This window comes from Miscanthus floridulus, chromosome 7, assembly GCF_019320115.1.
Source record: "Miscanthus floridulus cultivar M001 chromosome 7, ASM1932011v1, whole genome shotgun sequence".
Taxonomy (NCBI): domain Eukaryota; kingdom Viridiplantae; phylum Streptophyta; class Magnoliopsida; order Poales; family Poaceae; genus Miscanthus; species Miscanthus floridulus.
In genome coordinates, this window is record NC_089586.1 from 120,568,143 (window position 1) to 120,640,231 (window position 72,089).

General features: G+C 45.3%; 1 protein-coding gene across 1 annotated transcript; it reads right to left on the reverse strand.

Moving 5' to 3' along the window:
• Nucleotides 1–20,757: 20,757 nt before the first annotated feature.
• On the reverse strand, nt 20,758–23,721 carry LOC136467754 (putative laccase-9). The gene is made up of 3 exons (XM_066466532.1): nt 23,454–23,721; nt 21,319–22,819; nt 20,758–21,139 (listed from the first exon to the last, which is right to left on the reverse strand). The coding sequence occupies exons 1-3, from the start codon at nt 23,598–23,600 to the stop codon at nt 21,009–21,011; spliced, it is 1,779 nt and encodes a 592-aa protein (XP_066322629.1). The 5' UTR covers nt 23,601–23,721; the 3' UTR covers nt 20,758–21,008.
• Between the last annotated feature and the right edge of the window lie 48,368 nt (nt 23,722–72,089).

A 72,089-nucleotide genomic window follows, 5' to 3' on the forward strand; every position in this document is an offset into this window, starting at 1 on the left:
TGATGGTCACTTCATTCAATGGACGATAGTCGACACATAACCTCAAAGTCTCATCTTTCTTTTTCACAAAAATTGCCGGACATCCCCAAGGTGAAGAACTAGGTTGGATAAACCCTTTCTCAATCAATTCTTGTAACTGAGTTTTCAACTCGGCCAATTCCTTAGGTGGCATCCTATAAGCTCTCCGAGAAATCGGAGCTGTTCCAGGTTGTAACTCTATATTGAACTGTACATCCCTATCAGGTGGTAGACCGGGTAAATCTTCAGGAAACACATCCGGAAATTCACACACTACCAGAATATCTCTAATCTCTTTGACAGCAGTTGCACAAATCTTGCCCACTGATTTTCTTAGGGTTGGAAGTTGGATAAGAAGTTGAGAATTATTATTAGGCAAACTCACTCTTAAGGTCCTATTCAAAGCATCTATAACAGCCTTATGCTGATACATCCAATTCATTCCCAAGATTACATCTATATCCTGATCCTTAAGGATAATCATGGTAGTGGGAAAAATATGCCCACCCAGGTTTACGGGTACCTAGTATACCATTTCCTTAGTACACAGACGTCCCCTGGGCGACTGTATAAAGAAACTTTCCTTTGTTGCCCCAATCGAAATTTCATGCTTCACGATAAATGTTCTATTGATGAATGAATGCGATGCGCCAGAATCAAAAAGTATAACTGCAAGGTGATTGGCAACAGGAAACATACCCATCATCACTGGCTCCCCTTCCGGAATTTCTCCAGCTTGAATATAGAACACCCGTCCTGTCTTCCTCTCATCTTTGCCCTTCTGAGCATTCTGATTGTGGTTCTTGTTTGGTGCCTGACCCTGTTGTTGATTGGCAAGAGCCTTCTAATAATTTTGATTAGCCTGCCTAGGATATGGACATTCCCTAGAGAAATGACCAGTCCTTCCACAATTGTAGCACGGATAGTTGTGACCCTGGGATGTTAGAGCATTGCCACCAGAAGCATTGGTTGACTGTGAACTCGGATAGGTTATAGCAGGATGGATATTTGACTGTTGCCCGGCTTGGAACTGTGGCGGACGATAAGGAGGACGATTATGATGTACTGGATGATAAATCACCCTCTGCCTCTTTTGGTTTCCACCAAAAGATCCAGACGGCACACTCTTTTTCTTTTTGAGCTCCTTATGCTACCGATACTTTGACTCTGAAGCAATTGCAATATTTACGGCCTCATGGTAAGTAACATTGGTGCAAGTGGTCATCATAGTCTGCAACTTGGTATTTAGGCCTCTCATAAACCACCTCTTCTTCTTAGCATCGGTATTGACATGTTCGGATGCATATTGGGACAGATGATTAAATCTTCCCACATACTGCATCACGCTTTGATCTCCTTATTTCAAAGTAAGGAATTCATCTAGCTTCATAGCCATCACTCCTTCGGGAATATAATGGGCTCTGAAGGCTGTACGGAACTCAGCCCAAGTTATCGGAATGCCAGCTGGTTGCATAGCCACTAAGTTTGCCCACCAAGCACTTGCTGCTCCTCTAAGTTGTTGGGCGGCAAACGTAGGTTTCTGATACTCCGTGCATGGGATAAGGTCAAATTTCTGTTCCATGGTTCGAAGCCAGTCATCAGCCTCCAATGGTTCATCTGCCTTGGTGAACACCGGGGGTCTTGTGTTTGTAAAATCAACATATGTAGCCTCCTGTCGGTTATGGTGGCGTCCACGGTTTCCGTACATCTAATTCTGATTACTCTGAGCCATCTCATGAAGCAAACGAGAATTTTTAGCCGTCACATTGACAAGTGTAGTTATAGCATCAGCTAAATTGGTTGGAACTGGTGGTGGATCTGGAATACCGTCCTCATCTTGTGAAGTTCCCGGAATAAACGAACCCCGTGTACGACGCATCTGCTCATAACAAACCAAACTTTATTCACATATCTTTATTGAATTGTACCAAAGCTTACTCTAGACACCTTACATAGAGTTTACTAATGTACAAACAAACCCACGAGTACGAAAACAGAACTACATAACTTAACTAGAGCTACTATTATACAACTCTACTATTTTCCTCAATTTCTTCAAACTTCAGGCTCGGTATCCATTCCAGAATTATTACCGCCTTCATCATCACTTTCATCGATCATTACTAATTCTTCAGGATCTTCTTCTTCTTCCTCTCCCGATTCATCATCATCGGCAAGGATGACACCGGGGTCCATGGCATCAGCTTGAGGCTCATGATTCGGATTTAGTAGATTGCTAAGCCTATGAACTTCCTCATGTAGATATGTATTATGTTCTTCTAAATCTTCTACATAGAATTCTAGCTCATGAGTTCTAGCTCTAGCTACATTTTCCCTGTGCCAAGCTTCATTTCTTCCTTCCACCGTACGAACTAACATGCTTTCGCAGTTCCTATGCGCGATGGTGAGCTGCCTCAATTGACCCTATAATTCTCCTATTTGTATAACATCCAAAGCCCTATCTCTCGTAGATTGTGCTAACTCCATAGAAACCCTCAATATCTCTGCCTGGGGATCAGGCCTAGTACTGCTACTGCTAGCACCATCATTTCTAGGGGCAAGTTGGTGACGAGGAACTCCTTTGGGTCCAGTGGACTTACGGGGCATCATCTTGGCACGAGCCATACTGTAGGAAGCCAATTTAATCCAAGTAAGACCATTTGATCAAAATCCAAAAAGTAGCTAAGATGGATTACATTCCTCCAACCAGACTCACTACTTAATTCCAGACTAAGAGGGGAAGGAAGTAACGAGTGAATTATTCATGATGCATGCATCGTTCTTACGAACAAAACCATCAAAGATTATAATACACATAAACAACATTTGTTTTTATGTAGGGCATAATAAGATTACTACTCCACCACACAAAACCTTTTTAATCCAATAGGGAATGGTGAGAAAGAAATAAGATAAGCCAGAAGCAATTTGGACCAAATTAACAAGTTAAATTTAGTCATCCCAAATCATTTTGAAGTTTTTGTAAAACAATACAACAAAAACCTTGTAACGATCGCTCTGATACCATTCTGTGGTAGAACCTCCTAAATTATAGGGCCCACATGCACCTGTCACTGTCCAATGACCTTTGACATCTATGCATATGTTTTCGGTAACTTAAGAAGACTGTCGGGTGTCCTCGGGGAACCCCGAATCATCCATGATTTCCGAGCAGGATCACATTACAGAGTCATTGCAGTATTACAACATTTATTCAAATATATACATCAGAGTAAAAACAGCAGAAGTCTTACAATAACTTAGTTTACAAACCAGTGGTTTCAAACCTTACAAACTAAGTTCGATAGTTAATACAAAACGTAGTAGTGGAGTGGCATTATACATAATACAAAACACACAATAGAACTGCCCTGCCCAAGGGCCACACATTTACTTCTCATCGTCAGATCGAACGATAGTCATGCAGCACGATCCAAAACAGATCTGCTCATGAGGCTCACCTGCAACAAGGGGTCAACGAACCCTGAGTACAAAAGTACTCAACAAGACTTATCCGAAATAATAACTAATAAACTCAGTAATGCAGGCTCAGGGATTCAAGGTATAGCTTTAACAATGATCAAAGTTCTTTTGCGTAAAAGCTCTTTTAACAACATTCTTTATATAGAAAACTTCTCGAGAATTATATACAAAGCTGACACGATCCACACTAAGATCATGAAACTTCGTATCTAACACCTTCACAAGCCTTATTCAAGTTCCGGTTATTAATACTACGATGATGAACAGTGAGTTGAGTCTCCATAACCGAGGAGCAACGACGATTCGAACCGATTATAAACCCAGCTGGGAATTCTAGACCACACGACATATGCAGGTCCCCGACCTACATATACCAACCTACCCTCGGATCCTCTAAAATAAGAACGGGTCCGCGCCACCCGAGAACACAGTACTCCACCATTCCAGCCCATGGCCACGTGGGTACACGCTATTCCCGCCATCTCTCCACTCCCAGTGCGCGAGTAGCCATTCTCGTAATAGAATTGCCAAGTTCAGGCTTACCGGAGTATGTGGTTAGTACTACAAATTCTCACCTCATACAATTCAACAACGGACGTGCCTTAATCGACACAGGCGGAAAGACCCCGCTCACAAGACCTCCATGTCTTGTGGCTCACACTCACCGAGTCCGCCCGGTCTAGATTTATTACTCCACATTCCCATATCACATGCTAACAATATTGACCAATGTTCCATTTAAAACTTGCAGGTGGCAGGTGGTCACCCGACTTTCATCGTTCTACGCATAGCTAAGCAAAACTAGGCATATACGAGTTTAAAACTGGTAATATGGTAAATATGGAATAACAAGGGTGGTAATGCACCAATTAGGCTCTTACTTAACTCCTAATCACTTAATGCAGTAACAGAAAGCAAAAGCGAAATTAATTTATAAAACACAAGGTAGGGTTGTATGCATCCGGGGCTTGCCTTCGTTGACGGAAAAGTCCGGTTCCTGCGACGTTACACAAGTATTCGATCCGACCTCAACAGACGGATTAACCTCTTCAACAGCTTGATTAACTACCACGTTTTCACCTTCGTTCACTACACGTAATAACAATGCCATGTTTAACATGATGCGGAATACGAAACATGATGCTCGATGATGGATGCAAAATTAACAATTTGAATACAACTTTCCTTCACGGTACAGTTGCAAGTCAACCAACTAAATCTTTTTCATAACACATACACCAATTGCCAAGGATCATCATCAACTAAGGACCCAAGGTCATCACTCAATCCAAAAGTCCAAACAAAAACCTAAGTCATTAAAGGTTACTATTCGCTTTAATGAATTAATTATTTAATTCAAAATTATGAAATAAATCAACTTATTCTAATTGAGCTCAAAATTTTAGTACATGTTCATTACATGTTAACTAAGTGGCAAAACAAATTTCATAATTTTTGGATAAATAAATAAGCCTAGAAAAATCATGGAAATCCATTTATGAATTAATTGAGCAATTTTTATCACATTTAAAAATTACTGAAAAACATTATTTCATATTTTTTTAAATACTATACATCACAGAGAAGTCACACAAAAATTTTCATAATTTTTGGAGCTTTAAATAAATCTATACAAAAATAACAAAAACAGATACTATTCAATCAAATCTGAAAATAGAAAAAAAATCCATTTGAACGCTGAGTCACTGACAACGGGTCCCACATGTCATCTTCAACCTCCGACATTGACTACGGCAGCGACGGCTCTAACCAGCAATTTCTCGCCGACGGTGAGATCAACGGCGACGGCCAACGTACCAAAATGATCACCAAGTCTAGGCGCATCGATTGACGTCCCTATCAGCACGGATTACGGCCCTACACTAGCTCGTCGTCGGCCATGGCGGACGCGGTGACACGGTAGCGCTATGTCGGTGACTACAGACCGGTAGCGGTCAAACTAAAGGTCGAGGAAGCACCAGTAGCTCACCCTGAACACGTTGAAGCAAGGAACGAGGTCGGAGGAGCAATGGAGAGGCGTGACGACGATCTCGGTGATCACGGTGGAGCAACACGTCGTCGGCGATGGTGTACCGGCGACTACAGTGATCAAAATGAGCAACCAGCTATGGATTAAGTACTACAGCATCGAGACGAAACAGAATCAGCCAAAACCAGGGACGAAGATGCACCGTATAGCTCTGGCCACGGCGAATCGCGCTCGGCGGAGGAAATGCCGGCCGCGAGGAAGAAGATGATGCAACTCGAGTTCCCGACCAAGACTAGCCAAATTGGTGGGTTGGCTGGATGCGCAAAGATACGGCGGAGCTGGAGCATGCTTTGCCGAGACAGCAACGGCACTAGGTCGATGGCAAAAGCTCGACGGAGCTGCGGCGGTGATGACTGAAAAAACAGAGAAGAAAGAAGAACGACGACGACGGCGTTTTGGTTCTCATAACGCGACTCAGAAGCTCAAGGAAGCCACGCAGGAGACGTCTCTGCGCCAGCGCGAAGCCGAGGACGTCCACGCGCGCGCCTGGAACGCCGAAGAAGGTCGCCGGCGGTGTAGCCTCGGCGGTGGACACTGTTCACAGTATTTACAAGTTTGCCATTCGCCAAAATTCTCAAATTACTCTCAAATTTTCATAACAACTCAAAAATCTCCAAAAATAAAAGTTGTTCAAAATCAAAAGTTCTACAACTTTGCTTTTATAACCATCTCCTAATTCGGTCTAGATTTTGAAATGAACTTTTGAATTTGAATCAGGAAATTTAACGAATTACGCCTTTTTGATTTACTCAAAATTTTTCTAAACAACTTGAAAAACTCCAAAAATAAACTTTGCTTAACTTGTCAAGCACTACACTTTTGCTTCAAGGCTCAACCCTAAAATATGCTTAGATTTTGAAATGGATTTTTAGGGTAGGATTTAAATGTCGAAAAGCGGGGTTTTCTCGAAAAATTCAAAACCCAGACAAACTTTGAACTTGAGTCAAACAATACAATTCAACACTCCTTACACAAATGTAAACTTGTTTTAGTAAATGCACATCAAAGTTTTTACCAAATGCCAAATGCTTTGCAATGCATATGATGACATGTCAGATTTTAATATTTAAACACCCGAGGTGTTACAGCTGATCAAGCAGATCATCAATTCTTGGCAGGGGGTACTTGTTCTTGATGGTGACTGCGTTCAAGTTCCGGTAATCAATGCACATTCTCATTGAGCCGTCCTTCTTCTTGACAAACAGAATAGGGGATCCCCAGGGTGAAGCACTGGGTCTGATATATCCCTTTGAGATGAGCTCATCAAGCTGTTTCTTGAGCTCAGCCAGTTCATCAACTGACATGCGATAGGGTCTCTTGGCAATGGATCCCGTTCCCGGCAATAAATCAATGATGAACTCTACATCATGGTCTGGTGGCATACCCGGTAATTCTTTAGGGAATACATCGGGATAGTCTCTGACTACTGGCACATCATGAACTGTCTTCTCCTCTTTTTGTGATTCTGATCTTGCTTTAAGGGCACATAGGATAGAGGTGGACTTTCCAGACTGGGGTTCACATCTAATGACTTGGCATGATGGGTGGGTCACTTGGACGTATCTAAGTGAACATGATATGATACCTTGGTGAATGGTTAACCAATCCATATCTAGGATGACATCTAAGCTAGTGGAAGGTAAAAGGGTTAGGTCGGCTTTAAAGACAAGACCCTCAATGGTAAGACTCACTCCCTTACAGATGTGGGTGCATTTTAGGTCTCCTAATGGTGAACTGGTGATGATAGGCTTTTCACGTGGGGTTACTGGCAGGTCATGCTCTCGTGCAAACTTGGGTGATATGTATGAACAAGTTGCTCCAGAGTCGAATAGAACAATGCAGTGTTGCCATTAACTAAAAACATACCGTACACCACGTCAGGGGCAGCTTGTGCTTCCTCGGCGTCTAGATGGTTGAGACGTCCACGAGTAGAAGATCCCTTGAGCTGAGACTTCTGAGCAGCTAAGTTCTGAGGGCACTCAGCGGCTTTGTGACCTGGTTGGCCACAAGCAAAGCAGGTGAAAGGCGTACTGCCTGTAGCGGTTGGCGCGGGTGCCTTCTAGTTTCCTGTGCTTGGTGCGGAGCGGTTCTATGCTGGGCGTTCACTTGCTGAGCGGGGATGGTTGGAACGGTCCTAAGTGTTGCGGTCCTACGCATAACGGTCCCAGGTGTAATGATCCTGAGTAGGGCAGGAGTATTTGGCGGTGTAGCCTCCACTACCCCTACTCGATCCAGGGTTGTCATCCCTATTGTGATGAGAGTGTTCCCTGGATGATGCATCTCTACAGAACCTCTTGCGATCACGGCCACGGAAGGACTCCTTAGGCTTACGCTTCCTCTCCCTATACTCTTCTCCAGCTTCAGCACGATCTTTCTCGATCTGGATGCAGCGATCCACCAGAGCACGCAACGTGTTACTCTCAATACCGCCAAACTTTAGCTTGATGTGCAGGTTGAGTCCCTTGCAGTAATAGTACAGCTTCTCCTTCTCAGAGTTCACAACATAGGAAGGGGCATAGCGAGGAAGATTGGTGAAACGAGTAGTGTACTCAGTCACCCTTTTCTTCCCCATCTTGATGTTGCGGAACTCCTCAGCTTTGGCCTCCATGATACCCTTGGGAATGTGATACTCAGTGAATGCTTCGGCAAACTCATCCCACGAGATGTTGGCAGGGTCCTCATGGGAATCACTGAAACTGTCCCACCAGGTGCGTGCTGCACCTATGAGCTGGTGTGTGGCAGCTCCAACACACTCATCATCAATGAAAGTAGTGAGGTCAAGCTTCTTCTCCATTTCCTTGAGCTAGTCATCGGCTATAAGTGGGTCAGGGTCGGTGCCATCATAGGTAGGTGGCCTTAGCTTCAGGAATCCCTCTAGCTTCCTTTGGAAGTCATTCTGCTGACCTCCCTAGCGATGGTTTGCTCCTTCAACAAGAGCTGCAAGAAGCTGGATCTGCTGTGCCATCACTTCTGCCAGGTTTGGTGGTGGTGGTGGAGGAATGTTCTCCTCATGTGGCAGAGTATTCTCCAGGTGGAAGGGTATCCCTCCACGTCCACAGCCATGGTTGTTGCCACCACGTCCCCCATTGGGTTCAACTGGTTCAGGGGTGGGCGCACGTCCTCGATTCATTAGGTGATTAGAACGGCGGTTCGGCATCTGCAACACGGATCATAGAGAATTTTAGTGTTTGTGCCATAAGTGCTTATAATTCAATATGATTACATGATTTTGACGATTTAAAGACAAACATTTACACTATCCAACACTCATTACAAAGAAGCAATAAGATTCATAAAGATGCAATAAGATCCGAAACATTTATTACATGGGTTTTATTACATAGCATCATCTCTAGTAGCTACACTTGAAGACGTGCGAGAATCATTCTACGCATAGTGTCTCATAATACATCTCATAAGGGGTACATCATGGGGTACAACTTTCGAAAGCTACTGACATGACTCATGACCACGCAGGGTCATCTACTCTAACTCGTACACCGCAGCTGGGATACGACTGTTCTCGATCTCGATCTCCTCGTCAGACTTGTGAAGTCGGGACACATACTTTAAGGCCTCGGCGAGCTCCTTAGTAGGCTTGGCTCTAGGTAGGGTAGGGCAGGCGTCTAGGTTGAGGTGAGTCAGGGCTAACTCAAACTCCTCTATCCTAGGCTTCGTCTTGCTGCGAATCTCCTTGGGTAGCTGATCCCACATACCCTTCATCTCCCTGAGGCGCTTCCTATCAGACTTCTGCCAGGCCTGTCGAGTCCTTTCACACTTGTCCTGTAGGTACTCGTTCTACCTGAGTGCCTCAATCAGGTGACCCTGGTTGCGAACGGCCTTCTTTCTGAACTCTTCTAGATCTTAAGTCATGGTCCTGTTTTGAGACTGGATCTTCAGCATATCAATCCCCTTGGATCTCTCTCTCTCTGTCTCCTCTACGGTTGAACTCAGCCTTCTTGTCGTCCAACTCTCTCTGCAACTCCAAGACCTTACTGTCGAGGTACTAGTTCCTGTTGCCTAGGTCGACGGCTTTGTCCTGTAAGTCGTCGACCTTAGCTCTATGGATTTCTTCACGGCGGTTGAGCTCGTCCTGCAGCTTGGCAACAGTCTCAAGTAGACTAGCTCGCTCCTGTGCTCTCTGCGAGTCTCGCTCCTGGTACTCCCACTGGAGGGCCTGGTCCTGACGTCTCCTCTACTCCAGCTGGGTCACATACCTATCCTGCTCCAGCAGGTGGATAGCTAAGACACGAAGGCATCTGTCCTCCTCAGCAAGGATAACTCTGCCAGTTGTGAAACTCTACTCACTAGGGGTAAGGCTGAGGTCGAGGGCCTGGGGAAGTAGACAGAACTCTGTCGTCTTTAGGTGCTCGTAGTGGTCCCTCATCACTCTGCGAAGTCCTCTATAGTCAACTCGGTGGAAGCTAGGACAGAAGGTAAGGTAGTGCTAGCTAGGAACTCGACAGAGGTGACAATCGGTCCTTCGATTCCTCCTTCCTGAGCTGGCTTTCCGGTGTAGGTGACCTTGACAAGCTCGTCAGGAACACCTAACATGACGAGAACTCGGCAGAGGGTCTGTGCAAAACCCCCGAGCTCACGTAAGTCAAAGGTAAGCTTGGTGTGGTCTAGAGGTAGCGATCCTAGAGGCGGCCAGTCGACGTTCGTTGCCATCTGCATGTTTTAAGGAACAGGTGTTAGCAGGTCATTAATAGATAAGCCTTGCATAAAAGTAAATGCAGGGTCGGTACATAACCGAAAGAAGGGCTGTTCTCGTCCTATTCTATCATCCATTTCTAAGGGTTTCGTCCTATGGTCAAGTATGGCTCTGATACCAACTGAAACAACCCCAATTTCCGCGAAGGGAAATCCACAGAGTTGAAGTGTAATAAGACCGTGGTAGATCATATTACCCAAATTCCAGTCGAATATCACATCCATACAACGATAATATCAGAGTACAAATAGTGCAGAATTATATAAATTATTACATCGCCGCATTGGCGGAATCAAAAGTAGCATTCATTCAGAACAGCTTGAAGATAAGATCGCCAAACTCGAGCGTAGGCACGAACCCCTCAACCGTCAAACTCCTCGGAGCTATACTCCTCAGCAGAACCTGTATGCCAAAATTTATCAGTACGATTTGTACTGGCCACTCCCAACCCTATGAGCATTGCTTTATGGAAATTGGATGCAAGTTGGATATAGTCAAAAGGAACCTATAAGGCTGGGGTTTCCTATGTATTTTAGCATATCAAGTATATAACAGTATAGTCAAGTTTTAACACCATTCCCACACATATTCCACCCATTCCCATTCCAGAGCCAGGTTTCGATCCCGGGGATCAACATACCACCATCTCCACACCATCACCATACCATACCATACCATACCATCGCTCAGTCGACAGGCCAACTCCCTCTCGGCACTGTCTCAAGGCCCGTAGCCCCTGGCTACGACCGAACACTCACTTCCAGGGGGGAGAAAAGAAGGACTCATCTTTCTATCTAGTTTAAGCGAAACCCAGGAAAGGTCCATAGCCGACAAGTCGGCACATGTATCGATCGATCAACCATACACTCTGCAGAGGTTTTACATAACCACAAGATCTGCCTTCCTTGCTGACCGTTGTCAACTGGGCTGATTTCGGCCGCTTGCTAGCCTAGGATAATGCCACTCTACCATTCAGCCCTGGTACACTCCAAGTCTAGTCTGGGGTGGCTGAAACTGTGAGTCATGAGCTGGGTCCACAAGGTCTCCATGAAGTCTCGGAAGGGTGTGGGGGAAATCCTCCACGCCCCGTACCTCCTTACACTGTCCGCTATCAACCTAGCAGTAGTGGCAATATCCTACCAAGTAGTCCGGCCGTCCCGCACCATATAGGGCGAGTGGTACGTAAGGCTTCCCGGTGAATCTGAGTACTAGTAAGTCCTTAAGGATGACCAAGCCAGAATGTCTTCCTCAGGGTTTCCATTTACTGTGCCACCATAGCACCTCCATCCCAGGCTCCTCCCATCACAGGTTCACACCCAGGACCACCTCATATACCATTTACCCACCACAGGTATCCATTCCAGGGGTGCCCAGGTAGCACCACATGGTAAGACTTGCCCTAGGCTCATCGTATACTCTAACTTGGTTGACACAACCCTCACCCTCCATGCACCCAAGTCACATACACAGCACTCTCCCCATGGCCCAGTTAACACCAGTTTCCACCACGCATCAATGTAGTACAAGCATAGTAGAAGTAATAAGCATTATAGCAGCAAGCGTGTGTCTAACCTAATAGCAGGGTGAGCAGGGGTAAGGTTGCATCAAGGTAAAGGTCATCAAGACAACATACTATCATGCAAGTCCTATCACAGTGTGATTACAACAGTAAAGCAATAGCAGTTCTATATTAGCCATGCGTAATAGGTACTACAAGATTGGGTGGGATGTGGCACCTTCAGTGTAGTCATCTCCATATTCCTCACGGTACTCACAATCCTCGTCCGTCAGGTTCTCCTCTAAGTCTGCAACGATCGCATTATAGTCGCGTTAGCGACATCTATAGAATAGCACAAAGAAGCAATGGAAATTCAAAAGGAGCCAAATGCACTCAAACATGGGTTCATTGCATAGAGCTTGATTTTTGATGAATTTTGGTCCTAGTTTCATATTTTTCTGAGGTCGTATGAATTAGTTATGAATTTCCGAAGTTTAAATCATTTCTGAAAATGGAAAAAGGGCTGAATTAATCCTGGGCTGACACATGTCACGCTGTGGCTAGTCCACATGGCATGCTGACGTCATGACGTCTTCGTCACAGTTCTGGTATGGACAGGTGGGGCCCAACTGACGTCAGCATGACGTGTGGGTCCCGAGTGTCTGTGTCACTGACATGTGGGGCTAGGTCAACGGTCAACGTTGACCAGTCAACGGTCAATACGGCCGGGTCTCAAACGGGCTTCGGGTTGGGCCGGTCTGGGCCGGGCTAGGCCGAACACGTGGCATGCCAAGGGCTCGGGGATGGCCACGGTCAACGTGAGTGTGCTGTGCTGGTGTGCCTAGAGGCTGGGAATGGCCTTGGCCTACGCGCTCATGGTATGGAGCGCCATGGCCAGAGTAGCAAGGTCCGGCGGCGAGCAGGGGAAAAATCGAGGGCTCACCGTGGGTGCTGTGGAAGAAGGGATGGCGGTGCAGTGACGAGTTGCGGCCGTGTAGGTCTAGAAGCAGTGTCGTGCAGTGCCGAGCCGCGACCGTGATGACGACGACGGCGTCGCCCTCGGCTCCGGCGACTTCGGCAGTGCGCGGGGGCTCCGATCCTCCTCTCACGATCCCTTCATGGCCCTCTTCTCTCGGTGTGGTGCGGCTGCTGGGCCACCAAGCGGAGGCGGAGGTTGAGGGAGAGGCTAAGGCGCCGGGCATGAGCGGCGTGCGGGCTGGCTTTATAGCCGAGTGCCATGCCTCCCATGGCGGATGGCATCGTGCGGTGGAGGCATGTGCATCGCATCAGACGGTGATGCGGGGTTGCGTGGGCATGGTGCAAGGGGGCAGGGTCATGCCCCGGGCATGACCCCCTGGCCCACCCCTACCAATGCTATCGGGCACCGGTCGCGTAGGCGGTTGAAGCGTGGGTGAGGAAGACGACACTATAGACGGGGGTGGCTGACATGCGGGGTCTAGCGGGCAGCGGCTGCGAGCGAGGCAGACGGGTGTGCGGGCGATGCGCTGGGCCGGCTCATGGGCCGCGTACGTGCACACGCCGGTGCAAGGTGGGCGCGGTTGGGCTGGCCGGGCCGCGAAGCCGAGCAGCCTAGGCTGCGAGGCCTTCTTCCTCATTTCCTTTTTCTGTTTTCTTTTTCTTCTTCCTTGATTTGAATTCAAATTTGGTTTGGGTATTTTGAATTCAAAATGGGTGCACCAAATTCATTGGAGTTGTTAAGCATATCATAACTCAAATGGAAATCCAAATCACATTTCGAATTAACAAAGCATGCAATGCTTTATTTGTTAGAATTTAAGTAAACACAATTAACTAATGGCATGCCATGCTTATGTGTTAACTTGGGTTGGGGTTAGACCTAATGCATCTCTTAGGTTGGGTTTTCTATACATGACACTCATCATCACATGGGTGTTTTTAAGAAAAATTTTTGTAGTTGGTATTTTTGGTATATGGATTTCTGGGTTCTTACAATAAGCCTACAACAAAAAAATGTTGCAGCCGTTCTCTTCTTCCTCCTCTCTTCCATCCCAAGAACAGAGGCGCGCGTTTGGGCCCTTCCTCCATTATTGCGGTTGCTCTTTACCATGAAGCTAGCGCTTGGATTTTAAAGAATGGCTTGATCTTTTTGCTTTAAGGTTAGTAACAAACATCCACTCCTTTGATTTTGTTGCTTAATTAGCTTTGTTTTGATGGCTACATTGCTTGATTCTCATTCTAGTTCTTTCTCCATTCTAGAGAGTACTTTTCCAATTGGATATTTGTGCAAGTCTTAAATTATGGTGAATCCATCATCCAAAAGGTTGGTGTCTATGAACATATTTAAATTCCTAGCTAATTATTCCACGGTGGTCAAGATCATCATTGTTAGTATGTGATGCTATAATTAGTTCTTAGAAGTAGAATAGAATAATTGTTCTTCATTATTGTGCAATAATTGTTTTTACTATGATTTTCAATTTACGGGGCCGGGGCTACCAATCTCAATTTTCCAATAATTAGTGTACAATAATGTTTTTTTTAAAAATGGTACTTTCGAGCTACAATTGTTGTTCATGAAGCTCGATTTCTTATTAATTCTTTGTAATTACTGTCTCTGTATTTTTTTTATGCAGAGATGGATCGAGAGTGGATGCATCTGTCCTGAACGGACAAGCGGTACATGCATGGCGTCACCCAATTTATCACCAATGCTAAAGCCCATGCTGGGAATGAGAACCATGTCTTCTATCCATGCAAAGATTGCAAGAATCAAAGGAACTTTAGTTAAATTGAGTCTATACGATTGCACTTGATTACTAGGGGGGTTTATGCCAAACCATACGATATGGACTATGCATGGCGAGGTTGGTGTGAATGTTCTCCAGGAAAACGATGATGATGTGGACCTGCCCGACGTAGCCATCCACGATGCTGACGAGGAATCCGGTGTCAACACGGAACCTATGGCCACAGTTAATAATGTGTTTAGGAACACGCTAGGTGATGATACCGAGGATAACGATGGCATTTCTTAGCTGCTACGTAATGTAGAAACCAGATGTCTTAGTGAAAGACAACTGAGAAAGCTAGAAAAAATGAGACAAGATGGTAAAATACTATTGTATAGGAATTGTCCAATGAGTAAACTGGAAGCCGACATCATGCTGTTAGAGTTCAAATCGACAAACGGATTGAGCGATAAAGGCTTCGATAAGTTGTTAGGTATAATAAGGAAAATGCTCCCAGAAAAAAAACAAGTTACCAGAAAAGACATACTTGGCCAAGCAAATGATCGGCCCTATCGGCCTCGAGGTTGAAAAAAATCCACGCGTGTTCCAATGATTGCATATTCTATCATAGGGAAAAATACAAAGACTTGGACAAGTGTCCCAAGTGTGAAGCTCCATGGTACAAGGAAGGGCTGTTAGATGAGGGTACCAAGACCAGAGTAGGTCCCGTAAAGGTCGTTTGGTATTTTCCTATAGCTCCATGGGTGCATAGGCTGTTTGCATGTGCAAAGTCAGCCAAGCTATAGCGCTGGTGTCGGCCCAAAAATGTGTCGATGCGTTTGGCACACAGCAAGCCAGAAGGCTAGAGATCCGCTTGGTTTCAACGCAGGGCTAGCCGATCCTATGAATTTCTCCCGAGGCATGCTTACACGTGACATAGGTGAAGGAAACGCCAAGTTTAGGAATTTCCGGAGATGGTTTGGTACTTTCTGAGGTTTAATTAAATTTCCACGCGATGACACCGATTAATTATAGGTTGAAACGAGTCTACCCACGAAAAGATCTGAAATGGTGCCAAACTTTTACACAGGCTCTAATGTGCCCTAGGGATAAGTATTTTGTGGAGGTCGATGAAAAAATCTATTGGGTCCAAGATGTAATTCACCCTCTTTTATCTCATTCAGCACAGAGAAAAATATATTAATAAAAAAATGATCAGCAAAACCTCATATCTTGTTTGGAGCCTTAATTTGAGTATACATGCTTACTAAAAAAAATTCAAGCCATTTCAACATAGGCGGACTATGCATGTTTTACAGAGATACATGAGCCCTTTCATCAAACCATGACTACACACATAGGGTATCAAGGTTTCTATGGTTCATACACATTTTGGTGTTGTATTGGTCTCAAACTTTTTCTTAGGCTTGCACATGCCACGTGTGAAGAAAACACCTAGTTTGGGATTTTTCAAAGATGGTTTGCTACTTTCTGAGGTTTAATTGAATTTCCGCACGACGACACTGATTAATTATAGGTTGAACTGAGTCTACCCACAAAAAGATCCAGAATGGTGCTAAACTTTTACACAGGCTCTAATGTGCCCTAGGGATAAGAATTTTGTGGAGGTCGATGAAAAATCTATTGGGTCCAAGTTAAAATTCATCCTCTTTTATCTCATTTAGCATACAGAAAAATATAATAAATAAAAAATGATCAGAATAACCTAAGATCCTATTTGGAGCCTTAATTTGGGTGTACATGTTTGCCAAAAAAAAATTTAAGCTATTTCGACATAGGAATATATATGCTTCTATTTATTCAGTATATAAAAGAAATTTTTTAATATATATAAACATCACTGTCGGTTTTAAAAAACCGATAGTGATGAGATGAAACCGACAGTGATGTTGGTTATCACTGTCAGTTTATTTTGAAAACTGGTAGTGATTTATAAAAAATTAAAAAAAATTGAGCCAGCCCTCGGGTTCGAGCTCAGGTCTCAGAAAGCAGAGTTCTGAGTCTTAACGACTGCGCTAGTATAGGAGGTGTGTTAAGGATAATTTTTTGACCTTTTAGAGCACTTAATAAATTATAAAATTAAACCAAAAAATTTGGGCCACCTGGGACTCGAACACGAGTCTCGGGAGCTAAATTACGGGGTCTTAACCGTTGAGCCGGTCGGAGGAATTCGAAAAAGGGAAAAGACATCCTACTTAACCCATAATTGCTATACCACCATCACTGTCGGTTCAAAGAATGACCCGACAGTGATGTTGCATCATCACTGTTGGTTTAGACTTACAACCGGCAGTGATGAACCATTGGAATAACAACAAGGCGTGGGGTGAAATTTTCCAAAGTCATTTAATAATTTATAAAATTAAACAAAAAAATGGGCCACCTAGGACTTGAACAAGGGTCTCGGGGGCTAAATTGTGGAGTCTTAACCATTGAGCTATCGAAGAAATTTGAAAGAAAGGGAAAAGATATCCTACTTAACCCGAAACTGCTACACCCCCATTTCGAGGTATGGCCCGGCAGTGATGTTTCCTCATCACTGTCGGTTTAGAACTTACAACCGAAAGTGATGAACAATTGGTATCAAAGAAAGGCGTGGATTGAAATTTTCCAAAGTCATTTCAACTCCGCGCCAACCCCTCCCCTCGCACCGTCGGAGCACCACCCCACGCCGACGGGCACCATCGTTCCCCGAGCACCCATCCACCACCCCCCGCGCCGCCATTCCTAGCCCCGCGCTCCTCTTCTTCGACGTCGATGCTCGTGCGTCCCCTCGATGCATCCTCGTTAGTCCCATGCCAGCGCTAGCGACGCCGTCCACCGCGCCACGCCGGAGCACCGCCATGCACACCTTGGCCTTCGCTCAGGCCAGGCTCCTCAGGCTGGGCATTCAGTTTAAACCAAAAATTCGGTTCGGTTTCTTCGGTTAAATTTTGGTTTTCAACAATCAACAACCGTTCGGTTTGTTTCAAAACTAGAAATCCATATATTCGGTTTTGGTTTTATAGTTTGGTTTTTTGGTGGAAACCGAGCCAACTGAAGCTCAACACAGAGGAGAAGGAGAATTAGGAGATCCACGAGGGCTCCCCGCTCAGCTCTTGCTCGTGTCGGTGCCTAGTGGTGAGACGCAGCAGCTCCATGCACCGCCACCGCAAGATCCACGCACCGCCGCGCGAGACCCGCGCATTGTAGGTGCCTCCGCCGCACGCCCATTCAGGCCGCCACCACGCGTGCCCTACTCAGCAAGGCTCACAACCCCTGCTCGCGCCACCACCGCGTGAGGCCTATGTGCTCTTGCTCGCGCTGCCACCAGCTCGCCGCCTCGACCCCCGCTCGGTGCTCGCGCTTGCTAGGGTTAGGTTTTGGGGGCCAAAGCCACCCCGCTCGTCTAGGATGAGGATGGACCGTGACTCCGTGAGTGGGGAAACGGGGTCGGCAGTTTATGGGGTGGTGTGGAGGCATGTTGGGCTCGCTGGGCTGTACAGATTGGGCCTAGTGCATCGTGCGTGTGGGGTGGACGTAGGGTGCCATGGCGCTCGCCACCTGCACGAGGATTTATCTGGTTCCATGGTTTCTCGGTTGCTATTGCCTCCAAAACCAACGCCAAAGCCGAGAGCTGAAGTATCGGGAAACAAGAACCAAAACCGAGAACCGAAAAAACTAACATTTTGGTTCGGTTCGGTTCGATTTTGGTTCTCGGTTGAAAAGTGCCTAGCCTGACAGATTCCAACCCCGACAGACGTCGAGAGTATACTGCAAAATCTATCAGTCATTCAGGGTCTAACACGTGGGCATAGTGGTAGAGCGCAGGCCTGCTAGGATTCTGTTTCCCCATTCTTGCATGGCTGTATTGGCCACTCCCAATGAATGGTCATGCCCGAAGTGTGATGCAACACGAAAGAGCTCCCACTCACCGCTACGCAGAACGCAAGGCCCGCATGGCAGCCTTCCTCTATGTGCGGGAGGGATCCTGGTGTGCGAAGGACGCCACGTGATGGCAAACACAGGGACAACACAACGATAGCAGACAACACCTGACAGTCAACTCCAAGCGGTGGCGGAAGATGCTAGAAGCAGTTGGAGCGTTGTCAGCCCACCCTGCTACAAGATGAAGGATGGCGCCGACGTAGCCAGGAGTTCAAAGCTTATGACTCAGAACCCTAGGAAACCCATTGAACTTGTACTCCCATCGCCCCCTCGATATATAAGGTGGGGCATGGGATCCTGTACAAGGGAACAAACCATTGGAACCCATCGAAACCTAGATCGGACCTATAGCTCAGGTCCCTGGCCAGGAGACTAGCAGCATAGTGCTCCCCCTACATCTCTCTCTCTCTCTCTCTCTCTCTCTCTCTCTCTCTCTCTCTCTCTCTCTCTCTCTCTCTCTGTGTGTGTGTGTGTCTTGTAAGAACTCAATTGAGTATTCCTAACATGAAGAACTCCAGACTGGACGTAGGGCTTAGACGTCTGAACCAGGATAAACCCCTTGTGTTTTGAGTTCTTAAGTCACCGGAGACACACGCATCGACCCACGTCGAACAATCCGATTACTGCTGTGGAATCTAACCCATGACAAGGGCTAAAGAAGTGAACAATATGGATAGTAGCTAAAGCTCAGAAAAAGCATATCTTGATTTTGTGTGGCTAGAAATTGAACAAAGATAGGATAGGAGTGGGAAAATGGAAGTGGAAAATGAGATAAAATAGCTTTAATTGTAGTTATATATAATTCATGCCAATGATATATGGGGTGCATGGAGAGAGGACACCAAAGTCAAATGAATAAGCAAAACTATTAGCAAAACAATTTTTGAGTAAATAAAAAGATTTAAATGTTACCATGAAAAAACTAGCTACACGTGCTAATTGCACGGGCCATGCATCTTGCTAGTTGGATATACGGAAGTGATATGCATAGCGTTTTCTCAAGACTCATCCTTAATAGGTTTAGATATATAAGAAAGTGTCATATACGTCTTTGTATCACAACTTGCTTTTGTGTTATTATAGTGTATTACTAGTCCAGTCGTCTCCTTTGTGAAAGTAAACCCCTGGATCGTATATTCAGATGTAAATCTAGCCAGCTTTCTGCGGCCCTTTCATGTTTGGTTGTTTGGTATAGGCAAACGAAATGAGAGAAAGAAAAGGTTAACCACCTCATCCCCAATGCAAGCAAGGGTCCATAAGTCCATTGGATCTCCGTATTGACATAACACTAGTATGAATATTTCATCAAAACTGATGAGTAACCTGTGGAAAGAAGCTTTCCAAAAAAAAATCGTCTCCTCCCTCAGAAAGAACATTTAAATCTATCTTGTATTCGGAGACATAGACATGCCCTACTCAAATTGTCATACACTCATGCTTGCAGTAAGCAGAACTGATGGTCCGTCATCTCTGAACCTAATCAAGTTGGTGTGGCTAATCACGATGATCCATGCATTTGCTATGTTGGACATACACCACCATTTCTAATTCTAAGAAACCAGTAATCGAGCATTGCATTTGATTCGCAGTAGTGTCATGCATCACTTACACCTTGGCACCGGTGGTTGTCTTGTTGGTGGGGGTACTGATTGGTGTTCAGCAATGTGTGGAGAAGACACATATGGTGATTGTAGCCACCATCAAACCAAAGCTACGTGAGCGTGGGATATGGGAAAATGTTACATTACACCTGAGTTGAGATAGTAGTCTTCATGCTGCTGCTCAATGTTTTATTCTCTCATTGTTGGCTTGGTGGTCCCCTAACAATCATACCACTGGAAACTGTATTTTCCCTGTGTACCACTTATTTTTCTTGATGGGTCTCAAAAGGCTCACAGAGAAAATGTAATTAATCTATTGGTTCATGTTCCTCATAGAAGAATTTCAACATGTTCATTACAATTTGTTGTCTTTGTCCTGTGGAAGAATATAGTTATATGTGTTTTCTCCTTGTTTTTTCCTCGAAAGATATACCAGATCGAAGCCTTTGTCATCAAGGCTATATGATGCCTAGTAGGCTCGTCGGCTCATCACTGCTCAAATCACTGCTCAATCCATGCCATGGTCTGACAAAGACAAATGCAACAGGAGCCCATAACCTGAAATGCAATACCTTGGGTATCGGCAACCCGCTGGATTTGTGCCTAGACTTCGATTTTCGCATAGATTTCATTTCTAAGGATCCAAAAGGGACCTACATGATCATGGTCTTATCATGGCGAAAATAAATGAATACATATATGAAGTACGTATTTATAATGAATCTTCACGGGATACAAAATGTAACTCCGTAGAATACATTGTTTAGTTACACTTTTTAAAGATTGCACTAGGAGTAAAACAACACAAATAATGAATACAACGGATATATTTTTCTCTTCCAACCAAATGAAAAACAAAAAAACACAAAGGACACTAATTAAAATCTGTACCGCAAATAATTAATTCAATCATCAACTGAGAAAAGTTATTTTGCCCGATTGTCTTGCATACACAGCATCATCCGTGGCTCATGCCTTTGTTTCCTTAGCACTTAGGCATGTTAGGAGGACGTGGCATCATTTGAGCGCCTGGGGTCTTGCCATTTTTCACAATGAACACGGTGTCCATGCCCCACACCGTGTGACGATCGAAGTGGCAATGCATAAACCACACACCTAACAGACAAGCAAAGAAATAAATATCACAACGTAAGATAAAAAATCATATATATATATATGTGTGTGTGTGTGTGTGTATATATATATATATATATATATATATATATATATATATATATATAACAACATATATACTGTAGTTCGATCACTTTTGCCCAAATTTAGCAAATACTCACCAGGATTTGCCGCGCGGAAGCGCATTGCAGCCCAGCCGCCCGTAGGCACGGAGACGGTGTTCTGGTACGGCGGGTCGACCAGGTTGTACGTGGCCGGGTCCTTATCCTTGTCGAAATTACCGAAGCCTCTACCCACCACGTAGAAGCTGAAACCGTGCAAGTGCATGGGGTGGCTCTCGGCACCGAGGATGGCCGTGTCCTGGAACACCACCTCCACCACGGTGCCGTACTCCACCACCTTCACCTTGGTTCCCCGCTTCGTGAGCTGGAACTCCACCGTCGGGTTGGGGGCGGTGAAGTTGAAGAAGAAGGGCGGCTTATTGGGGAAGTCCGGCTCGTACACGCCGCTGATGGAGTAATAGTAGGCGTCGAGGATGTCAACGGTCGGCGGCACGAAGCTGACGTTGTTCAGGCTCGCCGCAAGGCGGGTGTTGTTTCCGGGGCCGGGGCCCATGCACGTCTCGTTGGCTCCACAGGGGAGCGTGTTGACGGAGATCGTCACGAGCATGTGCTCGTCGACCTCCATTGGCACGTCGATCGGGTGCTCCTTGGTGACCAGGGAGCGGAGCTGCGATGTGTACGCCGCTGCCGCGGCGGTGTCGTTGATGACCGGCAGGACGGGGTAGTCTGGTGGCCCCGCGGAGGGCGGTGCGTCCGTGTATTCCAGAATGGCCGTGGTGTTTTTATCGTTGACCGGGAGTCCGATGTTGGTGAAGAACGGGCTCGCGGCCATGAAGTAGCGGTTGTTGTCACCTGAGCCATTGGTGGCGTGGTTGGCCTCGAGGAGCATGTTCATGGTCTGTCCGGGGGAGATCATGATGTAGTCGACGGTGAACGGCTTGAGGTAGCGGCCGTCGGTGCTGACCACCGTGAGGCGGTGCCCGGCGATGGCGAAGAACATCTCGTTGGTGAGCCCCGCGTTGATGACCCGGAGTAGGTATGTCTTGCCGTGCTCCACCAACATCCTGAAGGTGTCGTTCTTGGAGCACGGGGCGAAGTCGCCGGGCTGGCCGTTGATGGTGTTGGCGTCCGAAATCTGGACGTCGGCGCCGGTCCGCTGGGACTCCAGGAGAACTTGCTCCACGTCTGCATTCCACCACTCGCCGAGGATGATGGGCATCTCCTTGTGCGGCTTTGTGTAGGGGTAGACGGAGCCGCGCTTGGGGTGGATGACGATGGCGCCGTGCACGGTGGCGCGGTCGAAGTCGCTGTGCGCGTGCCACCACAGCGTGCCCTCCTCCTCGGTGAAGATGATCTTGTATGTGAAGTTGGCGCCGGGCTGGATGGGGCACTGCGTGATGTACTCCGGCCCGTCGGACCACGGGTTCCGCGGCTGGTCCACGCCGTGCCAGTGGAGGGTGATGTTCTTGTTGCCCTGGTTGTACACGTTGACGATGACCACGTCGTCCCTGCGAGCGTAGATGGTCGGCCCGGGGAACTGCCCGTTCACGGCCAGGATGGTCTTCTCCTGGCAGAGCCGGGTGACGTTGGTCTCCTTGATCTGCAAAATATATATCACACGACGGCGTTAGTCCTTGTCTCCTCTTAATCGAGCCTACTGCATGGTGTGTAGGACGAAGCAAGCAGTGGGCGTCAAGGAGCTTGGATAACTAGCAAAGAGGCTAATTTCGATAAGACGATGCTGCATGCTGGAATGGAAAAGATTAGCAAGCAGCTAATAAGATGTATCACATCGTTGCTAGCTTTTTTCTCGAGTGATGACGATGTTCAGCAGCTCACATCAGGGAAATGGGAAAATTGTGGCTTCCGTAATTTATATGCTTAGCAAGATATATAGCTAGTGTTTCTCGACAAGCAAGTAATAAGAAGTCAATCTGTGCCGGTCGGAATACAGCTAGCTAGGTCTACTTACTTCATCATGCAGATCGAGTATCTAACAATTCATAGTCGCTAGATCAGATATCTAGCTCGGATATGCAAATGATCTGAAGGCATGCAATCATCACATCGACATAGCTTAGCTAAATATTTCAAAACGATAACATATGTACAACTGTTGTTCTGCACGTGCCCTCAAATACTATACGTACTGAAACAAACTGCCTGGATCTCTGAAATTAAACTGGTACGTAGTAGTATATACAAGTTGAAATGAGATGTATGGATCAACTTACAACGAAGTCGTAGTGAGTATTCCTGGAGGCCTGGGCCGGGCTAGCTGCAACTCCAAAGGCTAACACCACGCCTAGCAGTAACCAGCTGAGCCGGCCTGCCGGCATCTTATCTGCACCGCCCATCGTCGGACGTTGCCGAAGGGGCATGCAGCAGAGCTAGAGCTCAGCTCAGCTCTCTGATCTTCGTGTATGATTATGATGTGTGTTTAGCAGCGAGCGAGAGGATGCAAAAGGCTAGCTCTAGCTTCTGCAATGTGATCTCCGTGTGTTGCTGCGATGCTCATCTGGCTCGGACGCCGCAGGTATTTATAGAGCGAGAGCTGCCAATGCAACGACGAGGGGATGCATATGCATGTGCATCTTCCATTCGTCATACCGCCACCAGTCAGTACCTAAACTACCGACCCCGTGGAAGGCTGGAAGCCTGGAACGAGTCAATGTCAAAGGAACCCAATGCGCGCGGCATGCATGCAAGTTTTCAACGAACGTCAGCATGCAAGGAGGGTTCCGAGAGATGCTGGCTTACAGCGAATGGCCCTGCTTTTGGATGCTGTAGCAGCAGACCAGTAGTTAGGGCTAGCTTGTTTTAGATTATTTGGCACACCGTACCTAATATTGAAGGTTGAGGTGATCAATTTGACTACTACCAATAATATATATGAACGTGGCCCTGCTTTCGGATGCTGTGCTGACCATGCAATCATGAAGAAGATTTTTGCTGGATATTTACGGCGAGATGCTCAGCCATGCACGTATGTACGTAAACAATACTCCAATACATGCATGTCTGTACGTACGTAACGGTCCGTGTACGTGCCTAGCTGCTGGCTAGGCTTGTATGCACGTACGGTTAGTACGCCTGATCGAGACACCAAGCTATGTGACACCAACTAACAGCCAGAAATGTTATCTTGCGTCTTTCAAAAAGAGATGTTCTCTTTGCGACGTGTGATGTGGTCCGATCGGGGGAGTGTATGCAGACCGATTTCCAGGGTATCGGTCTTGACTTTTTTTGGAAGTAAATTACTACTAGTAGATTATGCCGTTTTGACTTCAATAACTAGAGAAATTCGTGCGCAGAGACTTTTCAAGTGGTTCTTAATTGCAGTGCAGGGCATGTCTGGCATGGATTACGAAAGCGAGCACGTATGCATGACCATGAACCGATAGGCACTAGGACGGACGGTCCATCAAACTGGCAATGTGATGTGCATATGGGCGGCCGGCGCAAAAGTCGAACACTTCACAAATGACGTCGACATTTTAGATTTTCAAAACTTAATTTGGCTATCATATTTATCTCATTGTAATATTATAGGCACTAGCTAATACGTAGGTCGTTAGATATACTAAAGTGATATCAATCAATCAATTGAATCAAAACCTAGCTAATCACTACTACAGAAATCAGATCTAGTCCCGGTTGGGAACTAGCTCTACTCCCGGTTTCCCAACCAGGACTAGCAATGCGGGGCTAAAGGTGTTGTTCTTTAGTCCCGGTTTGTCACAACAGGGACTAAAGATCCTCCCAGCTTTAAAAAAAATAATGTCTCCCACCGCTGCGTCCCATGAGATTCGAGCCCAAGACCTCATGCACTGCTTCGCGCGTAGCTTACCACCCCACCTACACAACACATCTAACAATGGATGTGATGCTTTCCTTTTGAACTAACCCATCCGGGGTCCTTTAGTCCGGATTGGTGTTACCAGCCGGGACTAAAAGGTCTACCTTTAGTCTGGGTTGGTATTACCAACCGGGACTAAAGGTTGGAGGACTTTTAGTCCCGGTTTAGCCGTTGGGCAGGGACCTTTAGTCTCGGTTTGAGACACCAATCGGGACTAAAGGCCTCTTTAGTCCCGGGGGCAAAAAATGCCGAGGCTAATGCCAAATTGGGACATCGTTCTAAAGTCTGTTCTCTAGTAGTGAATACAGATCTATTAGATTTACAAAAGGGACATGAGTGCGTAGGTTTATCTCCAAAGCTAAATATTGCTATTGGATATAGACGAAAGTGGTATGCGTAGCTGTCTCAAAACTCTATCACTTAGGTTTTTCTTTTGAAAGGTGTCATCACTTAGGTTTACTCAGTAGAGTGGTTTGGTATGTACGTCTTAGTAGAGTTGAGTCTGTTGTTGAGGTTGTAAAAACGTTGTAACACCTTTTTTTTCCTTTCTATCGTCTAATAAAAATTTGGCAAAAGCTTTTTGCCGCCTTTCGAAAAAAATCACTTAGGTTCAGATATATAAGAAAGTGTCATCTGCATCTTTGTATCACTACTTTTCTTCTGTTATTATAGTGTATTATATTATCAATCCAATCGTCTCCTTTGTGAAAGTGAAAACCCTGGATCGGATACCAATCTGCGTCCCTTCCGTGTTTTGTTGTTTGGTATAGAGTATAGGCAAAGTAAATGGAAGAAAGAAAAGGTCAGCCACCTCATGCCCAATGCAAGCAAAGGTCCATAAGTCCATTCCAACTCCGCATTGACAAAATACTAATCTGAAGATTTCATCAAAATTGATGAGTAACCTATAGGAAGAAGCTTTCAAAGTTTTTTTCATCTCCTCCCTCAGAAAGAACATTTCAATCCATGCTGTATCCGGAGACATAGACTGATAGACATGCTCAGTTGTCAGCTCACACTACGTAAAAATGATTTTTAGCAACAGGACGAATTTTTTGTAGGGACGGCTGATGATGGAGCCGCCCCTACAGTGGCGTGCTCGGGAGTCCAGACACCAGCCGCCCCTACAAATGGAACAGCAGGGGTGGCTGGTGATACGAGCCGCGCCTACAAATGGGTCTGATTTGTAGGGTGGCTCACTCACCAGCCGTCCCCGATGTTTCTATTTGTAGGGGCGGCTGGTGATTGAGCCGCCCCTACAAATGCCCCCGTATAAAATACCTCCGATTTGTAGGGGCGGCTCAATCACCAGCCGCTCCTATAAATGACCCACATATAGCACAACTGCAACACATTCTTTCTCCTCGGGTCACTCACTCCAACCCATAAAAAAAAGGTGGAGAGGCCTTGGGCACTTCCCAAAAATTGCTATACTAAGGAGGAAGATTTTGGTCTCAAATCCTTTGATGGAGAGGTTGTAGAAGGTAAGAAAATGCTATTCCACACTTTTTTTAAAGTTTTAATGGTTGGTTAGTGAGTAATTAAAGTTTTGTTTTTCTCTCTCTTCTATGGTGCTTGAGCTACTTATGAAGCAAATTAGACCCAAGTTTTAAATATACTAGGGTAAATTCGGGAGGGGAACAAAATCATACCCTTATTTGGTCCATGTTTCTTGATTTTAGTGAATAATTAGTTAGTTTTATGCATATTTCATGTGCATGTAGATCTAGATCTAGGGTTTGGTTTTTTTATTAATTTTGTTTTTATAAATTTATGTTTGATAAAATTGGATTAGGGTTTGTATGAAACATATTGGGTAAAGTATAATTGTTGCTAATTATTGTCTTTGAAATTGTTTATTGTAATCAATAAATATGTATTTTAATTATTGATGAATAAATGGACCATTAATTAATTTTTCTCTACCATGGTATGTTTGTATGCTTCATGTAATTATATTAGATTTATATTCATATATATCTGAAGTATATATAATTATTCTCACGTAATTATTAATTTGATTCATTTATATATATATATATATATATATATATATATATATATATATATATCTGAATAAGTAGTCCTTTAATGTTTGTTTTGTTGTTGTTGTAAAAGATGGAGTACAGGAACTCTTGGATGTATGGTTCGTTAAGGTTCAAGGCAGGTTTCCGTGAAGAGGTGGATAAATTTATTGAAGCCGCAAAGAAGCATGCAACGACATTAAAAGAGAATAAGGATACAATTATTTGCCCCTGTAAAGATTGCAAGAACCGTATGGCATGGACAGATGTGACTATCATCATATCATATTTGATTATGCGAGGATTTGTTGAGGACTACACAGTGTGGATTCATCATGGTAAAACGGTTATTGTTAACGATGAGGATGAGGAGGAATACAACAATAAAACCATAGAATCCCTATCCCAATATTCAGCAGAGCTTGATGCACGAATGGATTTCGAGTTTGGCAATGAACAAGGTGGTGATACTGGTGGTTGGGGTGGTAACGACGAAGGTGGCGCCAATAATGATGGTGGAGCACGTGTCGGGGATGAAGATGATTTGTAGGACATGATTCGAGCCCTTGGACCAGAGATTTTACTAAATAGCCTGAAAGGTCTAAAAATTTGGAAAGGGTGACAAAAGCATCGAAGGAGACTGTAATGTGTTGAAAAGGGTTGTCTGACACATTGGACATTGCTACGTTTTGTGCTTGAGCTGCTCATCCTGAAGGCTAAGTACGACTGGCCAGACTGTAGTTTCGATGATCTATTGCATCTCCTGTCATGGGTGCTGCCACAACCCAACTCAGTTCCCGCCAACACATACCAAGCGAAGAAGGTCATAAGTCCATTAACAATGGGGGTTGAAAAAATCCATGCATGCCCCAACCACTGTATACTTTTTTGTGGTGAAACGTTCAAGTCACTAGATAAATGTCCCCGGTGTGGGGCCAACCGGTACAGGAACAATGACCTTTACGGTGGGGACGAAGCCTCCATAGGGAAAAAGAGGAATAAGAAGGGTACAAAAAGGTGGTACAAGAATCTCAGCCCCCAGAGGACACTCCATTAGGCAATGATGCAAAGCAGAGAAGAATTCCTGCCTTGGTAATGTGGTACCTGCCAGTGACCGACCGCTTGAGACATATCTTCCTAAACCCTAAAGAAGCCGCACTCATGACATGGTGGGATGATGAGTGCAAGGTGGATGATGATAAGATTGCACACCCAGTTGATTGTAGTTAGTGGCAAATGTTTGATGAGAAGCACAAAGAATTCAGTGATGACCCAAGGAATATATGGTTTGGCTTGAGTACCGATGGAATGAATCCCTTCAATAAGAGGATGAGCGACCACAGCACATGGCCAGTGAGCTTGACCATGTACAACATCCCAACATGGTTGTGTCAAAAGAGAAAGTACCTTCTCCTCAATATTCTTATTTCTAGCCCTAAACAACCAGGCATTGATATAGACGTGTTCCTCAAGCCTTTGATGCAAGAAATGGAGAGGCTATGGAGGCATTGGGAGTAGATGTACGATGCGTTCTAAAAGGAGGACTTCATATGTAGAGCAATAATATTTGTTACTACCAATGATTACCCTGCGCTGTTTGCTTTGTCTAGATAGATCAAAGGGAAGACGGGATGCTTGGTTTGCTTGGATGGTACTACATCGGTGTACCTGGATGCATCCAAGAAGATAGTTTACCTAAGGAACCAACGCTTCTTAAAGATAAGTCACAAGTACTGTAGCAAATTATTCTTTAGATTTTATGACAACGCCTAGGACATTGAACCCCCTCTAGAGAGACATCATAACGGAGAACACGTGTATAGAATAGTGAAAAACATGTGCGTCATCTATGGAAAGAAGAATCCAGATGGGACGAACAGAGATAGAAGCACAGCTCCTATCGAAGGCGTACCTTTCAAGAAACAATCGATCTTCTTTTAGTATCTGCCTTATTTTTCAGACTTGGAGGTCCCCCATGCCATTGATGCTATGCACGTGCAGAAGAATGTCTTTGAGAGTCTCATTGCTACCTTGATGGACATAGACAAGTCAAAGGATGGTCTGAAAGCATGGAAAGACATGGTGCGGCTAAACGTGATGCCACAGCTTCACCCGATACCTGAGGCTAATAGAAAATACACTCTGCCTGCGGCGTGCTTCAACCTAACACCAGATGAGAAAAGAGCTATATGCACTTTCCTGAGGGGGATCAAAGTCTCGACTGGGTTTTCAGCAAATGTGAAGAAGCTAGTGTCGATGAAAGACTTGTCAATAACACACTGCAAGGCTCATGATTGCCATGTGATGCTGACAGTGTTTCTACCTATTGCAATCAGGGCTATAAAGCCAAAGTTCTTGAAAATGGCCATCACCCGCATGGCTACTTCTTTTCGAATATCTCATAGAAGATGATTGGCAAGCAAGAGCTGAGTGACCTACATGAATTTGTGGTGGAGACACAAAACCAACTGGAGATGTGTTTACCTCCTGCTTTTTTTGATATAATGCCACATCTCATGATTCACATGGTTCATCAGATACAGGCGTTGGGCCCATGCTACTTGCATGAAATGTGGTCCTACGAGCGGTTCATGTCGGTTCTAAGTCGATACGTGCATAATCAAGCATACCTAGAGGGCTCCATGATAGAGGGTTACAGTACTGAAGAAGTTATCGAGTGCTGTCAAGAGTACCTAAAAGTATAGAAAGGGATTGGTAAACCCGATTCTCGTCACAAGGGTGGCTGGCTGGGAAGGGCACCAGTGGTAGAAAAGTGTTCATCGACCATGATTACAAAGAGGTGAGTCGGGTGCATTACAGTGTCTTGCAGAGGACACAACTGATGCAACCGTACATTGATGAACACTTGGCTGTCATTATGGCTAAGAGAAATGGCTGTTCGGATGATTGGGTCATGAAACAACACAAGCAACGACTAACTACATGGTTGAAGGACCAAAACATACTGCCTAGAGAAACCATAGACTCTATTACCATCAGTAGGTTGGCAGAGGGGCCATCGAGACAAGTGACATCTTGGAATGCTTATGACATCAATGGGTATACGTACTATACCCACACAAAGGATAGTAAATATGTGAACCAAAACAGCGGCGTTTGAATAGAGGCTCTCGATGGATTGGGGCAAAAGATCCAATAATTTGGCATCATTGAAGAGATATGAGAACTTGATTATGGAAAGGATATAACGGTGGCCCTGTTTTGATGCCGCTGGATCAAACAACACCAACTGAACGAGATCGGATTGAGAGTCCTGGACCTCAAGAATCTTGGCTACCAAGATGACCCTTGGGTGCTCGCTTTACATGTTGCACAAGTTTTCTATATGTCTGACCCATAAAGTAACCTCCCCCCGAAGAAGAAGACAAAGCATGTGGTTGCCTCTGGGAAACAACACATTATTGGAGTTGATGGCGTGGACGATGTTGAAGCTTATAATAACTACGATGAGATGCCACTATTCACAAACTTTCCTAAGAAGATCAGTGTTGTGAAAAAGAACCTACCCAAAGACATATTGCCATGGGAACGAAAAGGTGTCAAGGGAAAAGTCGTTACAGCGGGCTAGCTAGTTGTTGAACGTGGAGTGTTTGTGTAAGTGTGTGTTTGTAAGACTTCATTTATGCATGCGTGTGAGACTATATATTTATATATGTGTGTAAGACTACATATTTTTGTATGTGTGTGATACTACATTTATGCATGTGTGTGAGACTACCCTTTGCAACATCTAGATGAATCTATTTGAACATCCACTCTATTACTATTAAAACTTTATGAAATCACTTAACACTTTATGAAATGAAGAAATGACCAAAATAAAAGTAGGTGGTCTTGACGAGTTATACAACTTTTATATTTATCACCTTTACAGCTGGAATCATTTAGTGTTTGAAAATCAGGTTTGAAGCTGTCATTTTCTAAAATTCAAAATTTGAATTGTTCAAAATTAGTGACAAAGATGGATGACTAGACTAAAATGATATAGCATGATTTTAGAATTTTTTAGGAAAAAAACCATCACATTGGGAGTTAGTATGAGGGAGAAAAACTAGTTACAAGTTTTAGCCATAGATTAAAAAGAGAAATCACACTTGTTCATCATTGATCATCATGAACAGTTGTGATTTTTCTTTTTAATCTCTGGGTAAAATTTGTAACTAGTCTTTCTCCCTCATACTAACTCCAAATATAATGGTTTTTTTCCTAAAATTTTCTAAAATCATGCCCTATCAAGTTTGTGTGTTGATTTGGTCATCCTTTTCATTTGACAAAGTTTGAGCACTTTAAATTTTCAAATTTAAAAAAATGACAAGTTCAAATGAGATTTTCAACCATTAAATGATTTTAGCTAAAAAAGTGATGAATACCAAAGTTGTATAACTCATCAAGATCTAAAAATTTTATTTTGATTATTTCTTCATCTGACAAAGTGATAGTAAACATTGTTCACAAATCAACATGTTTCTCATATAGTTTATGAAACTATGAGTCATATGTGAATTTGTGAACAATGTTTACTAATACTTTGTCACATGAAGAAGTGACCAAAATAAAAGTTGTAGATAGTGATGAGTTCAACAACTTTTATGTTCACGACTTTTATTGTAGAAATCATTTAAGGTTTTAAAATCTTGTTTGAAGTTGTCATTTATTGAAATTCAAAATTTCAACTGTTCAAATTTGGTCAAATGAAAATATGATCAACATAAAAGTTGTACATATTGATGAGTTCTACAACTTTGGTATTCATGAGTTTTTCATATGAAATCATTTACTCTTTCAAAATATTGTTTCAAGTTAAAATTGTTTGAATTTCAAATTTTGAATCGTTCAAACAAAGTCACATGACAAGATGACCAAAATAAAAGTTGTACATGTTGATGAGTTATACAACTTTTATGTTTACAATATTTTCATTTTATTTCATTTAATGTCATAAAATTATAGTCGAAGTTTTAAAATTCAAAATTTTAATTTTTGTTTTTTTGTTTTCTATATTGTTTTGACTATAATTGTTTTTATATATATTTCTGCACATATAGAATAATAGAAAACATTATATTTGTGCATATATACAATTGTTTTTATATTACTTTGTGTTTTTGTGATATAAAAATACAGAATTAATAATTTAAAAAAATAGAAAATATTTGTAGGGGCGGCTGGATCAAGAACTGCCCCTACAACGGCTGGATCAGGAACCGCCCCTAGAAATCGGCCTGAGTATAAATACAAGGGCGCACGGGTGAAAACCTGTAGGGCGCTCTCTTCTTTCTCCGACGCCGTCAGGCTACCCACTCCTTCCCCGGCGCCCCGCCGCCGCTGCCTCCTGGACCTCTCCCAACGCCCGCGCCCCCTCTCCGCACCCCCGGACCTCTCCTGACACCCGCGCCCCTCCCCGCACCCGGCCGATGGCGCTAGGGTTTCCGATCTTGAGGTGTCGCGGGCATGCTCCCCGCCCTCCCGTGGCCTAGGTGTGTCGGCCGTCCATGCTCCCTCCCGCGGCGAGCGACCACGGTGCCCAAGCTCTCCGGCGTCCGCACTCCTTCCCTACCGTCCACACCTCCAATGGCGGGCAGCCTCCGCGCATGTCCACCGGCGTCCGCACTCCTTCCCATGCTCTCCGGTGTCCGCACACCTCCACCGGCGTCCGCACTCCTTCCCGAGCTCTCCGGTGAGTGTGCTGATGCTTTCTTCTAGCTCTTTGCACTGTTTTTTGTTTTTCCTTCAATGGCTCAATCGGTAGCAGTGACCTCTCATCATCATGGCCAGTTCATTGGGCATGTTCTCCTTGGTGGCATCGAATTTCCTCTATTTCCTCTGTTTGTTAGATGCAGTACATTATACCATGAACTAGTAAAAAAATGAACAGCTATTGTAAAAAAATCCTCTGTATGTTAGATGCCATTACATTACTTCAATTTCCTCTCTTGAATTTAACATGCTATAGCTTTTACTGGACAACAGACAATACGCTTTACAAGCAAAAAATGAAGCTAATAAGAACAGCCACAAATCATAGTTCTGAAGAAGCTGGGAAAACTTACTTGCACTACAATAGTTGTCAGTGGCAAGGGAGGTGAGCATGTTGCTGCTCCTTGTATCAGGGCAGTAGACAGCTTGTCAAACTCTTCTTTCATAAGAGCTTCATCAACACCTGTTGAACACACCTGAAATTACAGGCAAAGTTTGATAGGGTGTCAGCGTCCAGCCACTAGGAATGTAGGGTGTTTGGTTTGAGCAATCAAACCATACTAGATGAGGTGGTGCATCATGAGTTCATTCCTCAAATTTGGTAGAATGACTCCATTCTTTTATTGGCTCATGAGGAATAAGGTGATGATGAATCAACCTATTCCATTTCACAAACCAAATAAAAAAGTAAGGAATTTGGAGATAATGGACTAACTTGTTCCTCAAACCAAACACCCTATTTATGACTCATTAAGGTTGACACTACAAGTGAAGTTTTACTCTAAATAACCTGCACAATAAGCATGACTTCTGATATTTGTGATTCTGCATTCTGTGAAACAACAGCTTCAGCTGGACATCTTCCCTCACGAACCTAAAACAATCCTAGTGTAAAAATGTTAATTCTATAGTAGTCCTGGTTCTAAATCCCAATATAAACATAAAATAGAAGCATCTAGCTGCGAATTGAGAAGTTAGAGAGCATACTGTGAGTTGGCGCCAAAACCCAGAGTTGTCAATCCTGCTCCACAAAGGGAAGCCTAATGATTGAAGAAAATCTTGGAACATCTGAGCATATTTGTAGGAAATTTCTGAGACATTTGGACAGTTGACAGGTTCCTCAACGGCAGTCACACCTTCCCTAGAATTATGTGGCTAGTGGCTACTAATCTTCTTTGTACTTGCTGTCTGCTCCTAGTACTTGGTGGCTGCTAGCCAGCTGCTCCTACTACTTGCTACTCCTACTACTCCTCTCTCTACTTACTACTATTGCTACTAATTATCTTCTGTCTTCTATCAACTCTTACTACTAGTGGCTGCTGGTTGGTCTCCTACAACTTCTATTACTACTACTTGCTACTCCTACTACTACTCTACTACTATACTGTCCTCCTGCTCTTCTCCTACTACTCTACCACTCCTCTTCTACTACTACTCTCCTCTACTCCACTCTACTCCTCTCCTCTCCTAAGCAGTTGTTGCTTTTTTTTCTACTTCTACTACCTCCCTACTACTACTATTTACTACTTCTACTTCTGTCTTCTATCAACTACTTGTACTTCTGTCAACTAATTCTACTACTTCCCTACTAGTACTGTCTACTACTTTTGATTGTCCGATCTGCCTATCAGGTTCGGAAGATATTAAGCATATGATGTTCATGTGTGATCGAGCAAAGTCAGTAGGCAGCTGTTGCTTTTTTTGGGAAGCAGCACCTACTTTTTTTTGCCAAATCTCCCCTCTCCTCTATTTTTCCCACCTTTCCTATCCTCTATGTTTGGGAAGCAGTTGCTGCTTTTTTACATCTTTTTCTCTCTATGTTTGTTAAGCAGCTGTTGCTTTTTTTTGTCAAATCTCCTCTCTCCTCTTCTCTCCTTTGTTTTGCCGATGATGAAATTGTCCAAGTCCATACATTATATGGAATATGAGCTGATGATCAAGAACTTGTGAGGAACTTGGCATCATTAGCAGCCGCCCCTACATTACGTTCTTCTCTCTTCTATGTTATGATGCCTTGATGCTCCAAGTTCATGATCAAATGAGGATTGACATGTTTCTGAGGCCTCTACTACTGCTACTACTCGTTTTTTTGATATATTGTTGTTTTATAGGACTACTTTGGTTTATAGACCTTTTTATTTCTTATACCTTCTCGCATACCTAAAGCACACTTCTTGCATCTATTAGAACAAAGCATGAAATAATGTCGCTGACACCAGATAGTGCAGCCCGATGCCCCAAGCATGATGAGCAGCCAACCTATGAGGAGCAAGCACTAGAGGACCAGCTAACTCAGGAGCAATTCGATAACAAGTTAGAAAAGGATCTAGAAGTGATGCTTACTCAGGAGCAGTGTGACGAGGAGGAAGGGGGAGTAGAAGGAAGAGCAGGAGAGGCTGCTAAAGGCGAAGAAGAAGAGGATGATGATGATGATGATGACTCAGAAGAGGGATATGAAAATCCTGAGGATCCTTTCCCATGTGAAGCCAGAAGGAGGCTAACGGAGGAAGATTTGGACAAGGATTTTGACCCGAACGAGGAGGTAGGGAAAAAGCCTTAGTTTGTAAATTTTGCTAAAGCTTTGGCTATGTTACCTCTGCTAACACTTTGACCTATCATATATACAGGTCCCTCCTGAAACTCGGAAAAGACGACGTCGACGTCTGTGACATCTCACTGGACAAGACAAAGTAGAGGAAAAGAGAGCAGAGGCAACAGCCACAGAGATGGATCACGATGCCTCTGCTCCACAACCTTAAGACACAACCACGACTACCAAGCCTAAGAGAAAATGAGGGGATAGAAAAGGAAATCTATATCCAGATAAGGCATGCTATGTGATAATGGAGGTCGGGCCAGCAGGGGAGATCCTTGAGCCAAAGGAATTAAGAGGATGATTCCATAATGCGATCGGGGCCCTAGTAAGAGATAAATTGAACCCAGCAATCCCTAACTGGAAAGAGGTACCAGAGAATAAAAAGAATGAACTATGGGATATGCAGCTGAAGCTCAATTTTAGATTTTCGGAGGGTAAGCATGAACTGGTAAAAAATGCTTTCAGGAAGATGGGAGAGTCATTCTAATGTTGGAGGTCGGAGCTCAACACAAAGTATATCCAAAAGGGGTTAACTTCCTTCAACGAGTTCGGCAAAATAACTCCTAGTCAATGGGATGAGCTCGTGGCTCAAAAGACTTCACCGGAGGCATTGGAGCTTAGTGCCCATAACACCGAGCTGGTGAAGAGGAACAAACACCACCATCATCAAGGCCTCGGTGGCTACTATGCCAAGGAAGAGCAGTTTAGGAAGGTGGACGAAGAGGCCGCATCTACTGGGAATATCGATGTGACAAATTTGAAGGTACGCTCAAGGAATTGGATATATGCGAGGAGTACAGAATTATCCAGCGGTAATCTTAAGTTTGATAAGCCAGAGACCCAAGAGGCAGTATCAAGGATACTAAAATATGCTGAAGACAAGGAGAAGGGCTCATTCAATCCTTCCAGAGAGAGGGACGAGCTTAGCCTTGGCTTGGTAAACAAGGAGCACATAGGCCGCACCAGGGGGCTAGGGAAAAGGATGACTTGGAAGCAAAGATTCGAAGAGGACAGGCGCATGTACAAGAAACATGGCAGAGACTGGGAGACTAATCTTGAGCTCTAAGTAAAGGCTCTAGTTGCGAAGGCGCTGGAGAAGTAAGGACTGTCTACGGAGCCACGGATATTAGTGATGCTGCCGGGAGAACTGGCATTAGTTGGCAGCCCTCTGAAAGTTCCTAGCAGCCAAGGTTCCACTATAGCCACAACCCCCATCGATCGCATACGGGAACCAACTAGTTGCACCTTGGTGTTTCTCAGCGGTCGGTAGAACACTGTGATGGAGGTGGCAATGGGTGTGGCACATCCTCCTGGCGGCTTACACCACAATAATAAGATACCACCGAACTACACTAGGGTCGAGGTGCATACCGTGAAGCCCGAGTTCATGCAGTGGAGGATAGACTACGCAACTCCCGAGGGGCTGGTGTTACTTGGAGATGTTATGGGACAGTTCATCCTCTGGCACAAACAGGATATTATATTGACTGCTTCTTCGCCGTCCCCCTCTCTCCCAAATTTGGAGCAAATTGTTGAGGTCGGGGAGATATTTTCACCATCTTGTGACCACCACATTCCTGAGATGCCATATTCTTCCCCGCCTCCTAGCAAGCATGTGCCTGATGAGATGCCACAACCTTCTCCAGCTCGTATCGAGCAAGTGCATGATGAGATGCCACGGTCTTCTCAACAAGCACAGCCGATACATAAACAACGAGTGCCTCCTAAAGAAGGTGATGCACAAGAAGATGAGGACATGCCTGAATGGGAACTTCGAAAGAAGCATCCAATCACCATAAGGCCAGTTTATGTTCAAGTGGTATTCCCATGACCAGTTCAAGCCTAAGAACCAAGTTAAAAAAGTCCCATCACGGGGTTCTGAGGAGGCCATCACTAGCAAACTCCACCAAATTGCAAAGCAGTATCCAAATGTTGATGCCATCAAATGGTCAAAGGATTGCCCGAAAACATATGAAAGAGGCAAGCCCTTCCTACCAAACTGGGACATCCAGCGCCTACCACTTGGAATGAGAAGGTTCCATGATTGGTACTTGCGTGTTCTCCCAACGAGCATAGACCTCATACAAGCATGCTTCCCCACTGGCACATTTGGAAGCCCAGTCGGGAAAATTGTCTTTGACTTCAATGACATGCACACATGCTTTCACCTGGGAGAAATGGAGATGAATCTAATTCGCACGTGGTGCCTGTAAGTCCTTGTCCTCCCAATATGATATGAATGTAATCTTTGAATTTTGTTGTAACTAACCCACACCGTGATTTGTAGAATGCAAGTGCACGTTGTCAAACAAATGCCAAGTGTGAAAGCCGGGTATCTAGACCCTCAAGCTATAGCCCAAACAAATTTTAATTACCCTAAATAGTAGAAACTGAATGCGAAAGAGCTAGCTGCTGCAAAGACTCTTCGGGAGAAAGAGCACATCCGTATGGCGAAACTAAGGGAAGAGTCCCTTAAGGTTGCAGCATACATTGCCCTGGCTTTCAAAACTCTCCAACAACACTCTACTATATGGCTACCATACAACTTCGAGTAAGTTCAACTCTATACTTAAAGCTTTGTTCGATATATTTTATTCGATGCAAAAGAGCTTATCTAGTTCTATGATTAAATCCATGCAGCAACCACTGGATTTGTATAGCCGTCGATGTCGAAAGGAGCATGGCATGGGTCTTAGATTCAATAGATAGGGACCCGGTGACATACAAAGACTTCATATCGTTTCTCAAGACGTATACATATCGACAATCCTCATTAGCTTATCTGTTTGTATACATACTTGTAACGTTCACTTTTGGATACTAACAAGTTGTATTTGCTAAAATAATTCGAATAGGGCACTTAGGTTCTATGTCACTAATCATCATGGAAGGCATGATCCAGCAAGGAAGAAAAAAGTTGGCTATAAAAACACTATATGCGGTAAGTGTAACTTACTTCTTTAGTACTCCATTACATGACTGTCAAAAGCATTACTTAACATTTTTATATGCAAAACACACAGTGCCCCAAGCAGAAGCCTGGGAGTGTACATTGTGGAAACTATATATGTTCTATGATGAGTAACACCGGTGCCTACAGGAGACACCCCTTAAGGGTAAGTTTGAACCTCTTCACCCATAGTATAAAAACTTCGTACATGGTATGAAATACTAAACCGAAACTTGTTCTCTTATAGTGGAAAGAAGAGAAAGGAATGAAAAGAGACCCATACAAGGAGGACCAACTCTTAGAGCTTATCGGCGACCTTTGCAACTTCATATTGGACCAGATTGTACACGTCAAAGGCGCCTACCATGTCCGAGAGTCTGACTTAGGTAGAATTCCTCAGTACCAACACCTTCGTGAGACTGAAAGGCTAGCTCTAGGACGTTGATAACAATGTGTATGAAATTTATATATTTAATGATGGATTGTATATATTCTTGTGAATTGTACTTGTAATTGTAGTTTATATAATACTCTTGTGCTTGTAGTATAAGGGGTTCGGAACGCTGGTCGCGGGGCGTTCGGCAACGCGAACGCGGTTCGGAACGTTGGTCGCGGGGCGTTCGGCAACGCGAACGCGGTTCGGAACGCTGGTCGCGGGGCGTTCGGCAACGCGAACACTGGATGGAATACGCGGAAACAAACAGTGTTCTGGTCGAATTTGAATTGTAAATTTGAAATTTTTTTGCAGGAAAACATACTGTAGGGGTGGTTCTAGATTGAACCGCCCCTACAAACAGGTATTATAGAGGCGGCTAGTACTACAGCCACCCCTACAAATCAATTTATAGGGACGGCCGGTAATACGAGCTGCCCCTACAAATCGATTTGTAGGGGCGGCCTGAGAACCGCCCCTACAAATGCACGATTTGTAGAGACGGTACGGTAGGAGCGGCTTGGTAGGGGTGGCTGGCCAAACCGTCCTTACAAAGGGCTACAAGCTGCCTCTAAAAATAGTTTCTATAGTAGTGTCAAAATGTCATCCACAGCCTGCAGGAAGCATAACAGATGGTTCATCGTCTCTGAATATATCATGCTAAAATATCCCGTTTCCAATAAAATCACAGTAGGGCCGTAGGGGCAAGCCCCTCCTGTTTCCATCAAAAAAAATCCCGTTTCCACCTCGCGGGCAGCCGGAACGGGGGTCTTTTCTAGACGTGATTGCCGCCATGACCTGACCTCCTGCAGGCTTTAATCATTTGGTGAGTCAAAGCCGTGGATCAGTTACTTCTTTAAGGATAGATCCAAGAAAATATCGTCAGAGCTGGAGTTGTGTTTGAACCGAAAATTCATGCCGGTGGTTTTAATAAAGTATTAGAATCCAGAGAAAGCTGCCACCGGTTTCGAAGAATTTAAAACGTAACAGACATGGGCACCTCAACGAGCACATGCATGTACTGAGTGTGGACTCTCTGGACAAAACGTGCTAAACATGCATACGAGAAAAACCTTGGCCCACCGTGGAAAAATTTCACCCATGCGTGTTCCTTTGGAACAAAGAAGCCTATCCAACAAATTTCCTATATGTAACTAACATACAAGTTTGCTGTAAATTTCGAGGAATTTAGGATTTAGGATGACACTCAAACGTACAATCATGTGAAAATAGACTGAAAGATACACTGTGTAAGTCTCTTTCTCCAAAACCGTGTGTTCTTTGAATGTTGGCACCACCTCCACGGCTCCACCACGCAAATCAACAATGTGTTAATCAGTCATTGTCAGGATTTGGCGAGGGGTGCAAGAATAGTCTAAACTAGAAACTAGAATTATTTCTATGACTGTTAATTAGGGTGTCATCTAACAAAATGGTGGTCATATTGGAACTAAATAATAGAGAGATGAAAATTCTTTGCTATACAAGATACGAGAAAATATGCCTACATAAGAATTAAGATAGGAAGATATGATGGACTTAGCGTAGCTCAGCTCGCTAGGTTCGTTATAGTAGAACTTATCCATCTGGATTCAAGTAATCGACTTGATTCAGTAGCGAGGACTTCTTAGGAGAAAAGATCGAGTAAGAATATATTAGTTTATTGTGTGATTCACTGAAAAGATAGGAAGAGATGAATATATAAATAGATCACAGTTTTTTTTACAGGTCTCCATTGGACCTCATCTCCATATCCTCCCTTTAGGTAATCATCTTCACTTGACTTGACATGTTTAGCGGGAGAGATTTTGATAATTGACATTTAATTCGCGAACTTTTTAAGATTTAACACTTGTATCATAATGACATGTGGAGTCAACCTGAGCTGGAATTTCTCGGTGGAGAAGATCAAGTAAGAGTAGATTAGTTAAGTGTTTGACCAGGTGCAGAACCATCCGTTGGGCCACCACGTCAGAGCACGCGAGTTACCAAACCTACCTAACCCAAAAGTTTAGTCTACTTTTTTTATGATTAGGAAAACGAAGAAGTATAGATAATGAATGGTTATGTTGAGCGGCCGGCCCACTGGTGACCAGCAGGTGCTTCATCGGCCAGGCCAACAGCATTTGTGGCCGCCTTCAGAGACGGGACAAGGAACCCCGAACAGAAATCCCCGTAGCAGGAGGGATGCAGCACGCCACCACCAGCTCTAGGCGATGGATGCATGCTAGCGTGGACATCCTTGATGGAGACGCATCCCTCCGTGCAACCATCCGCAGGTAGAGGATCATCGTGAACATTCACGAGCACAGAGCTAGCACGGGGTACACCTCCATGTCGGAGTCCTTGGCCATCCTCAAAGCTCATACTATTGCACAAATGTCTCTTACTTTGAAAGGGGTTCATTAAAAACCATTTCTAAACATGATTTCTGAGATTATCGGTATCCAGAAATCAATTTATATAGGCGATCAATGTTTCTAGCCGCTCCTAAAAAATTCATCTATTTTCAAGGGTGATTAGTACCACATCTGTAGAAATATTTCTAGAAGCGGTTAGTGTTACGAATTGTTTGTATAAAAAGCATTTGTAAAGAAGGTTAGTGTTAGTGCAACAAAAAACATAACTTTTCAAAATGTAGTTGGATGAAGGTGAACATTATATCAAGGTTGTAGAGCTTGAAGAGATCTGCAACTTTATAGTTGATAGACATTTTTATTTAAAATCGTTTAGGGTACAAGAAAATATGTTTTAAGTTCTTAGATGTGGTGGCCTCCCTACACTACTATAGATTTGGACATCACTGCCGGCCTCATCACTGCTAGATTTGTGAGAACCGGCAGTGATGTACCTTCACTGCCAGTTATGAACTTGAAAATAAAAAAATGATTGGGGCTGGGCTAAAACCGACAGTGAAGGACCACATCACTGCCGGTTTGTGGCTTGATCCGGTAGTGTTTTGGCGGCCACTTATCACTGCTGGTTGAAGCAAAGAGCCGACAGTGATTGGAATCTATCACTGTCAGTTCTAGCCAAGAACCGACGGTGATAAGCCTACAACACAAAAAGGCTGCAGCCGTCCTCTTCTTCCTCCTCTCTTTCATCCCGAGAACAGAGGCGCGCGTTTGGGCCATTCCTCCATTGTTGCGGTTGCTCTTCACCATGAAGCTAGCGCTTGGATTTTAAAGAATGGCTTGATCTTGTTGCTTTAAGGTTGGTAACAAACATTCACTCAGATTTTGTTGCTTAATTAGCTTTGTTTTGATGGCTACATTGCTTGATTCTCATTCTAGTTTTTTCTCCATTCTAGAGAGCACTTTTCCAATTGGATATTTGTGCAAGGCTTAAATTATAGTGAATCCATCATCCAAAAGGTTGGTGTCTATGAACATATTTAAATTCCTAGCTAATTATTCCACGGTGGTCAAGATCGTCATTGTTAGTATGTGATGCTATAATTAGTTCTTAGAAGTAGAATAGAATAATTGTTCTTCATTATTGTGCAATAATTGTTTTTTACTATGATTTTCAATTTACAGAGCCGGGGCTACCAATTTTAATTTTCCAATAATTAGTGTACAATAATGTTTTTTTCAAAAATGGTACTTTCGAGCTACAATTGTTGTTCATAAAGCTCGATTTCTTATTAATTCTTTGTAATTACTGTCTCAGTATTTTTTTATGCAGAGATGGATCCAGAGTGGATGCATCTGTCCTGAACGGACAAGCGGTACATGCATGGCGTCACCCAATTTATCACCAATGCCAAAACCCATGTTGGGAATGGGAACCCTGTCTTCTACCCATGTAAAGATTGCAAGAATCAAAGGAACTTTCGTCAAATTGAGTCTATACGATTGCACTTGATTACTAGGGGGTTCATGCCAAACCATACGATATGGACTATGCATGGCGAGGTTGGTCTGAATGTTCTGCAGGAAAATGATGATGATGTGGACCTGCCTGACGTAGCCATCCACGATGCTGACGAGGAACCCAGTGTCAACACGGAACCTATGGCCACAGTTAATAATGTGTTTAGGAACACGCTAGCTGACGATACCGAGGATAACGATGGCATTTCTCAGCTGCTACGTAATGTAGAAACCAGATGTCTTAGTGAAAGACAACTGAGAAAGCTAGAGAAAATATGACAAGATGGCAAAATACTATTGTATAGGAATTGTCCAATGAGCAAACTGGAAGCCGACATCATGCTATTAGAGTTCAAATCGACAAACGGATTGAGTGATAAAGGCTTCGATAAGTTGTTAGGTATAATAAGGAAAATGCTTCCAGAAAAAAATGAGTTACCAGAAAAGACATACTTGGCCAAGCAAATGATCTGCCCCATCGGCCTCGAGGTTGAAAAAAATCCATGCGTGTTCCAATGATTGCATATTCTACCGTAGAGAAAAATACAAAGACTTGGACAAGTGCCCCAAGTGTGAAGCTCCACGGTACAAGGTAGGGCCATTAGATGAGGGTACCAAGACCAGAGGAGGTCCCGTAAAGGTCGTTTGGTATTTCTCTATAGCTCCCCGGGTGCATAGGCTGTTTGCATGTGCAAAGTCAGCCAAGCTGTTGCGCTGGTGTTGGCCCAAAAATGTGTCGATGTGCCTAGCACACAGCAAACTAGAAGGATCTGCTTGATGGAGCAAGGCTGGAGATCCGCTTGGTTTCAACGCAAGGCTAGCCGATCCTACGAATTTCTCCCGAGGCATGCTAGTCAATTTGACCTGCAATTGACAAGGAGAGAAAGTTTATCAGTAAATTAAGGTGGAACATGCTGGCTTTGCCCAAATAGTTCCAAGTGTGCCACTTCGGGAGCAGCCAGACGGGAAAATCGACTAAACGGACGATACGCGTAGAAATCGGCTATTACGGACTATAAACTCGTGGATCGCGATTGATTTTATGTTGACAAGTACAATGCATGCAGATGTAATTAAAAACATCAGCTAGGTGAGTATTACCAATATAAAACATTGAGCCGATGAATCTATCGAGAAAGGATATAGCATGCAAACAAATCGACTGTTTAGTATAAATGGATCTACAAACGCTATGAATCTAATATGTTATCATCAATAGTGAGGTTTGACCGGATCGATGACAGCTATGATGATAATAACAAACTAAAACCGAAGAATCTGTAAAAACATCTACACATTGATAGGCTTTCCGAAAGACACGCTATGTGTGAAAGCTCAAACAAATCGGCTGAAATAGCCAATTCAGGTGGAAAAGGGACTACAACGTGAGAACAATCGACTATTTAACATGGACAAACCTATGAACTCATGAGACTTAACCTGTTATCTCTAATAGTGGGGTTCGACTGGATCGATGGCAGCCGTGATAAAGACAACAAATCAAACCTTTAAAGTAAACAAATCTATTCACATTTAATAGAACCTTGGAGACACACTATAGGCGTTAAAGCATAGGCGATCGGCTATTTAGCTGATGCAGGCATAGCAAACAGCCAAGGCCACACCTGATCGAAAACAAATCTACCAACTAACATCCTTCAATCTAAAGTGCCATCAGTGGGGATCGACCGGATCGTTACAGCCATAATAGCGAACTATAGGCCAAATTTAACTAGTCAACAAACCTCCTCAAGATCAGCCATGCCTTAACCACATACTATGCACGATCGAGATCGAAGTAGAACAGTCGATGAAACATAACCTGTCGCTCAAAGTAAGAAACATCGTGTTGTAACAAAGCAAACGACAGACTAAAAAGATATGAGGCTGATCTAGATCGATCTTGACCGGGCAGGTTGATGTTGTTGAAAACTAATAATAATAAGAACATTAGCAAGATCGGTAACTTAATGAATCTACACGAAGGATGCCACCCTTAGGTAGAGTCGATAACTTGACCTTAATCTAATTCAAGCAGTGGAGGTCGAACTTAACCGATGCAGCCGTACTTGAACTAGATAAGAGTCGATAACTAGCTTATACTAGAGTTCACAATGGAGGTCGAACTTAACCGATGCTGTCGTATAAACAAAAGTATAAGCCATGACGGTACTTACAAACAAGCCGGAGGTCGGCCCGACCAATGCAGCCCTGCTTGTTGAAGAACTCACCGAGATCTACACTACTCCTACTCCTAAGGGTTGGCGTAAAGCCGAAAAAGTAACTTGTATTGATTGATTGGTTGTCTTTTTTACAATAGCTGGGGTCCATTATTTATACCTGGAGCCTAAGCATGAATCATACTCAAGTACGACTCATTGCAATCCTTGGTATAAAAGAAAATATTCCTAACTTAAGATAGTTTAGACCCTAATCTTTCCCTTTTTGTAGAGTCCGACATATATTTCCCGACGCCAACCGTAGCTCATTGTCGTTATCTGCTGACGTCATTCGAGGAGAGCCGATTCTAGTGCTACATCTGAATCAGCTGATATCAATCCTTATGCAATCGATTCCTTGATTGACACAATCTTGGAAGCTCCGAGTTCCCGCGTTCTTCTTTCCAAATTTTGGTGTAAACACATGCCCCCCAATTTTGGGATAAAAATGATTTTATTCCAAAATTTCTATTTACCTGTTTATCGCGTCGCAACCATTTTATTCCGAGATATATGCGTGACTCCTAATTTCTCGGTCTGAGTCTTATATAATATCCCAACAGTATCCCAACTCACTCAGCCCATTTGCTTTTCCCTTCTTTTTCGAGCAAATTTTAATAGCCGACGCCGCCATCGCCAAAGTCTCAACCCTAGCCCTATAAAGCTTTTATTCAAGCGATCTTCCTTAGATTCAAATCTGCTTCGGCTGTAATGGTAACCAGTGACCACATCTATCGGTGCAGAATATGACCAACTAGTGAATATTTGTAGTTTTGCTGTATGTTGTGATCGGAGGTGGCCTAGCACTTAATGACACATGATTTATACTGGTTTAAGCAACGTGCCATACGTTCAGTCGGGGTCGGTTGGTGACTTTATTCCCGAGCCCAGGTGCTCGAAGTTTGCAGTGGGGTTACAAATGAGAAGAAGAAAGATGGGGTTTACAAGAGGTCCGTTCGGCTCCGACCGGAAGGGCCGAGAGTGACAGGAAGTTCGCTATGAGCTAGGAGTTCAAGCGTGTGCTTGCGGTCGGAACTTGGTGGTTCTGTGGTTGTGAGCTATCGATCTAAGGAACTCTGGCCTACTAGAATTAGTCTTCGATCATTCGGTCCCCTCTGTTGGAGGGAGTCCATCCACTTTTATAGATGAAGGGGATGGCTTTATAGGTGAGAGGGAGAGGGTACGGATGTTTTTAAGCCTTGTTGCCCACGCTGGCGAGGATCGATCAGTGGTAGGCCCCCACAGCGCTGTTGATGTCACTGTAGAATGTCAGGTGCACGTGGGAGATGGCGCTATCTTCTTCAGGAAGGGTTGACGTCAGTACCTGCAAAAAACTGTTTAATGCCTAGAGGTATGTGAGGAGCCTCACTATGTTCACCCGGTACGATAAATCCTGGTGCCCATACCGCTATCGATGTCTAGGGACACGCGGGGGTTTTTTCCGTATGGGAGTTTTAGCGGCCCCTACAATACTGTAATGGGAGACGTCGGCGCCTACAATACTGTTTGTGTCAGGGTGGCCGCAGAGTGCTATTCCGTGCATGGTATGGTCCTTGGTATAGTGGTTTTGACTTGTGAGCCTTGCCTTGCCTTTTCCCGCACGCCTTCTAGTTCCTTCCGAGCGGGTGTCCCCGGTCGGATGGCTCTAGTCGGCTCTGAGTGCGTCGGTCGAAGAAGAGCGGTGAGCAGGGTTCCTACGAGCCCCGGTTGGAGGGACACGGGGTCGGAGTCAGAAGTAGGGCTCAGGGTAGGTCTTCTAATCGGAGAGGCTGTCCGGAGGTGGCTGAAGCCCGAACTAGGTGCTCCGGTCGGAGAGGTGGGCCAAAGTAGCTGATGAGCGGGTGTTGCTCTTATTGGGCCTGGCCTTTCGGTCGATTGCTGGATCATTCCTTTGCCCTGTTGTTTTTAGACTCTTGGGTCCAGCCTTGGCATAGAAGCCGGTCCCCGAGGGACCCTGGGTTTATGAACCCAACAACATCCCTAAGGTATGCTTTCAAGTTCCTGTTCTCCAAGTACTGGCCGCTACCCTGCATTTCTTTTCTTCTTAAATTTATTTTATCTGATTTCTAGGAAATGAGGAACGAAATCTTGATTCCATCAGCTGTTGCTCCCAATGTCTATTTTCTTGGGCCTATGGGTGACCCTAACCCATTTGATTTTATCTATCAAGAAACCAACCAAATCCCCTTCAAACAATCTGTAGTGGATTTGTCCTCCAGAAACACCAAAACTCCTTTCAGAAACTGGCCCAAAATGCCTAGAGGATGGAGAAACTGGTTTCGTAGGGTATCCAAGAAAAAGGCTATAGATTGGGAGGTTTATGACTTGAATCAATGCTTGACACTCTTGTTGTCTGAGATGGAGTGGAATGATTCACTCCTAATTTCTGCATCTTATTTCTGGTCTAATGCCCTAAATGCTTTTATTTTTTGTCATGGCCCAATGACCATCACTTTGGCTGATTTTATATGTTGATCGGCCTTAGTGAAAGGTCCTAATGGCTAGATGGGGGTGAATAGCCTATTAAAAAAATCTACAACAACACTTAACAAACCGGTTAGACAATTATGAGGAGAAGCAAGTGTTGCTCTAGCCTACTAAAGTAGCAAGCCACCTACCACAATTCTAGTTTATATAGTTTCTATCCACACAATAGCTATGACACTACACTAAGTTAGTGTGCTCTCAAAAGCTAACTAAAGAGCCACACTAACCAAACTAACAAGCTCTCACAACTAGCTACACTAAAGAGCTTGACAACTAGTTTGCGGTAATATAAAGAGAGTGAGCAACATGTTTATACCGTTGTGTCAAGGAAGGAGCCAAAAAATCATAAGAATGAATACCAATGAAGACCAATCACCTCCGAATCAAATGATGAACACAATGATTTTTTACCGAGGTTCACTTGCTTGCCGGCAAGCTACTCCTTGTTGTGGCGATTCACTCACTTGGAGGTTCATGCGCTAATTGGCATCACACGCCAAACCCTCAATAGGGTGCCGCACAACCAACGCAACATGAGGATCACACAAGCCAAGAGCAATTCACTAGAGTACCTTTTGGCTCTCCGCCGCGGAAAGGTCAAGAACCCCTCACAATCACCATGATCGGAGTCAAAGACAATCACCACCCTCCGCTCGATGATCCTTGCTGCTTCAAGCCATCTAGGTGGTGGAAACCACCAAGAGTAACAAGCGAATCCTATAGCGAAACACGAACACCAAGTGCCTCTAGATGCAAACAGTTAAGCAATGCACTTGGATTCTCTTCCAATCTCATAAAGATAATGAATCAATGATGGAGATGAGTGGGAGGGCTTTGGCTAAGCTCACAAGGTTGTTATGTCAATACAAATGGCCAAGAGACTGAGCTTGAGCTGGCCATGGTGCTTAAATAGAAGCCCCCATGAAATAGAGCCGTTGTACCCCTTCACTGGGCACAACACGGGGTGACCGAACGCTTCGGTCATATTGACCAGACGCTGGACCTCAGTGTCCGGTCATGTGATGCGTGCCACGTGTCCCCTCTCTTCAAATGTTGATCGCCCGATCTCAATGGTCAAGTGACGACCGGACGCAGTAGCTCAAAGTGACCGGATGAATGAACCCCAGTGTCCGGTCATTTCTAGTAAGCATCCAGAGAGGACTTTTCACGATCGAATGTGTCCGGTCATGCTCGACCGGGCACTCCCAGCGTCTGGTCACTCGGTGACTCCTCTGTCCACTGCCACATCAGTAGGATTGGACGCACCCTATTAGCGTTCGGTCACTAAGTGACCCAGCGTCCGATCAGAGACCGACACTGTGCGCCCTCTGCTACCACTGACCAGACACGCCAGTCCAACTGAGACCAGCGTCTGGTCACTTACAGTGACCTCCGTCTTTTCTGTCTAGGGCGCCGATGGCACCATCGAACTATCCACACTCTATGAGCGGACACTCCACCGGTGAAGTTCTTAACCCTTGCTCAAATGTGCCAACCACCAAGTGTATCACCTTTTGCACATGTGTTAGCATATTTTCACAAACATTTTCAAGGGTGTTAGCACTCCACTAGATCCTAAATGCATATGCAATGAGTTAGAGCATCTAGTGGCACTTTGATAACCGCATTTCGATACAAAATTCACCCCTCTTAATAGTATGGCTATCGAACCTAAATGTGATCACACTCTCTAAGTGTCTTGATCACCAAAACAAAATAGCTCCTACTATTTATACCTTTGCCTTGAGCCTTTTATTTTTCTCTTTCTTCTTTTCAAGTCCAAGCACTTGATCATCACCATGGCATCACCATCATCATGTCATGATCTTTATTTGCTTCACCACTTGGAATGTGCTACCTATCTCATGATCACTTGATAAACTAGGTTAGCACTTAGGGTTTCATCAATTCACCAAAACCAAACTAGAGCTTTCACTTAGAATAACAGGATCAATGCAACCTTATGACTTTTTAAGTGCTAGATCCAAGAAATAAGCCAAAATATTAGACTGCACAGGATGGGCAAGCTACATTCTGAACCATATTAGAGATGGATCAACTGTTAGCGAAAGAGAATATCTAGCCTTCCTAAACATGTAGTTAGAAAGATTTATCTTCTATGGGTCGTCTTGTGGTCTGACTTACAATCATAAACTCATGACAGAGCATCTGGCAGTAGGCACTAAAATTCCTCTTGGCAAATATCTGTTGGGATTAGCTTACCATTGATGCATCAGGTGGCCACCTAGCTGCTGAAGAATGAAGCAGTGCACACCATCAGCGGCTGTCGATGAAATATGGTTGGCAGTCTACCTAGGGTTATGCCCAAAGTAGTAGATTGTTGGCAGACAGATGCGCAAGCCACAAACAAGACAGTGATGCAAGACAGACACGAGGTTTTATCCAGGTTCGGCCACCAAGAAGGCGTAATACCTATGTCCTGCGTCTGATTGTATTGCTGTATGTCAATGAGAGATGTTTTTTAGAGGGGTCCCCTGCCCGCCTTATATAGTCTGGGGGCAGGGTTATAGATCTAAAAACTAATCCTAGCCAGTTACAATTGCCATAGGTGGCCGGATGAGGATTCCTATTCTAAATGACCAGGATCTTGCTTGATCGCCAAATTTGTCTTGACTCCTTGCATGGGACTCCGAACAGGTTGGCTGGGCCATGCGTCGTCTTTTGGTGGACCGGACCCTCTGATCTGGGCCAGCCCAAGCCTAGCTGTAAGGGTATAGGGGTTAATACCCCCACAGCTAGTCCCCGAGCACCATGTATTATGCTGCGACACGCCATTTTAACCTTCTTCGAACAGTGAGGCTTGAGTTCTTGACATCTCTGACCACCGTTGTCGCCAGAGAAGTAGGTTGTCCGAAGAATGTATGGTGCTCTTAAGAAAAAAGAAAAAGATTTCCGTCCTGGGAAGTGTGCCCACTTGTATTTCTGAAAAGAAATGTAAGTGCGTCTTGGAGCGTAGCGTCCTTGATCATCAGAGGCATAGGGGTTGAAAAACAAACACATTCACCGCAAAGTGAAGTGTGCCCACTTAGTCCCTGAGCCTGGTAGTAGGTGACGTAGGCACATGGTGCCAGGGTCTAAGAAGAATTCCCAGTTAAGTTGAGAATCCAATCATCGTACAGGCGATACGAGATGCACTGGTAGGTGCATCGTATCGATGTAGTCCCCGAGCTTGCTGGAAGGTGAGGTATGAGCCTTGTAGCAAGGTCTAAGTAAATGTCTCTCAACTATATGTGAGTACAAATCACATGTAGCCGAGGAGAGCGGTCTCCGAGCAGTGGTCGGGATAGTTCCCGAACATGATAGTAATCCTGACAATCAATCAAAGCGTAAGGGTCGATTAAATAAACACATTCACCGCAAGGTGAAGTGTGCCCACTTAGTCCCCGAGCCTAGTAGTAGGTGACGTAGGCATGTGGTGCTAGGGTCTAAAAAGAATTCCTAGTTAAGTTGAGAATCCAATCGTCGTACAGGCGATATGAAATGCACCGGTAGGTGCATCGTACCGATGTAGTCCTCGAGCTTGCTGGAAGGCGAGGTATGAGCCTTGTAGCAAGGTCTAAGTAAATGTCTCTCAACTGTATGTGAGTATAAATCACATGTAGCCGAGGAGAGCGGTCTCCGAGCAGTGGTCAGGACAATTCCCGAGCATGGTAGTGGTCGAGGCAGTCCCCGAGCATGGTAGTGGTCGGGGCAGTCCCCGAGCATGGTAGTGGTCAAAGCAGTCCCCGAGCATGACAGTGGTCGGAGTAGTCCCCGAGCATGATAGTGATTGGAGCAGTCCCCGAGCACGGTAGTGGTCTGGACCATCCTTGAGCATGAGACATGCAGCGAAGAAACGAATACAGCTTGTACTATTATTTGGTGTATTTATTTATCTTCTTACTCTGTCAAGTCCAATCTGACACGTCTGGTCAAAAAAGCAGACGGGTATAGCACGTCATACTGCCTTCTTGTCCTTTCAAGCAAACAGTCGCTTAGCACCTGTAAGGAGATGCGTCAGTGTGGGCCCTCCCACACTAGCAACGAAGAGGTGCGTACACTGGTAACGAAATGGTGCATATATTGGCATAGATCTTGAGGTTGTGAAAACAACCGTCTGCGGCACGTGCGCACGTCTCCCAAGAATTTTGGGCAGACGAAATGGTAGAACTCTTGGTTATTTATAATATAGAACTAGTGAGTTACTTTTGACCGTTCCCCATTACCATTCGCCGCCGCAGCCTTCTTCTTCCTCTTGCCAACCCTAATACCTCCGATATCATCACCAATCACCCCTCCACCGTATCCACCTCCTTAGCAAGGGTGGATTCATGGTGAAGAGTGACGCCCAGAAGAAAGCTGGAGTTATGGTGAAGGAGTGGTGGAAGTCAAGAAGCAACGAGCAGACCATCGAAGATCTCGTCACCATGGGAGTACTCCACAACAAGGCACTTGCAGGATGGCGCGCGCCGGAAGGAGAAGGGTACCCCGATCCACAACCAGGTGAGATTGTGGTTTTCGAAGATTTCTTCAAGCGGGGTTTTGGGGTTCCAGTGCACCCTTTCCTTTAGGGGCTCTGTTTGTATTACGAGATTGGGATTTGCAATCTGCATCCCAACTCGATTCTTCTTGTCTCCACCTTCATCCATCTTTGCGAAGCATATGGTGGCTTCCAGCCCCATTTTGACTTCTTTCGCCATCTTTTCTGTCTACGGAAGAAAGGAAGCGGCGACTCAAAGATAGCTGGAGGTGTGTACCTCAATCTGCATGATGGGATGAAGGCCTAGTACTTGCACTGCCCTTGGAACACATCGCTGGATGACTGGTACAAGAAGTGGTTCTACATCCGCGAAGAGCCAAACACGATCACATTGTGCGACGTGGGGTTCATTCCGAAGAAGAAGAACAGCTGGTCGGAGAAGCCCGAGCACTTGGAACAGATCTCAGAACTTCTTGGGATGATCCCGTGGAAGAAACTGGATGGTCTGAGCGTGGTCGAGAACTTCATCAGTCGAAGGATCTAGCCCTGCCAGAGGAGGGTACATCCCGGCTACGAGTACCAAGGTAGCACAGACCCAACGAGGACCAGGCAAGAGGCACTTAACAAGATAGAAGTCAAAGCTAGGATTGGAGAGCAATTCAACTTAGCTGATCCAAATTATGTTAGGTTGAGCAACATCGAGCACGCTTTCAAGCTGGCCCGACCTCCCCCAAAGGTAAATTACACTGCCTTGTACCCATAGAGTTATGTTGTACGAGAAACTTACTGTGTTGTCGCCTTTATGTTTCCTAGATTAATGGTCATGACAGAGCAGCAGTGTTCATGTCTCCACCCCCTAGTGTGGATTGGCCGCAAGTTGCCGGCCCAACCACCTAGACCAGTGCTAGGATCGAAGACGTCGACTAGGCCGTACTTGGAGTTGGGGAGGAGGCAATGGCCAGAGCTGCTGGTAAGTGGCCGGCGGCTAGCAAGCGTCGTCAGGCCATCTTTACATTGTTAGATGATGAAACAGAGGATGTAGACATCTTTCGACTCGTCCCTCAAAAGAGGAGGAGACAACTGGAGTCGACGGAGCAGGGTGGCTCCTCCGTGCCCATTGGACTCGCATTGCTGACCACTGTAATGCAGAGGACAAGCGGCAAAGGGGTCGAGCATGATGCCCCGGCGCCGGTACTGGTCATAGAAAGGGCCCTGGTGGCACCCGCAGAGCACGTGGAACAAGCACGGCCGAAGAGACGCGCCTTCGCCACATCATTCTGTGCTTCCAAGCTGTAAGTATTTGTAACCTTGATGTAAGCTTACAATTTATATTGAATACTGTTGTCTTCTAAACTTATCACTAATATATTAGGTCGGCGTCCACCGAAAATCCCGACCAACTAGCCGGGACCGGCGTGGCTCCGCCAGCAATGGCGGAGAAAACTGCCCAGCAACCGGCTATGGAGGAACCTGTAGTAGAAAGTCCATCGGAGCCTCAGCAGACGAGCGGCCAGACGATAGTCCCCGAGCAGTTGGTCGAGGGGAGAGCCAAGCCAAGTACAAGTGCTCCGAGCACTAACCCTGCTGAGGGGGATACTTCGGCACCAAGGGTATCAGACCAAACCAAGGAGCAGCAGCCGGAGGTGGCACAGAGCACGTTTGCTGATGCTATGGCCCGTGGGAAAGCCATAGTGATCGCAGAGACTGCAAACTCTAGACCAGCGCCGCTACCCAAACAAGAGGCCGAAGAGGACGAAGTAGAAGATGTCCTAGGCTGTCCCCAGGACAAGCGACAACATGTATATGTGTCGCGCTGGCGGAACGACCAATGGGTTATGCATGAGGAAATCCCAAAGGTCGAAGAGACCATGAAAGTTGAACGAGCGGCAAAACATCTGGTGATGGAAGTCTAGGCATGTTTGGCTTGACCACTTGATCCTGCTATCCAGTCAAACTGTCTGACTTAGCTTTTTTACATGCAGGACTTGATGAAGACCGCAAGATACCGAAAGAAGTGCTTCGACCAGATTGAGGGGATCACAGCAAGCAATAGAGAACTGGCGGCTGAGGTGGAACGCTTGTGCCACCAACTTGAAGCCGCCGACTAGGAGAGGACGGAGCGAGAGGCACAGAACCAGAACTTGGTCGTCCAGCTCAGTAACAAAGAGCAGGAAAAAACAAGTAAGTTGTCACTTTATCACAGCAAGTGCATGACACGTGTTGTTGCATTGTTGGTAGTAACAGCTGTAGTGCAGGCTTAGAAGCCAAAGTAGTCCATCTCCAAGAGGAGAATAGCCGTGTGGCCATAGAGTGTGGTCGCCTGAAGGAGGACAACAAGAAACTAGCGCACGACCAGTCACAACTCCGGGACCACACAACCAAGATGAAGGAGGAACTAAAAAGTAAGAGTTCCAGACCACCTTGCTCATTCTGTTGCCCGCATTATCTTGTCGTGGCATGACATTTTAATATCTTATGCGGTTTGCAGTTTTGAAAGTCAATGCCAAGAAGCATCTGGAAACCGTGATGAAAGATTGTGATGGCTGGAAGGCGCGATGCCAAGAGATCACCGAGGATCGGGACACATGGAAGAACCGGTGCCAGGAAGTGGCAATTGGCATTTTGCCCGTCCTTAACCTTATCGACCCAGCGCTTATAGAGGAAACACCATGGACGCTGCAGCTCGGACTGGTTGAGAGATGCTGAAAGGCATGGGAATGGTTCCAAGAGTTCGTGAGGGAGGCGGGTGAGTACACAGGCGCACATGTGCTAAGCATGGTGCGTGCCCACTACCCCCTAATTGATCTCAAGCGCCTAGAGGTTGGGTACCCAAAGGAGGTAAATCTAGACAAGGCTAAGGAGCTTTGGATGACCTAGCTAGACCTGTCTTCAAAGATAATTGGCGACATTAACCTGTGTGGAGGTGGGACAGCACCTGTATAGGGTACGCCATCAACAAGCCAGCTGGAAATGCCATCAGTTGTGAGCCAACCGATGAAGCCTGTGGTCTCGACCAGCCAGGCATCAGCGAGGCCATCCTCTTCAGCTTGACCAGTACAAGAGTCCCTGAGACTTGAGCGGGATGTCGGAAGTAGCGAGCAGCAGGTGCTGCGTGCCCCGACTAGTCAACAGGATAGGCTAGAGCTATAGAAGAAGGATGTAGTTGTGTTATTGTAAACTTGTACCTCTTCAGGCAAGCTTGTAATAACGTAACTGTATATCATTATAAGCTTATTTGTTTTGTATAAAATGTATTTAAGCTTGAAACTCATGTTGGCGTAACTAAGTGAGAACATGTTAGCGTTCTGTTTAGTTGTACCAGTTTACTCGACATATCATCCTGAAAAGTTTGTACGGCCCTGATTTGGCATGTGGTTGGAGTGTGAGGTGCATGACCTGTGCACACGTAGACACGAACAAGTCAAACCAGGGGGGACCTGCCGATCACCCGTAGCGTAGAGAGCGGATCCCATGCACGCGTTGAGAGGAACCGGAGACAGGGCCTGCTCCAAAAACCCAGGAAGGGATGGTGGTTGGCTTTGACTGGCTAAGTCAGAATAACCATAAAATTCGAAGTGACACAATCATAGTGTTCGAAGAAATCATAATAGCTTTATTGAATTAAATCGAAAGTACAAGAGGAGTACATATCTCAGTAGTTAAGCATAGAAACGCCTAAGCTTGTCGATGTGCCATGAATTTGGTACGTCCATACCGTCCAGGTGAGCTAACCTATAAGACGTTGGTCGTGTGACTTGCTTGATCATGAAGGGCCCCTCCCATGGAGTTGCGAGTTTATGGACACCAGCCTGATTCATCTTCCACTTTAGGACTAGGTCCCCGACCACAAAGAACCGCTCTTTAACATTCTTGTTGTAGTACATGTGCAAAACAGCAAGGTATTTGGCTGTACGTACGCAATAATTGAGCCGCTTCTCTTCTGCATTATTCACTTCTAGCTCCCGTACTTCATTGACCTTGCCTTCGTCGAAGTTCTCTACCCGTGCTGATCTGAAAGCTATATCTGCTGGGAGGACTGCCTCAGCGCCGTAAACGATAAAGTATGGTGAGACACCAGTGTTACGACTGGGCTGAGTTCTGAGGCCCCAGACCACAGCTGGTAGCTCTTTTAGCCATCTTCCAGGAGCTTTGTCATTTTCTCTATACATCCTCTTCTTTAATGCGTCCAAAATCATACCGTTTGCCCGCTTGACCTGTCCATTAGCTCTAGGGTGCGCCACCAAGACGTATTTTACTACTATGCTCTTTTCATCGCAGAAGTCCCAAAAAGCGTTCCCAGTGAACTGAGTACCCAGATCAGTGATGATGCTGTTGGGTATGCCAAAGCGGTGGATGACCTGGTCGAGGAACGTGATAGCCTTTTCTGAGGATGCCTGTACCAGAGGCATGTACTCTATCCAGTTAGAAAATTTGTCGATCAGCACAAAGACACATGTAAATTTCCCAGGAGCTGGTTTGAAGGGCCCGATCAAATCCAGTCCCCAGCATGCGAAGGGCCAAGAGGCTGGTATTGTCTAGATCTCATGTGCTGGTACGTGGATTCTCTTGGCGAAGAACTAACAACCCTCACAGTGGTGGACTAGCTTCTCTGCATCGGCTACCGCTGACGGCCAATAGAACCCTGCTTGGAAAGCCTTACCGACCAGCATTCTCAAGGCCGCGTGGTTGCCGCAGGAGCTAGAGTGGATTTGGTCCAGGAGATGTTTGCCATCCTCCTGGGTTATACATTTCATCAAGATTTCCTCCTTTGCGTTCTTGCGCCATAACTTGCCATCGACAAGCAGATACTGCTTACTGCGATGCATCAGACGCTCGTTTTCTGTCCGATCAGTGTAACTGCTGCCATCTGTTAGGTACTTGATGAAAGGTACTCTCCAGTCGGGCTCATGAGTGGTTGGAGGTGGATCGATGGTGCTCGACGCCGGAACCGTAGCCACCAATTGCTGGTCTGGAGGCTTGTCAACCGTGGAATCTTTCTCTTCGATGGAAGGCGTGAGTAGGTCTTGAACGAATACGCCATGTGGGACTTTGGCTTGGGATGATCCTATCTTTGACAGTGCATCTGCTGCTTGATTTTTGTCTTGGACCACATGTGTGTACTCGATGCCATAGAACCTGCCATCTAGCTTTCTTATCGATTTGCAGTATGCATCCATCTTTTCGCTGGTCGTGTCCCAATCCTTATTGAGTTGGTTGATGACCAGAGCCGAGTCTCTATAGACATAGAGACATTTAACACCGAGCTCGACCACAATGCGCAAACCATGTAGGCATGCTTCGTATTTGGCGGCATTATTAGATGCTGGGAAATAAATCCTGAGGACATACCGAAGCTGCTCCTTGGATGGTGACACGAAAAGGACTCTTGCTCCTGCGCCGTCGATGTTGAGAGAGCCGTCGAAGTACATCTTCCAATATTCGTCGGGCCCCTAAGAGGCAGGCGTGCTTAAGTCTGTCCACTCGATGATGAAATCGATGAGTGCCTGAGACTTGATTGTAGTACGGCTTGCAAATTCCAAGGAGAAGGGGCATAGCTCCATTGCCCATTTGACGATGCGCCCATTCGCATCCTTGTTGCTAATGATGTCTCGTAGAGGGTACTCAGTCATGACCACCACACGATATCCGTCGAAGTATTGTTTCAACTTTTGGGATGTTATCAGTATGGCGTAGATCAACTTCTGAATCTGTGGGTACCTGGTCTTGGATTCATTGAGTACCTCACTGATGAAATAGATTGGTCGCTGTACCTTGTAGACATGGCCGGGCTCATCACGCTCGACCACCATGGCTGTGGAGACCACTCGATTAGTCGCCGCGATGTAAAGCAGGAGTGATTCATCTTCTCTGGGAGCAGTGTGGACCGGAGGTGACGTAAGGTATTGTTTCAGCTATGTGAAGGCAGCGTCTGCTTCCTTCGACCACTCAAACTTCTCGGATGCTTTGAGCAATTTAAAGAACGGTAATCCTTTTTCGCCTAATCTTGATATGAAACGGCTGAGGGTAGCCATGCATCCGGTAAGCTTCTGAACATCCTTCACCTTTTTGGGCAGCTTCATGTCCAAGACAGCTTTGACTTTCTCTGAGTTAGGGCGCATGCCATCATGACTGACGATGTTGCCAAGTAGTATGCCAAAAGGAACACCAAAGATACACTTCTTTGGGTTTAATTTCCATTGGAATGTGTTAAGGGCTGCGAAGGTGCATTCCAGGTTGTCAACAAGGGTATGTGCTTCCTTGGTTTTGACAACTACATCATCAACATAAGCCTCGACGAGGTCGTCTTTTATCTCGTCTTTGAGGCAGGCCTGTATAGCGCGTTGGTAGGTAGCCCCGGCATTCTTGAGCCCGAACGACATGGTTGTGTAGCAGTAGGCGCCGAAAGGAGTGATAAAAGATGTCTTGATCTGGTCGTCCTTTTTGAGAGCGATCTGGTGATAACCAGAGTAGCAATCGAGAAAGGAAAGCAGCTCGCAACTGGCGGTTGAATCTACGACCTCATCTATGCGAGGTAAGCCGAATGGGTCCTTAGGGCAGTGTTTGTTGAGATTAGTGTAATCAATGCACATTCTCCATTCATTATTCTTTTTGCGTACAAGAACCGAGTTAGCTAATCACTCCGGATGATACACTTCTTTGATAAATCTGGCTGCTATAAGCCACGTAACTTCTACCCTAATTGCCTCCTTTTTGTCGTGAGTGAACCATCGTAGCTTCTGCTTGATAGGTTTGGCCTTGCCGTTGACATTCAAGGAGTGCTCGATCAAGTTCCGAGGTACACCGGGCATGTCAGCAGATTTCCATGCAAACACATCCACGTTGCTCCTCAAGAACCTGATGAGCGCGTCTTCCTATTTGGGATCCAGGTTGGCCCCGATAAGGGCTGTTTTGCTGGGATCACCGTCGACCAGCTGGATCACCTTGTGCTCCTTGGACTTGACGTTCTTGCGTGGAGCCTTGAGCTCTGGGATCTCCAGGTGGTCAGCCAAGGTCTTCTTGGCATCGAGGATGGTCTCGGCCATGCGAATAGAGAGGTCGTGAGCCTCTGCTATTTTAAAGCTATCATCTTCGTAGGTATAAGCTGCGTATACGTTACCCCTGAGGGTTAGAACTCCTTTCTCGGTAGGCATCTTGAGCACCAGATACCTATAATGAGGTATGGCCATGAACTTGGTGAGCGATGGTCGACCAAGGATAGCATGGTAGGTGTCGTCGAAGTCAGCGACCAAGAAGTTGACATAGTCGGTGCGGAAGTGGTCTGGGGTCCCAAACTGCACAGGTAACGTGATCTGCCCGAGAGGTGTAGAGCTCTATCCGGGGAGAACACCCTAGAACTGTGCCTCGTATGGCTTGAGATCGGCCTGGGTTATCTTCAGGGCCGGCAGACTGTTCTTGAACAGTATATCAATGGAGCTGCCGCCGTCAATCAACACTCTGTCGAATTGAACTTTGTTGATACAAGGATCGAGGACTAGGGGAAAGCGTCCTGGTTTAGGTATTGCGGCCCATTGATCTTTTCTATTGAAGGAGATCTCGTGGTGAGACCAAGGAGGGAGCCGTGGATCAGCGATGAGGTTGTCGGTGTTGGCCACGTTCAAGCAAGCGCGGCCGAGCAGCTTGCATTCTCGTTTGGTCTCGATGGACACTTTGCCTCCAATGATGGTGTGCATGTGATCGGTTGGCTTGACATACTTGTGACGGGGATCTGTGTCTTCATCGTCGTTGTCCTCGTTGCGCTGTTCCCCTGTGTCGTTAGGCTTGTCGGACGTATCCGGAGCCTATTGACGCGTATAGATAGACTTGAGAACGCGGCAATTCTCCATGGTGTGGTTTGACTTAGGATGGAGCTGGCAGGGCCCTTTGAATGCTTTGGCATAGTCTTCTTCATAGTTACGATGTCCGCCACCTTTTTTGATGGTGTTGACCTCGCCGTCGTCTTCTCGAGCATGCTTGCCCCTGTAATCGTCACGGTGGTTATGCCACTGATTATGTTGGTCGCGGTGGTCGCGGGAGTCGTTGCGCTGGTTGTGGCGGTCAAAATTGTCGTTCTGACCATGGTTGCCGCGGTAGTTGTCGCGGTGCGGGGGTGGTCGGAGCACGGAACCCTCGCTGCTTCTTCGATAATTATCTTTTTAGCATCGTCGGCGTCCGCATATTTCTTAGCAGTGGCCAGGAGTGCTGTAACTGATTCAGGTCTCTTGTGAAGGAGCTTATCCCTTAGGGCATCGTGGAAGTGTAGGCCAGTGATGAAAGCCTCGATTGCCTCATTGTCAGAGATTGATGGGACCTTGATGCGCATCTCCGAGAAATGCCGGACATACTCTCGCAGTGGCTCATCCTTCCGATCTCAGATCCGCTGCAGATCATATTTGTTACCGGGTTGCTCGCAAGTAGCAATGAAGTTGTCGATGAAGGCTTGCTTGAGCTCTTGCCAAGAATCAAAATAGTTCACCGGCAAGCTGACTAGCCATTGGTGACCTGCATGGCCAACAATGACTGGAAAGTAGTTAGACATGACGTGCTCGTCAGCCATGGCTGATCTGCACGCAGTTTCATAGAGCATGACCCATAATTCGGGGTTCTCCTTGCCGTTGTACTTCTGAAGTTTTTTGAGCTTGAAGTTCTTGGGCCATATAACTTGGCAAAGGTGCAGAGTAAACTGCTTCAAACCCGACGGGCCGTGGGCAGTATCATATTCCATACGGCGATAGCTTTCGTGGGATGCACGATCATTGGCTCTCTAGTTGATGCGATCATGCAGATCACGTCCTTCGAGGTAATGGCGGAGATCGTTATTGCCATCGCGGTGATCTCGGTTGCCATCTAGATTAGCCCTGCGACCGTGGTTATCATGGCAATTATCATGGTTGTCTTGGCGGTTGTTGTCCCAGACGTTGCAGCGGTTGTCCTCCCGACGGCGGTTGTCATCTCGACCACCATCATGGCCACTGTTTCCGCCTTGACGGTTGTCTGATGGGTCGTTGTTGCGCGAGCGACGTTGGTTGGGTGGCTGTGAGCGACTTGAGTACTGGCGGCTGTGGCTTGACTCGACTGAGATGGATGGAGCTCGGGCTTGATTTACAATCTCTGCGGTCTAGGCCATAGCAGCCGTCAGATAGGCTTGTATTTCATCGTGAACTGCCTGAGTTTCTGGGGTATTGGGTAGCCGTTGCATTGTTGCCATAGCAAGGGCTACGTTGGCGCTTGGAGTCCTGAAGACCTATTTGTCCCCCACCCTATCAAAGTCATTGTTGAGGTCGCGTGGCTAGACGCTTATGCGTCGTGCCTCCTCTTCTGCTTCGGCTTTGATTTGTCGGCGATTAAACCGATCAATATTGCGTGCTTCGCGTGCAATCCTTTCTTATTCTGTTTCGCCGACTGCTGGTGGTTCATCATTACTGACAACATTGATCAAATCCCCTTGCCTTGGTGGGAAAGACGGGAATTGTGGGAACCCCAGGGCGTGGTCTGGGATATCCAGATCGTATTCGACGCCTTCATCGTCGTGATGCTGGAGCTCAGTGTGGACGGAGGCATTTGATGCAATACCAGACGAGGAGCTAGAGTCACCCTCTTGGACTATGTGGACAGATCCTTCTTGATAATCCTTAATCCGGATCATGTTGACAAAATTGCGTGGCTTCGGCCGAGGTCGATGTATAAAACACAGATCCGAGCGGCGTTGTATATTATACGTGTAGTTGGAGGCAGCGTTTCGCAGGCTGTAGGGCTATTCCTGGTAGTTCTCCGTCGAGGCTTCGTACTTAGAGAGCCAGAGACCCATTGTGGAGGCAGGCCGGCGACGAGTGGAGCGCCCTTTAGGAGTAGATATGACCACAAGATCTATGCCAAGTCGTGTAGGATGACTGGCCCGAGCTGGTCAGGTAGATCTATTGTGGGGAGTGATTACCTACTCATTAGGTTGACTTTGAATTGAACTTACCAGAGCTAGGGTTTTAGCGAGTTTGGTGCTGACCCGATCAATGGAGTTGAGCAGGTCGGTGTTGTCGATCTGCTTCCCTTTGTAGCGGGGAAGCAGACGACGGGTGGTCGGCATGGCTGAAGATGATGCAGGCGTGGTCGGAGCTAGATATACCATGGTTGGAGTCAGATCCACCATGGTCAGAGCCGTATCCACCGTGGTCGGAGCCGTATCCACCGTGGTCGGAGCCGTATCCACCATGGTCGGAGACGTAGCCGATGCAGGTGAAGCAGTGGTCGACGCAGATTGAATCCGCGCCTCCTCCGTGGTCATGGTGATGAAGTCGTCAGAGCCGGTGGTCCAGGTGATCTGACCAATGGTGAACGTGAGGCCATTCGGTGTAGCCATGGAGCCAAGAATGATGACCGTCTTGTTCGCTTGTAGAGCAGTACGCACACCCCTACTTGGCGTGCCACTATCAACGAAATATGGTCGGAAGTCTACCCAGGGGTATGCCCAAGGTAGTAGATTGTTGGCAGACAGATGCGCAAGCCACAAACAAGATGGTGACGTAAGACAGACATGAGGTTTTATCCAGGTTCGGCCACCAAGAAGGCGTAATACCTATGTCCTACGTCTGATTGTATTGCTGTATGTCAATGAGAGATGTTTTTTAGAGGGGTCCCCTACCCGTCTTATATAGTCTAGGGGGCAGGGTTACAGATCTAGAAACTAATTCTAGCCAGTTACAATTGCCATAGGTGGCCAGATAAGGACTCCTATTCTAACTGACTAGGATCTTGCTTGATCGCCAAATCTGTCTTGACTCCTTGCGCGGGACTCTGAACAGGTTGGCCGGGCCGTGCGTCGTCTTTTGGTGGACCAGACCCTCTGATCTGGGCCGGCCCAAGCCTAGCCGTAAGGGTATAGGGGTTAATACCCCCACAGCGGCCCTTGGTGGCTAATATGAATGTGGTTAAACTTGTATATGCATAAGATTGTAAGGCCAAATCTCTAGAATTTGAGCTTTCCTTCCTCCAACTTTGATGAGGAATACAGAGACAAAGAAGGAAGAACTCGTCAGTGCATGAACTACGGTGAAACTGCATCGGCCATAACAATTGCCATCGATGTTGGCCATCTCTTTAAGAAATTTTATAGAGGGTTTGATGCAGATATCCTGACTTGGTTACCCTATGATGAGGATGAGAACAATGAGTTGGCCTTCCTATTCAAATTTTAATTGGAATCAGGCTGCTCAGACAAAACAGTGGCTACAATCTTCAATTCCTTCATCAAACCTTGTGTTCTTCTAGCCGAATTTTATCATGGCCATGGCAAGATGTCTACAGGTTCCTTCCTTCCAGGCAAACTTCCAACCTATGAGTTTTACAACCCTTCTTTTGTAGCTTGTTAGTTTGGTCTTGGTCAACTGCCTCCTCAACTGTTCTTCAAGAATATGCTGAAGCGAAGAGAGGGTATCAGTGAAGTAATGGAAGCCACTACAGTCTTTCAAATAGGATCAGATCTTCCTTCTTTTTGCTTGCACGACTGGGTAAGAGTCAACTTCTCTTCTAACCTTTTTGACTCCTGGTGGCAAGAATGACACTCCCATCTCTTCTGTGGGCCAGTCCATCTAGGTGCATAGCTCTAGATGGAGAGTTTGCTTCTGATAGTGAGGAAATTTACCATCCTTTTTTAGAAAAAAAATTATTCGATTGAATTCCCCTGCCAGTTGTTCTAACAGACCTTTTTAGGGCACCGAATTCGATCCCCTAAGCTTGGACAGGAAGGGGCGTCTTATAGAGTAGCATCCACCATGTCTAGCCTCAAGAATGGGATCAACTACACCTACATTGAAGAAACTGATGAAAACTCAAGCTGTCTCTACCATTGTGACATATCAATCCTCAAAACGCAAGGAAACCCAAGGGACAACCTAGAAAACTATTACTGGGAAAAGACTTCATAGAATGAGACCATCAAATGCCCAGGTAAACAATTCATCTTTTCCTCAAAATGATATTCAACTTTTAATTCATTTTTTCACAGTTATCAATCATTGCATCCCAATCGGCTCTGGGTGCTGAACTGTTGTATCAGGCGTTTAATTCGGCATCAACAGAACCTTCATCGGCTGTTCTTTAGGAGGAGCCGATTTTGGTTGAGCCAACCAATGCTTCTAAGACTGTAGAAGATGAGAACCTTTCCACTTTAATCCCTGATGTTGCCAAAGTATCTCTTCAAAATTCTTAATTTTATTCAATTTTCACCTTTCTATGACCATTTACCATGCCAGACACTCCCTGAGGATACATTCACGCAAGAGCAGGAGTCTCATAGTCTTCCTATTGAAAATGATCCTATTAGCATTGAAAATGATCCTGCTATTATCGACACCTAGACTATCGATTCCCCAGTTCAGCACACAACTGATGCTAAGAAAATCATATATCCATTTTATCCTTTTGCAACAATTATGAACTAAAAATCTTCCTTGATGTTTGCAGATACCAATATTGAGAGTTTAGAGCCGATTCAACCAGATACCATTGGTGCATCATCAGCCATTCCTTCTTCTCAGATGGAAGCTACCTCAGAGAAGCTATCGTACTTACTTCATCATTTATCTTATTATCAACTGATTCGATCCTTTTAACAAGATTTTACTTATATATCGGTACTTAATCTTCTAGCTTCGAGCCACTATTTCAATCTTGATGAGTATCTAGATGAAGATGAAATCAGCTCATTAGTTGCCTCTTCTAAAGAAGCTCTATCAGAAGAGACCAGAAATCGGCTAAGGGATATATTGCCAATGCTTGAGAAGAATATAGCCGATTTTGTACAAGATGCGGATTTAATGCAAAGAGTCTCCTTTGCCTTTAAGGATAATTCATCCTCGGTTCTTACAAAGGTCTTGTCATCTCTGTTCGTCATTGAAGATCAAGCTCCAAAGGTGAAAATGGCTTAGAGGAGACTGTCTAACCGTGAAGCTTTACTAGCCAAGAAGAACTCCAATAGGCAAGGGGCCAAAGAGATGACATAGTTGATCGATGATTTGAAGAACTCCTCTCTTAAGATCAATCCAGAGCTGACCCAACGAGAAGCCAGGCGTTCAAAACTTGAGAAGGAACTAGAGAATGTGAAAGCCGCCATTGATCGCCACAAGTCCAATCTGGCTCAAATACCTGATGCCATTAAGCAGAAGAAACAAGAACTGCTAGCTAAGGTCAGAGAAGGTAGGGCCATCTGCAGCAGTCATGAGGATATTCCTAGATCAGCCGAAGAAGACAAGCACCAAATCACAAAAGTTGATGCTATCCGGCTAGAAGCATTAAAAGCAATCCAGGATATTCTAAACTTGTAATCTGCATATCAACATGTATTTTGTGTAGAACCAGTGATAACCATATTTTTTGTTGCCTCATTGTATTTCCTATTTCGGCTAAAGAGCCGATTTGAAAATAGTCGATTCCAGACTTCTAACATTCATCCGATTAAGTTTGAAAACATGACCTTTATCAAGAAAACCCCTCAATCTTCTATCCTCAGTCATCAATGTCGCATTCTCTTTGACATTAGTGAGGTGGCGCATCGCCTCCTATTAATTGTGGTTGCCTTTTGCACGTCCTGAGATGTCCACCACCTTGTTTCATGGCTACAAATACTAGCTGAGGGTTCTAGCCTTGAACACATCTAAACTCATAACTGTTCCTATTCCTTTGGACTTCTCCGCCCTTGCAAACTCTATAGTGGTTTTCTCCCCCCCCCCCTTCTCATAGATCCAATCGACCCTATGGCTGCCGAGGACAACCGAGGCAAACTTGTGGTGGAGGAGGTTCCAGAGGAGGACATGCCGGTGAGCCAGCGCCTTCGACACATGAGGTGAGATCGATATCTTCTGCTCATAGCGATGAACTTTTCTAACTTCTTTATAGGTTCATCTTGAATGATAGCCTTTGTCCTCTTCCTAGGGCCAGCGAGCCCTCTAATGCTGTATCTGACGCTGCCTCTGCGCCGAACTCATCGTCGGACTCCTCTGATTCTTACAACGGCGATGACGCCTGGCATTTCCTCTGGGAGTGGAGGGCAGCCTAGGACTGTTATTCTAAGGCAACTTGGGTAAACAGCTAGCTTGAGATCCACCTCGGGGTTTCTTAAGCCACCCTTCACACTACCAAGGAAGAGGCCAGCGCTGCTCGGGCGTGGCTGGCCGAGTCTGATGCCATGGTGGCGGGTAAGATGGATTCCAAGAACACCTTTACTTTGATTTCCACTATCTTTATCTTGATAGCTCTTTTGTTTCTATGATCGCTAGCCCTGATGGTTTAGTTGGAGTCCCTCTAACTAGCGGCGAACATGGCTATGGTGGCCATCAACGCCTAGGGCCCCCTCATCAACGCTCACCTCCATGATGTCCTAGCCCACGTCTAGGAGATCTCCCTTCATGGCGTCCATCATGGTGCGTCGGTGGCGCTGGTCATGGCGCAGGTCCAGATGGGTACGAGCTCCACACCATGAAGACTGGCTTCCTGATGGGCGATGGCCTCAAGGAGCATGAGGAGTTGATCGAGGAATTCATTGATGCAGCGGAGGCCATCATGGACATCACATCCGCTCAGGATGTGATAAACAACATTTTTGATTAGTTTGTATTTAGGGCAAACTAATCAATAAAATCTTTGTTTTTTCCATGATCATATCTCAACGCACTTCTGCCATGTCTTTGTATATATCATGATTGCTTCTGTGTTTGTTTTTTGCTCTATAGGTGATACATCCTGTATCGACTTTCCCCCTTTTGGGTTAATTTTGAACTAGAGGCGATACCCTTCTAGTACCGGCTTTTAGAGCCGATGACTGAACAAATCAACTGTCAAGTATTGATCCAAACGCTAGGATAATATTCCTTCAAAAAATTTCCATCGATCGCTTCTTGACAGGTTGCACCACAACTCCTCAGACCAAACATTAAACAATTGACCGATCTAGACCAGACATCTCATTAAGCAGAACAATCTTTAAATTTCCTTTAATAAATCTATCGACTCTGGCTTGTACTCAGGATTCGATTTAGCACTCACATACATCTCCCTAGGTCTATCTCCAAGACCAATGTCTATCTCCTTTAATCCACCAGCCGACGCGAAGCCATATCCTGGTTTACTACTTGTGCCATCCATTGGATTATATATTAAAACAAACTCTTAGAGCCGATTGCATGGATCGGTTGTTGGCTTTCATCACTGATCCTAATGAAGCCTCCTTCCCATAGCTTGCTAAAAAAACACTCGAAGTCTTCTAGCTCCCAATATACTGGATCGGCTGTTGTGATACTCACAGATTCATCAGCGCGAACCAGCTCAACGTCATCTCCATGCCACTGAATCAAACATTGATGCATGGCTGATGGTACCCAACAATTTGTATGAATCCAATCATGACTAAGGAGTAAACTGTACGACCCTTTTCCATCAATGACAAAGAATGTGGTTAGCAAAGTTTTACTTCCGATTGTTAATTCGACGTTCATTGCCCCCTGGTCTTGGATGCATTACCCCCAAAATCCTAAGAATCATGTCGGTCTCAATCAAATCTTCTAGTCCCTTGCCAAGTTTGCAAAAAGTAGCATAAGGCATAAGTTTGACAGAAGCACCTCCATCCACCAACATCTTGCTCATCGGCTTCCCATCAATAAAACCTTTTACATATAAAGCCTTTAAGTGCCGATGCTTGATTGGCTTATCGAATATAGCCTGTTGTATCACTATCAACTTGGCAACTATCTCCTCATACTCCAATTCATCAAAATCTGAATAGACTTCTTAATCTGCTAGAGCTCTAAATTCTAACGGCAATAGAAAAGCCATTTGAATATTAGCCGATGGTTGACCCCTATCGACTGTTTGTTTAGCATGCCACACTTGAGGTCTACCAGATACCTGAGCCTGTTCTAGCTCTCTATTTCTTAGGCGTTGCACCCTTCTTTTCTAGCTCCTTATCAAACCTCCTGGACACCATTGGCCTTCCTGCCAAACATACTCCTCTTCATTATCTTCTTCATGATCAGCCCAGTTTTGATCAACAACTCACTTCCAAGCCAATTATGAACACTTCTATTTTTTAAGAACTGATCCATATTAATATGATGATACTCATCTCGAGCATGGGTAGACCGGCGGTTGGCTTGAGATTGCCTAAACTCCTAATATTGCTCGCTGCACTATGGGCAATTATTTCTAGTAGACAATTTCAAACCTTCATTCTAACAATGTCTAAAGAAAGGACAATTCCAATGTGATTTAGCTAGCTTTCTTTCATACCTCTCTTTCTCTTGTTGACGCTGGTATTCTTGCTCTTCTAACCAACGCCGATAATCCTTTTCCTTTTGTTGCTGCCATTTATTCAATAAAATTCAAGATGTGACATGCGGCCTTATTGCCCCATCCCTTGATGTCTCTCCCTTCTTATATCGGCTCTTCTGTTGGTCATGATGCCTTTTAATCTCTCTATATTCATCAATCAATATTTGCATCTTCGGGTCGATGGTCCCGGCTTCTTTGGCCCTAGTTGATGTTAGGACTTTAGTCTTCCCTTTGAGCAATCTAGCATCAACCATGTTCTGATCTCTTAGGAAAGGATTATCATCAACTTTCATCTTTTGAGGTGTATCAAATTTGAGCCTTCCTTGCTGAATAGCCCTCTGTATATGTTGCCGAAAAACTCTACACTCATTAGTAGAATGAGAGGTGGCATTGTGAAATTTACAAAACTTATTATTCTTCAACTGATCAGGAGGCAATATAACATGATTGTCGAGCAACTTGATTTGTCCCTTCTCAAGCAAGAAATCAAAGAGCTTGTCTGATTTTGTGTCGTCGAAATCATAGCTCTCCTCGACTCCTCTTCCCTAAGGATTTGACACCATTACTGTCTTCTTACCCTAATTCCATTCAGCCGTGACAACCTCTTCTTCTTCATCGTCTTCATAGCCATCATCAACTGAATATGGATTATATGTTTTGGCAATTATGGTACACTTCTGGAATTGGGTACCTCTATGCATGTTCTAGAATTAGCTATTGAGCACTACCACTCGTTGACCCAACTAACCTAAATTGTCAAACTCTTGCCCAAGTAGCTTCTCTCTCCACGTTGGCAACATTCCTTGAACGGCCAAAGGAGCTAGCTAGTCATCAGTTAGATTCAATGAGAAGCATAAATTTCTGGTCTCTCAGAATCTCTGAAGAAACTCGGTGTCTAATTTATTAGTTCTCTGCCTTATAGTCATCAAATCGGTAATTTTTTTTCTCATGTCCCAGTGCCAAAATATATATGAAACTTCTTCTCTAGGTCAGCCCAATTGGCAATGGAACTAACTGTCAACGATGAAAACCAAGTGAAGGCTGGTCCCGATAGGGACAAGGAGAATAAACGAACTCGATGGGCCTCTTCAATGGATGCTTTGCCCAACTATGTAAGATACCGACTAACATGTTGTTGAAGATATGACCCCTAGTATCCATAAGACAAGACATGGGCCGCACCATCAGAGGTGGCTGAACCCACAAGATCAAGGTGTGCACGGTACTAGTCGATGTGCACCGCAAGATATTGTATAGTACCAAATAGAATACTTTCCTTGTAACCCTACCCCTCTAGAGTATATAAGGAGAGGTAGGGGTTCCCTAGTCGACATCTACATACATCCCATATTCAATACAATACAACAAAGACACAGGACATAGGGTATTACGTCGATCGGATGGCCCGAACCTATCTAAATCGCTGTCTCTGTGCCTTATGTCACCATTCGGTTCCTGATTATGCGCACCCCCACCGACAAATCTACCATCACGGGATACTCCTCGGTGGATTGCCGAGCATCTTTTGTCAATAGTTGGCGCGCCAGGTAGGGGTGTGCGTGCTGATTCCATGGTGAACCAGATGGGATCTCAAGACTTACGTCTTGGCGAGATCGACTTTCATCTTGCCTATGACGTCAACACGGAGATTTGCCGCCGAACTTAAGTCGCCGTGTGAAGACCAATAGCCCAGATCAAAGACTCACATGGTCATGCAACAATCGAACCCGACGTCTACTCCGATTAAGGTGGGGCCAGCAATTTTCCATTAACTTGGTGAAGGCATCGGACGAGTACAAGAAGGCACCATATCTAGCCAACGAGCAGCGACAAGCCGACAATGAAGGAATCTATACACCATGCAAGCTAATCAAATTAGTATGGGCATACTTGTGCCCATGTGTGTATGCCAAATTATTTATTTGGCTGTACTCGGTGCTTTTGGGAGATCTGGCTACATACAAGCACGAGCCGATCAAGCCTTCATCGAGTAGCAAGCGAACCGTCCGAGTCATCAAGCGAGCCATTCACGCTGCATCTATCTACTCGGACATCATGACTCACCGACTCCTCTACTCCACTCGATGTAAATCAAGCTAAGTCATGCTTTAATATTTTTCTAAATATTCTCCAATCTTCGTATATCACCGTAATGTTTCTTCGAGCTGTTTTCTCCATGTTTGCTCTCCAAACGATTTTCTTTCATGTATACCATCTTAAAGATGACATACAACTAAGTCTAAGGCGAACCCCCAAATAGTCATGTTGATGCTTGGATGTCCCTAGAGATGGCCCTGTCTCTGGCTCCTCCCTACACGTGCACGAGTGTCTGCCCTCTGCGTTATGGGTGGTCGGCAGCGGCTCCTTAGCGACGCTTTGTTCTTCCTACATGCACACAGGCTCCGCGCTCCGTGTTATGGTTAACAAGCTAGCTAGGGCTGGAGACTCAGCTACACACTAACTGGTCGGGCAGTTTATATTAAATATAAATATATCTTCACACCAACTGATCACCGAGCTCATACGCTATTTCATCACCATTGCTGATTTTTCTCTAGAGTTCATATATTTTACATCATGTACTACCCGTTCTACATATTTGTATTGTAGGATCATCGTCCAGGTGGTCGGACCACCTGGTGCTTGGACTTCTCCATCGATCAACTAGTTGGACCGCTAGGTTCATGGACTCCATCGCCGACCAGTTGATCGAACTATTCACCGGTCGTTTCTACTCAATGCTCACTTCATTGCCGACCAGTTGACCGGACTATTCGTCGCTCGTGCTTCATCATCAGCTATGCCGGGGCCTCCTCGGTGCTCAGACATCGCCAGCTATGTCGGGGACTCCTTGGTGCTCGGACATCGCCAGCAATGCTGGAGAGTCCTTAGTGTTCGGATTCTTCATGCAAGCATCGCTAGCTAAGCTGAGGACTCCCTTGGTGGTCGGATCTTGCTACGTCTCATCGTTGTGCTATCAAGCTGCTCCATGTTGTTTGGATCAGGGTGCTGATCTTAGGCAGCACGTCTAGGGTCTTGATACGCGCATGTTAGATGACGTCGGTAAGTTTTCATACTTCTTTTCTTTGACCCTGCTACAAGATTCATTCTTCACCTTCTAGTAGGCTCGGGGACTAAGTGGCTACACTTCACCAGACAGTGAATGTAGTGCTTATTTCTTGATTTACCCTCCTTATTGATGGAGTCTAAGTGGCTATAATTCTCCAAAGTGGAAAATTTTTCAAATTTTATCTTGAGCCCCTTACATCCTTCCAGCAAGCCTTACTTGGCTAAGTCTAAGGTCTCCTAACCAGTTAAACTGGTCGACATTGACTTTCACCGTCCAGATCACCAGTTAAACTTGTCGGTTTTGACTTCCACTGCTCAGATCACCAGTTAAACTGATCGGCTTCACATCAAAGTGCTTAGACTTGTTAAATACAACATTGCTCAAAGGATACAAGGTGCTCAGGGACTAGCTATGGGGGATATGATCCCTAGTATCCATAAGACAAGACATGGGCTGCACCATCAGAGGCGGCCTAGCCCACAAGATCAAGGCATGCACGGCACTAGTCGACGTGCACCACAAGATATTGTATAGTACCAAATAGGATACTTTCCTTGTAACCCTAACCCTCTAGAGTATATAAGAAGAGGCAGGGGTCCCCTTGTCGACATCCACATACATCCCATATTCAATAAAAATACAACAAATACACAGGACGTAGGGTATTACGTCGATCAGATGGCCCGAACTTATCTAAATCGCTATCTCTGTGCCTTGTCTCACCATCCGATTCCTGATTACGCGCACCCCCACCGACAAATCTACCATCATGGGATACCCCTTGGTGGACTACCGAGCATCTTTTGCCAGCACATGTGCTATTATGCTTGTGCGATCTGGTCAGTAAA

Excerpts from the sequence above, each read along its gene's own strand:
- LOC136467754 (XM_066466532.1), bottom strand. The coding sequence starts at position 23,600 with ATGCCCCTTCGGCAACGTCCGACGATGGGCGGTGCAGATAAGATGCCG. Across the intron at positions 22,820-23,453 it reads ATACTCACTACGACTTCGTT|ATCAAGGAGACCAACGTCAC; the intron begins GTAAGTTGATCC and ends TATATTTTGCAG. Across the intron at positions 21,140-21,318 it reads CTTCCGCGCGGCAAATCCTG|GTGTGTGGTTTATGCATTGC; the intron begins GTGAGTATTTGC and ends CTTGTCTGTTAG.